This window comes from Trifolium pratense, linkage group LG4, assembly GCF_020283565.1.
Source record: "Trifolium pratense cultivar HEN17-A07 linkage group LG4, ARS_RC_1.1, whole genome shotgun sequence".
Taxonomy (NCBI): Eukaryota; Viridiplantae; Streptophyta; class Magnoliopsida; order Fabales; family Fabaceae; genus Trifolium; species Trifolium pratense.
This window is the reverse complement of record NC_060062.1, coordinates 33,911,906-33,964,902: the sequence shown is the minus strand read 5'-3', so window position 1 is coordinate 33,964,902 and position 52,997 is coordinate 33,911,906. Positions and strand designations below refer to the sequence as shown.

The 52,997-nt window shown below is 34.7% G+C and overlaps 1 long non-coding RNA gene and 1 pseudogene across 1 annotated transcript; one reads left to right on the top strand and one right to left on the bottom strand.

Annotated features, from left to right (window-relative positions):
- The first annotated feature begins 25,238 nt into the window (after positions 1–25,238).
- LOC123922536 lies at positions 25,239–27,415 on the top strand (annotated as a pseudogene).
- An 18,693-nt stretch (positions 27,416–46,108) lies between these two features.
- On the bottom strand, positions 46,109–47,394 carry LOC123923329. Its single transcript, XR_006814345.1, has 2 exons — positions 47,062–47,394; positions 46,109–46,734 (listed from the first exon to the last, which is right to left on the bottom strand). It is a non-coding gene; the product is annotated as an uncharacterized LOC123923329 (long non-coding RNA).
- Positions 47,395–52,997: the final 5,603 nt, after the last annotated feature.

Below are 52,997 nucleotides of genomic sequence, written 5' to 3'. Positions count from 1 at the left end.
GGCATAACTGAATACTCGTAGTGCCCATACCTCGTCCTAAATGCAGTCTTAGGTATGTCTTCCGTCTTCACTCTAATCTGATGGTATCCAGATCTCAAATCGATCTTACTAAACACGCAAGCTCCAACTAGTTGATCCATCAAATCATCTATCCTTGGAAGTGGATATTTATTCTTGATCGTCACTTTGTTCAACTGACGATAGTCTATACATAATCTCATGCTTCCATCTTTCTTCTTCACAAGCAATACTGGCGCTCCCCATGGCGAAACACTCGGTCGAACAAACCTCTTCTCAAGCAGCTCTTCAAGTTGCTTCTTCAACTCATTCAACTCTGACGCTGACATTCGATACGGCGCCATCGATATCGGGCTAGTTCCAGGTACTAGGTCGATAGAAAACTCTACCTCTCGCTTCGGAGGCACGTCAGATATATCATCCGGAAACACATCTGGGAATTCACAAACGATCGGTAACTCTTCTATCTTAACTCCTCCTTCGAGTTTCAATGATGCAAACATCATGAACATCTCGGCATGTTCTTTCAATGCTTCCGATACTTCCTTCCCGCTCATCAAATGCAAGTTCTCCTCCGGCTTCGGAAAAACAACGGCCTTCTCACGACAGTTGATATGAATCCGGTTGAAGATTAACCAATTCATACCAAAAATTACATCCATACCACTAAGTGGAATACACACTAAATCCATTCCAAAGTGCCTATCAAAAATGGTTACGGGGCAGTTACGACATACTTGTCGAGTAATCACTGAACCATTAGCAGGAGTTTCTATTTCCATCCTACCCATCATATCCGTTAAAGGAATACTAAGACGCTTCGCACAATCCAAAGAAATAAAAGAATGTGTCGCTCCCGTATCTATAATCGCAATTAAAGGAGTGTCATAGATGAAACACGTACCTCTAATGAGATTGTCCTCAAGGCTAGCATCCTCTCCACTTAAAGCAAACACCTTGCCCATCACCTTCTTGGGCTTCTTGCAGATTATACTCTTGTGGCCCTCCTCACCACAGTTGAAACAAAAGACTCTTGTCCTACACACTTCGGCTTTGTGGCCTAACTTCCCACAATTCAAACACTTGTCCAATTTCTTCTGGCAATCATACGACATATGACCCCTCTCTCCACATTTGTAACAATTCCCATTCACCGGCCTCTTACCACCACTGGTATTACCCCTACTGCGGTTATCATAAGGTTTTCCGCGCTCTTGCCCTTTCCCTTTTCGGTCGTTCACAGCCTTGTAGTAGTTCACCTTAGCCATACCATCTTCATCACAGATCCTACTCTTGTTCACAAGGGTCGCAAAATCCCTTATCTGTGAAAATCCAATCATATGCTTAATGTCTGGACGTAGACCACTTTCAAACTTCACACACTTGTCGTTCTCCGCTTCCATAGTGTTGTAATGCGGACTAAACGCACACAAGGTCTCAAACTTGACGGCATAGTCGGCTACCGTCATATTTCCCTGCTTCAGTTCCATGAATTCCACAACTTTCTTGTTCTTCACATCCACAGGAAAATACTTAACCAAAAATTCTCTTTTAAACATTGCCCATGGTATAGCCATACCACCGGGTCCTAGCCTCAACTTGGCATTCTTCCACCACACATTCGCTTCCTCACGCAACACATATGTTCCAAGGGTTGTCTTCCCTTCCTCGGAACAATCCATTGCTTCAAATATGATCTCAAGTTCCTCCAGCCACTTGTAAGCTCCATCCGGATTGTAACCTCCGGTAAATGTTGGCGGTTTCTGCTTCATGAACCTCTCCAACCTCATCTCTACCTCTCTTCCAGGTTGATGATCTCTAACCACAATGTTGGTGAGTGCGGCCAAAGCCTCCGCAATCTGAGCATTCGTTCTCGCAGCAGCCATGATTCCTGAACGAATCACAACTAGACGTTAGAAAGTACTAACAGTGTTCCCTACACATGCTCATACGGGGAAAAGAAAAGTCCTAATTGGTTCACACGAACCGACCTGCTCTGATACCACTATTGTAACACCCTAACCCATACTACCCTTAAAAGACGTAATTTTAAAAACTTTTTAACAAGTGTAAAGGCAGAGTGCCACGCGGTAATTAAAACACAAGCATACACACAGAGCATCATGAAATTTAACATGAAAAGCAACAGCGGATTCATTCACATCATATATATATACATATATATATACATAAGCCATATTCATCCCTAAGGATGTCACTTATACAAGCACTAGCATAACAAAAAGGTAACACCGATATACGATGAAATCCAAGCGTAAACCCCGACTCGATGTTACATTACCAGAGCATTCACTATTTACAAACTCTAGTCAAAAGCTAGTACTAAGAGGAGTAATCTATTCTAAGTCTCCTCACCAAAAGGTACTTCAACGCCACGCTAAAACCGCAGTCTAAACGTCGGCACCGTCCTCAGCCTGAATATCTGAACCCCCAAAGGTCCAGCAAATAACACAAAGCAGAGAGTTAGAAAACATAATCGCATATCATACGAGTATAAGAAAGGCCTTACACTTTCGAACTACATCATACATATTCTAACTCACGCCAAAATCATCGTACCAACAGTTATCAATTAATAAAGTTTAGCACAGTTCAACCAGATAATGTCACATACCATTTATCAAATATATGCGCATTTACCCTAATGTATCTAATGCCAATCATTCTATGTCATGTCATCCCTAGACACGACTAATGCATGTGGTACCAATTGCCTTTTACCCCTTATGGATAAGTTAAACAGTTTTACATCTTGCCGGATTGTTCGGAACTTACCAAACCTTCACATCCCTCATGGATAAGTTAAACAGTTTTATATCCTGCTGGATAGCAGCTCTAGATCTTAGGGATTCATCTAATCCGATCCTCGGCTTCCTTATGGACTCAAAAATCCATTTAAATCTATTGGAACCCAAGTTTCCAATTTCAGCATATATATACATGAATGCATGTATGTTTGCACATATCATCAATATGATATTTCTAGCTCGAAGCTACTCATTATGAATGCGGAAACACAATTCAAACACATTCACTTAACATTACAAATTAATGCCAAATCTTCACATTGCTCATTTTAAGCTACAACTTATTGCATACACGTTTATCAATCATATAACGATTAACAATAAGCATTAACAGTATCAACATGTATCAACAATCATGTAAGGATACCCTTAAACCATGTTACAAGTGCCAAATCACACTTACAAACATTAACAAAAGTTGCAGGTTCAGTACTGTTCGCTGAGCGAATCCAAAGCGAACAGGTAGCGAACTCATTCGCTAAGCGAATCTCAATTCGCTGTAGCGAACCACATCAGAGGATTACAGGTGCATGGCGAACAGGTAGCGAACTCGTAGCGAACTTATTCGCTGCAGCGAACTCCTATTCGCTAAGCGAACAACACCAGAAAGAAAATCTGTTCTTGAGTTATCTAAGGCGGTTTAACCTCAAATCAACTCAAAAATTCATCTAAACATGTTATAAATTCATATAAACAGCCATTCCAAACATATATGGTATCAAGGAACATTAATCATCCCTTCCAAACATCCAAATACCTCTAACAATCAAAATCAAGCCAATTACTTGAGTTTTAAGTAACTTTCATAAACTTTCCAAAAATGATCCAAACACATACATATTCATCATGAAATCAAGCTAGTGATTAACACATACAAAGTGATGATGAAGAACATCATACTCACATACAAAAGCTTAATCAAAATCTAAAAGAAATTGAGTGGGAGAGTTCGGGAACGGAGACATAGACAATCTCCCCCCTCCTTGTCACTCAAGAATCATGAATTCTAATCTCTTACCTTAAGCAAAGATGATGATCCAAGCCTTCTCTTGCTCAAGCTTTCTCTCTTGATCCAAACCCTAGCTTAGCTCTATGTTGCTTCTACTCACTCAAACTCAAGAAATGAAGTTATGAAACTATTCATAAGTTGGACTTGCTACTTATACTCTTTCCCATGGTCATGAACCAAGCCCATTAGGCTTAGGCCCATTACCTCTCACGCCCCTCAAGCCCAAAACAAGGTTCTCGCGCCTAATAACTTACGATCGGCTAAATAATTATTCGTCGCTCACTAAAATAATAAAAGCCAATTAATAAATAAAATAACATTTAATAAAATATACGAATACGAAAAACGGGTCGTTACAAAGACAGTTCATCTGAAGAATCTGAGTCTGAAGATGAGACTGAGTCTGATGAAGAGACTATTGCTGAAAGCCTTCGTAGAAGACCTGCTCCTATTTCTAAAGATAAAGGTAAGTCTTCTAAGTATGTTTTTAATGAAAATGAGATTGGAATAGGTTACACCAAACCTCTCAGAACTATTTTACCAACCTCTGATATTCCAACCTCTGATAACCCCCTATCTGAACTTGAAAAACATCTTAGCCCTGACCCTCTAAACAATCATCCTCCCTCGCATGAAACTCAACACAAATCTAACTCACCTCCTAAACCTACATCACCTCAACCTCAACCTGACATTCCACCATCTGAACCTCAACCAGATATTCCTGTCACTAAACCAACCTCTCCCAAAAAACAACCCTCTCCACACAAATCTCCTGAACCAACCCCTGAACATAAATCTCCTGAACCATCTCCTGAACATATTCACCCTGAATCAACTTCTGACATTTCATCATCTGAACCAACCCCTGAACCCCATCCTAACCCAAGTGCTGAACATGCTTCTCCTGAGCGTATTTACACTTGTGCTCCCAAGCCTTCAGAGGCAGAAGTTGTGATCTTTGACAACCCTACTCCTGAAATACCTACTCTCTCTACCATTCCCAATCCTTCACCCTCATCATCCAACACTTTTAGTAATCTATCCACTCAATTTCATGAAGACTTGCTTAGATTATCTACAATAAAGGACAGGTTCTTAGTTTGTCCTTTGTTGGGTTTTTGTATGTTGGCTACATTTTGCAAAAACATCTTTTAGCCAAGTGTTGAGACATATGTGCTTACGCCAAGTGTTGCGACAGATGTAACAACACTTGTATGTCTGATTGTTCGCGCCAGCTAGCGGTTTTAATTTCTACTCAATCTTTTGAAGATTTGATTGAAGAATTGTTTCAAGGTTTCTTACAGAGGAAGGCGCACGTGTTTAATGTGTTTCAGGAGGCAGCCGAAACCCTAGTTATATTTTCTAAAGGAATTATATTTTTGGAAAATATATTCTTGTGTTTCAAAAATAGAACTATTATTTTCAAAAATATATCTTGTGAAGATTGCTGCAGAAAATATAAAAGATTTATTTCAAATAAATCTTTGTGCTTCCAGAAGATTAGAAGATTTAATTTTAAAATATATTTACAACAAATATATTTATGGAAGGAATATTTGATGCAAAGAAAGATTTGGTAAAAATATATATTTTGCATCTAGAAGATTTCTTGGAGCTGAAGCATTGTGAAAAGCCCACGAGGCTGTGCTATATAAAGGGTGCTGCTAACCCTATTTTATTAACCGAAACTTGAAGCTAAAATAGAATATCAAAGATGTAGTCTTTTAAGGGTTTCGTGTCTTTAAGCCACTCTCTAGGAGAGTTGGTGTAAAGTGAACCACTCGGGTTGTGAGATGGTCACTATGTCCTCACTCAGAAACCTATAGGTAATGAGTTGAGTATTGTAATTGGAGGAAGCTTTTAAGCAACTCCAAATTGTGAACTTAGTCGTTGGCTAGGTGGTGATGTTATTGAAGTGTGTCTTCATCTTTGTCAAGGAGAGTGTCTCCATTATGTTGTTATTGAAATCCTTACTGGTTGTAAGGTTGAGGGGAGTGAGACGAGGTCTCATATCTAGGAGTTCCTAGGTAGAAGTGTCATTGGGTAGGGATTAAGTGAGGAGTTGTAAACGGGGGAGTTTAGCTCTGAATTAATACTGCTGATAGTGAATTTCCTCCTGGATTGGTATCCCCCAGATTAGGCTGTTAGGCTGAACTGGGTTAACAATTATGTGTGTCGTTTATGCTTTTCAGTATATGTTTTTAATGCTCTGTTTTATTGTTCTTACTGCTAAGACAAGTGTTGCGACAAGTGTCGGCACATCGTGGACAACACTTGTCTACTGTGTACCAGAATTTCAATTGGTATCAGAGCAGGCATCCTGTTCTGTATCTGGGTGAGATCCTAGGGAAGATACTTTCTGGTTATGAACAAGTAAGGAATACTGAAAAGTTGTTTGGACTTGAAGAAGTTCATATTTGTTTGAATGGTCCCTAGAAGTGGAGGATGGACTATTCATGGCACGGTGTATAGCTTTGATGTTTGAGCTTCTGTATGGTTTGATTTATCTTCAAACCTATGTTAACCTGTTGCACCTGAAGTGTGGAGTTTGTGCAAAGGTCATTATGGTGTGCCTGAAGTTTGTTGAGGAGTTTTCTGGTTTGAATTCCGCTGCATACATATATGATGGGAAAACTCCTGGTGGTTTTGAGTGTGCTACACTCTGTTCTCCTCTGGTGAGGTTCAACTAACTTGTTGGAGATGCCAACGATACTTGAGGGTGATCTCAAGTCCACTCATAAAGGCACTCATATATGAGTTTGTTGAAGAGAGATCTGAACGAAGTTGTGAGCAATTTATTTTTGCTTCTAACCCTAAAAGCCAACCTCCAGTGGCTTTGATAAAGGATCTCTTGGTGTGTTCCTTGAGAAGGGGACTGATGTCGTCCCAGATGTTGCTACATCTGACCAGCTGTATGCAGAATCTTGTTGGATTTATTTTGACACTAGAAACTTATGGTTGACTTCTTGGGTGAGTTTATTTCTGATCCAAGTAAGTGGTAGTGCAGATGTGTGTTTTGCTTTTCCTGTGTAAGCTTGATAAATGATCTATTATTATGGTACCTGAGAAGGGGACTGATGTGCTCCCAGATGTTGGTACATCTGACCTGCAGATTATGCAGAATCGTGTTGGATGACAGTTGGGCATGTAAGGTGCTTGGAATTATGCATAGGAGTGCTCAAGTTGTATGGTCAGAAGAAGCTTATCTGCCTATGTGAATCAGAATGTGGAGGTTCTGATCTTTCTTTAATAGTATGCTCTAGCAATGCATGACTATTGATTCCACTAGTAGTGGATGTAAGGGCAGCAAAATATTGTCAGATACCGAGGTCTGATAATTGTCTTTGGTTATCTACTGCAAGTCACTCGAGAAAAGGGCTGATAATCAGAATCTTAGTCAAGCTTTTAAGCAAACTAAGAAGTTTTGGAGTTTGTGAGTGACTTCACACCTATTAAGCATGACATCTTGCCTATTCAAAAGGTCATGATACAGAGTGTGGTTCTGCAAGGACAGTGATCAAGATGTGTCCTTGTTAAGTAAAAGGGTTAGAGTGTTGTTCAAACATGTGTGGATGATCTGGTATTAAAGGTTAATCAACTACTGATGGTTGATCCTCTTGTGTCCCCCTGCTGTTGTTAATTGTGACTTTGGTGCTTTCACTAAGGCCACAAGTGATTGTGTTGGTGAAACTCTCAAGGAAACTATCCCTTAGACAAATGTTGTACCAAGTGTAGGTACATTTGTGGCACCTGCAACTGCCACATATTTTGATACATCTGCAGCACCTGAAACTATAATAGATCATAATGTTTCAGATATTTCTTACCAGATGAATACTACTAAGAAAGAGAATACTACAAAAGTAATTATGACTGCTCATGCTCTGATTAGTAGAGTGCTAGTCTTTGTCGTGATGTTTGTGGATGTGTTATGCTATGAATCTAGTCATCCCGATCTAATATGTTCTTTTGTGAGAATTTATATCTGTCTGTCAATGTGCTATGTGGGCTCGGTGAACCCAATTACGCTGCATGCCTCTGGTGTGTGTTTTTGTTGAAGTGAAAGAAGGTATGTCTTGTATCTCTCTCTCTCCATTGTCTGGTGCACGCTAATCAAGGGAAATATGATTTAAATTCTTCGGCAAATGTTAATTCTGCTGTTGATGCTTCTACTAAGGTCAATAGTTACTGTATTGATGAGTATATCAAGGAAACTGTTCTTGAGACTAATGTTGTGCCAGATGTTTATACATTTGTGGCACCTGATACTAGTGTAGGCAAGAATGATCAAGATAATCCTGACCAGGTGGATACTACTGAGCAAGAAAGAATTCCAGTAGTAGTAAGGACTGATAATAACTCTGGTAATAATGTTATGAGTTATTCTAAATCTGATGAGAGTATTAGGTCTTTGTTTGCTGATAAAGAACTTTCTGTTGACAAAAGTGTGGGTGATGATCCTGATGTTGTCATTGTGAATAATATAGTGGCTGGTAACAAGTCACTAGATAAGACACCTAGTGCTAATGTTGTAGGAAGAATCAGAAGTAGGGCTGGTAAAAATGTGACAACTGTCAATACACTTGTCCAGAAATCTAAATCATGAAAGGTGACAAGATTTGTTGGGAAGAAACCTTTTTATGGTCCACCAAGGACAAAGAGTAATAATGTATCTGTTACTGGGGAGAAGAAAAAGAGTCTGAAAAGAAAGAACCCCCTTCTAGTAAATCAGACTTTGAAAGGGAGACAAGTGTAGCTACATTTGGTGACACATTCAGAAGAAGTGTGAAAGGAATGAAAGGTTTGATGAGAAAAGTGTCTGATCTAGGTGACTGTTTTGATAAGCTGGTAAGGGAATTTGTAGTGAATGTTGCTGACAATTGTGATGACCCTAAAAACCCTGCGTATAGGCAGGTTTTTGTGAGAGGAAGGTGTGTTCACTTCTCACCCTCTATAATCAACAAATTTTTGGGAAGAAGTAATGAGGAAGTAGCTGAGCTGGAAGTCACAGATAATATTTGTAGAACAATCACTGGGAATAGGCTGAAGCAATGGCCTTGTCAAATGAAACTTTCTGCATCTCAACTATCTCCTTTATATGCAGTTCTGAATAAGATTGTTGTTGTTAATTGGGTTCCTACCACTCATTCCAGTGATGTAGCCAAAGAATTGGCTAGGTTCATTTATGTTGTTGGAACTAAGGCCAGGTTTGATTATGGTGGTTATGTCTTTTATGCCACTTTGGAACATGCTAAATCTTTTGCTCTACAACTACCCATAGCATTTCCTACTTTACTGTGTGGTATTGTTCTTGACCAACATCCAAATATTCTTGTGGACACTGATGTCCCTTGTAAAAGAAAAGGAAAGCTGAATATTGAGCAAAGGCTGCTTGCAGGGACAAATGTTGCAGCAGGTGTTGGTACATCTGTCCAGCAAAAGCTGGTGCTCTCACTAGGCAGCAAATGATAACTGACTTGATTGAGTCTAGTACAGCTCTTGAAGCCAGGAAACTGAAGACTGTGATGATCCTTTGAGCAAAGAATTCATGAAGTTTTTTGACATGGGTAGATGTGTTGAATTTTCACCTGATGTGATTAATAAGTTTTTGGGCAGGAGTGAAGAACCTGAAGCTGAGGTAGAGCTTTCTGACAGTGCTATAGGCTTGAGTAACCTTATCTACACTATTGGTACCAAGACCAAATGGGATTTTGACTCTTATATTTTTCAAACTACTAAGCATGCTAAGCCTTTGGATGTGAAGATGCCAACAACATTTCCAATGTATTTTGTAGTATTATTCTTGATCAGCATCCAAGAATTTTGATCAGCTCTGATGTTGTCTGTAAGAGGGAATCTCCTCACATTGCACTATAGACTAGTTGAAGGGACAAATGTCCCACATAATGTTGCAACATCTGGCAAGAAAATTCTGGCTTCATGACAAGAAAAGAGATGATTGCTGATTTGATGAACCTATGCAAGTTGACAACCTTGGTCGAAAGAAGTATGTCTTTGTAGTTGTTGATGATTCCTCCAGATTTACTTGGGTAAATTTTATTACTCATGTTAAAGGTTCTGTCAGTTCCAATGTTGTGGGTAGTGTTGGAACATCTGTCAGATGTACCTCTCAAACTGTCGATCTAGTATGAATGTTGCTGTTGTTGATGACATTGTTGTTGAAATTGTGCATATGTCATCTTCCAAGGTTGTTGGTTCTGACACTTTGTCACCCCTCACTAAAGTTGTGGTTGAGTCCCCCAAAGGAACCTCACATACGTCTAATGTCATATCGGATGTTGAAACATCCTGGACCAACCCGTTAGTGTTGTTGAAACCTGTTCTGTAATCCCCCAAACTTATGCTGATATGGTTCTGAGAGTCCTCAATCTAATGAGGTTGAAGATCAACTAATGGTAGTTTGGAGTATTGATGTTTTGAATGTGGTAGAAGAAACTGATCTTGATGATCTTCCACTTGACCAAAGTTGTTGCTCAAAGTATGACTAAAAAGAGAACTAGCATGGTACGATTGTTTGGATATGCATTCTGCTGAGAAGTATTATATGTGTTCAGATGTGTTATGATCATATGCGATAATGTGATGATCAAAGGTGATTACTACTATGGTAAGTGACTATTTCAGACCTGTTTCTGAAACCTCTAGTTTGATGTTCTTATGTGATGACAATATATATATTGTTGAAGATGCTTTTGGTATATGTCTCTTGAGATTGGAACTGAATAATACTCATCTGTGTTGAATAACTTGTCTGTTCTGGTACGAGATGTTGTAACATCTGTCTCAACATCGTGTTATCTCAAGTGTTCCAACATTGTGTACAACATCTGTCACCAAAATGCCAAAATGTGGTTGACTCTGAGCCAAATATTGAGGATGATGTTCTGGGCATCATGTCACTTGACAGGAAGAAAGTTGACATCTCTTCTGTCCTCTTAGAGAATGTTTCATTCATTTTGAAGAAAATGTCTAGAAATAGAAATTTGTGTATTAAAGGAGATAATGCTACGAGAAGCTGGATTTTTGGTAAGTATATTTTTAACTATGAAGCAAGCTACAACGTTTATGGTGAAGCTACCAATAACCTTTATGGGTGTAATCTCTAAGAGTATTATGAGACGACTCTTTGAGATTGAAAGATCAGAAGCACTCCAAAGCCAAAAAGAGAGTGTCTTTGACTTATGACTATAGATTTCGTTTGTCGGACCACATGTTCCTAACATTGTTTTCTCTGTCGGTTGGTACTTATTGTTTCCAAGAATAATGGTTTCTCACGCTCTTGTCATGTTGTGGAAACAAGAGGAAAATGTCTATTTTATGAGTGTTGACTATGGAGTTTGATGTGGTGGATATGATATGGTTCCTCCACTACTGATTTATATATGATAAGGTATGTATCCCATGGTGTTATCTTCAGTAGTAGTAGCTTTGTGCACTTTGTGGTTGATGTGATGAAGATAGTATAAGTTTATACCTGATCTTCATGCTATACTGTTGGAGTTTGGTCATGGTATTGTGGGTGAAAGCGCGCATGTTCTCTTCCCACTACTTTTGTTCTCCGTATTTTTTGTGGGCTAGGCCATGGATTTCTAGCACCTCTGTGTGCATTATGGTCTGTATTGTGTGCACTCTGAAGCGTTTGTCTGCTACTCTATGTTCTGATATGTATGATGTTTGTCAAAATTATGACTAAAAAGGGGGAGTAGTGTGTGTGTGACAAGTGTGTGGTGTGTGACAAGTGTGTGGACAGATGTTCTCACATCTGGTGACTGTTTCTGTGCTAATGTTTCTATGCTCGTATTGATGTTCTTATGGTTCTATGCTCGTATTGAGGGGGAGTGTGAGTTATCTATATATGCATGTGTTGAGGGGGAGTAATGCTATTCAGGAGGAGTAGTAGTGTGTGACTAGCATGATAATGTGTTCTGATAGCTTATGCTCTGATAGTGTGCTTGATGGTTGTGGGAGTGCTATGTTCCTAATGTGTGATGTCATGCCTGATATCTAGACGTCCTGATCTGATGTGTGAGAATTTATTTTTCTCAGTATGTGGGAGTTTATTTCTCCCTATGTGGTTCTTTTGTGAGAGTTTAGTTCTCTCTGTTATGTAACTTGCACTTCTGATACTGCTATGGTACCTCTTTGCCTCTATTCTTTTGTTTAATGCACACTGACTTTATTTGTCAGAATTTGTGGCTAAAAAGGGGGAGTAGTGATCTGTGACATCTGGTATCTATCTGTGTGGACAGATGTACTGACATCTGGTTGTGACATCTGGTATCTATCTGTGTGGACAGATGTGCTGACATCTGGTATCTGCGTGATATGTGGACAGATGTGCTGACATCTGGTGTGTATGTTGTTGCGGTTCTTTCTGCGATGTGTTAATCTTCTAGGCCTATGTCTGAGTGGAGTAAATGTTACCTTCAGCTCTGTGTGATGTGTTGCAAGAATTCCAAAAAGCATTTAAATTTGTAGCATAGGGCATGATCATAATCATAGTCATAGAAATATGGATGATTCATCGTGCTTAGTCATAATCATAGAAATATGGATGACTTTTATGCTTAGGATCACAGTCATAGAAATATGGGTGATTTAGGTCACATTCATAGCAATATGGGTGACTTAGTTAGTTACATTCATAGAAATATGGGTAACTTGTACATGCTTATTTATGAATGCACACATGTGTGTCTACAACAACTATTAAGCGTTAATCACTCTGATTGAATGCTTCTGCTATTACAAGGATGTTGTAGTTCCTATGGTTGATTACATTGTATGCTTGTGCTCTGTCATGCATAAATTCAGGGGGAGTGGTAGTATGAATAAGTGACAAGTGTGATGCCAGATGCTGAGACATCTTGGCTTTATTCTCTGGTGGCTGGGAATTTATTTTTCCTAGTTCTATGTTTGTGGGAATTTATTTTTCCCTGGTGATCTTTTGTTGAATGGATGTACTCTGATTATAGGAGTTTATTTCTCCTATCTTTGAATCCACTATGAGAGTTTATTTCTCTCTATCTGCTCTGTGAGGCTATATGTGTTAATTCCTGCTATTGCATGCCTCTGATGCTACTTACCTCTCTTGGAAGTAGTCTTACTATGTGTTACTTTCTTTCCTAGTTGTGTTGATCATGTTGACTCGAAGGAAAGGTAATACTGTATCTCTCTATATACTGGTCTAATATTGTTTTAGCCAAAATTTGCCAAAGGGGGAGATTGTTGGGTTTTTGTATGTTGGCTACATTTTGCAAAAACATCTTTTAGCCAAGTGTTGAGACATATGTGCTTACGCCAAGTGTTGCGACAGATGTAACAACACTTGTATGTCTGATTGTTCGCGCCAGCTAGCGGTTTTAATTTCTACTCAATCTTTTGAAGATTTGATTGAAGAATTGTTTCAAGGTTTCTTACAGAGGAAGGCGCACGTGTTTAATGTGTTTCAGGAGGCAGCCGAAACCCTAGTTATATTTTCTAAAGGAATTATATTTTTGGAAAATATATTCTTGTGTTTCAAAAATAGAACTATTATTTTCAAAAATATATCTTGTGAAGATTGCTGCAGAAAATATAAAAGATTTATTTCAAATAAATCTTTGTGCTTCCAGAAGATTAGAAGATTTAATTTTAAAATATATTTACAACAAATATATTTATGGAAGGAATATTTGATGCAAAGAAAGATTTGGTAAAAATATATATTTTGCATCTAGAAGATTTCTTGGAGCTGAAGCATTGTGAAAAGCCCACGAGGCTGTGCTATATAAAGGGTGCTGCTAACCCTATTTTATTAACCGAAACTTGAAGCTAAAATAGAATATCAAAGATGTAGTCTTTTAAGGGTTTCGTGTCTTTAAGCCACTCTCTAGGAGAGTTGGTGTAAAGTGAACCACTCGGGTTGTGAGATGGTCACTATGTCCTCACTCAGAAACCTATAGGTAATGAGTTGAGTATTGTAATTGGAGGAAGCTTTTAAGCAACTCCAAATTGTGAACTTAGTCGTTGGCTAGGTGGTGATGTTATTGAAGTGTGTCTTCATCTTTGTCAAGGAGAGTGTCTCCATTATGTTGTTATTGAAATCCTTACTGGTTGTAAGGTTGAGGGGAGTGAGACGAGGTCTCATATCTAGGAGTTCCTAGGTAGAAGTGTCATTGGGTAGGGATTAAGTGAGGAGTTGTAAACGGGGGAGTTTAGCTCTGAATTAATACTGCTGATAGTGAATTTCCTCCTGGATTGGTATCCCCCAGATTAGGCTGTTAGGCTGAACTGGGTTAACAATTATGTGTGTCGTTTATGCTTTTCAGTATATGTTTTTAATGCTCTGTTTTATTGTTCTTACTGCTAAGACAAGTGTTGCGACAAGTGTCGGCACATCGTGGACAACACTTGTCTACTGTGTACCAGAATTTCATCCTTCTGATGTGGACCTCGAAGTATCAAGCATTAAGGCAAGGATTTGCAATGCTTTGGATGTTGCTGCTGCAAAGGTTAAGGCTGTTATTGGTAAGCGGGATCTGGAAGGTATAAGCTTCATGAGGGACAGTCTGGCTAGGGCTGAGTTGAAAAGGTTAACGCCATTCAATCATGAAGAGCATGAGCGTGCTAAGCTTGTTGCTATAGCTGCTGCTGTGAGGCGTATGTCTGCATTCAAAGATTGCTGGGTTGATTCTACTCTTTTGCAAAGTCTTGAGGATCAACGGATTGAAAATGAACGACTAGCTGAAGCTGCTGCCAGACTTGCTGCAGAAACTTCTGAGTTAAACCAAGAGGATGCTACAGATGATGTGCTTGCTTCTCAGGATCAAGAGGATGTGCTGATGATAGACTATCCAGAGGAAGGTGAACCCTCTGATAAAGGCAAGGCACCTTTAGTTGAAGAACCAGAACCTGTGATTGAAGATCAAGCTCCTGTTATGGCGGATCAGTTGCAAATATTTCAAGAAGCCCTGAGGGAACAGCAAGAAGGTTTAGAGCGTCAAAGAGCTGCTCAAGAGACATTGGAAACCAAGGTGGATGGTTTAGTTTCCAATGTGGGATCATTGAATGATAAATTCGACCAACTCTTAGCCTTTCTTAAGAAACCCTAGGATTTTCTGCACATGTTTTATGCTTTCTTTTTATTCTCTGTTTTATCCTCTGAACAATTTTTTCTTATTATGTGGTTTATTATATGTTTTGTTTGTTTTGCTTGTGATTCTTTTCTTTGTTAAATTAGAACATAAGAACACAAGATGCTTTCTAAAATCAAAATTTTTTATTAATGATCTGATAATGTTGAGTACATTGGTAAAAAGAAAAAGAAAAAGACAACCTAATCCTAATCAGATGGATAAAACTCAGAAGAAATCTCTGATTTCTCCTCAGCATCCTCTGATGATATTTCAATGGGATCTGGGTTTTGCTCTTGTTCTTCTTCTTCTTGTTCCTCTTCTGGAACATAGCCAGCCAAGAACTCAACATAGTCAGCATCATCTTCATTCTCTTCAGCTTCTGAGTCTGATGAGATGATTATTATCTCAGCATCTTGTGGTTTCTTGTTGTCTTTTTTATCCTTCTCTTCGTCTTCGCGTTTCTCTTCGTTCTTCTTTCTCTTAAACTCTGCGATGCGTAAACTAAATCTTTTCATTATTCCTACCTTCTCTTGCTTCACTTGTTTACTCTTGTTTTTACGTGAAGAAGGCATGTTAACTCGTTCACTTTTTATAAACCCTTGAGCGCGTTGGTTTTCGTTTTTGAAATTAATTCACCTTTGTAACAACCACTCTTCTTTCTTTGACTGTCTTGGTTATATAACTTTGTTTTACTTTTTGATAATGACAAAAGGGGGAGTAGTTACGCATTAATTGATATACTCCAAAACTGAAACCACGCCTTTTATCTCGCTTTTATCTGTTAAGTTATAAGTTGTTACTTTTAAGTTGTTTTACGTATTTCAAGGTGGAGACTAAGTTAGTTGAAACTGAAATAAATTTCATAAGTAAGGATAAGTTAAGAGTGCAATTTTAACTTAGCCTTATGAGACTTAGGGGGAGAGCTTGCAAACCTCTCACTCTGAAGAAAGATATGAAACCTATTTTATTTCAAAATTATCTTAATCTTATACTAAATTAAAATATCATGGATAAAACATAAAGTTCAGACTTTATGAAGTATCAATCTTAGGGGGAGCTTGCAAACCTCATAAACCTAAGAGAAACATGATAAGTTAATTTAACAACAATTGTCAATTAATACTTATGTTTGTCATCATCAAAAAGGGGGAGATTGTTGGAACAAAATTGATTTAAAAATGTTTGCCCCTAAATCTATAAAGGTTTTGATGATAACAAAGTATTAATTAACAAATTGGAAGGACTAAAAATTTATTTTAAGTGCGCAGATATAAGCATCATTTAAGTCCTGAGTGGAGTTCAGAGGATGTGAACTCAGAAGTTCACAAGCGCTCAGAAGATGTTGGACTTCAGAGGTTACAACGTTCAGAGGATGAAGACTTCAGAACTTCTTGTCTGTCTACAAGCTTCATCAAACTCTGAAGATCTCTTTGAAAGCTGTGAAGATTCCCTTTGCTAGTCAACTCTTCTACCAATGAAGAAAAGGACCCTTCAAGCCTGATCAGTTCAGCTACCTCTGTTTTGTCTGTCCTAACTTGAGAACGTGGGTCTTCAGTTTTGTTAGCTGAATAAGGAAAGTCCACTCTGCAGTAGTCAAAGTACCTGAAACTCTTTCTTAGTTTTGGATACAACCAACTGCATCAAGACAGACTGCTTGAAGACAAAAGGTTATCAACTCCAACGGTTCTTTTTGCAACGACTCTTTTCTAGTGGTATATATACTAGAAGATTCAGCTACAACAAAAATAACAATAATCAAGAATTGAACGTGTGCTGAACAAACTCTGAACTCTGATATACAAGCTCTGAACCTCTGTCAAGTGTTTTTGCACTTCAGCCAAATACTCTGTACTATTTGTATTTTGCTCTCTTTAGGTTCATCTAAGAGCACTTGTATATTTTTATATACTTTATTGTTACGTGTGTAACTTAAGCTTGTGTGCTTAAGTGTGAGACTTAAGCTTGTGTGCTTAAGTGTGAAGTCTTAAGCTTGTGTGCTTGAGCATTGTTGAGAAGTCTCTTGCTTGTGTGCTTGAGCAGGTGTAATCTTGTGTGATTATAGTGAAATCCCTTGGAAGTGCAAGGGGACTGGACTACTCTCGTTTTGTGAGAGGAACCAGTATAAATTGTTTGTGTGATCTCTCTCTCCCTTTATCTTGTTATTTATTGTGTTACTTTTCCGCTGCTAACGTAGTTGAGTTAAGAACTTGAAAAAGTTTTAACTTAGCTAAAACACAATTCAACCCCCCCCTTCTTGTGTTTTCACACCTTCAGTACGCTCTGCTGTTGGTTGAGTAACCTAAAAATATCCCCTCATCACTTTTGGGATCCAATTTTCTCCTAGGTTCTCTATCTGCTAAAATGTAACATTTTGACCCAAACACATGGAAGTACTTCACAGTAGGCTTCCTATTCTTCCATAGTTCATACAATGTTGTAGCAGTACCTTTCCTTAATGTTACTCTATTGTGAATGTAACATGCTGTGTTCATGGCTTCAGCCCAGAACTTGTAAGGAACATTTTTGGCATGCAACATTACTCTAGCAGATTCTTGTAAGGTTCTATTCTTTCTTTCAACCACACCATTTTGTTGAGGTGTAATTGGTGAAGAGAATTCATGAATTATTCCTTCAGCAGCACAAAAATCAGCAAATTTAGAGTTTTCAAATTCCTTACCATGGTCACTTCTGATTCTTACAATATCACAATCTTTCTCTTTTTGAAGTTGTACACAAAGATTTTTGAATTCTTCAAAAGTCTCAGATTTTTCCCTAATGAAATTCACCCAAGTATACCTAGAGAAGTCATCAACAATAACAAGAACATATTTCTTACCTCCAAGACTCTCAACTTGTATGGGCCCCATCAGATCCATATGTAGTAACTCAAGAACTCTAGAGGTGGACAAGTGTTGCAACTTTTGGTGCGACACTTTGGTTTGCTTCCCAATCTGACATTCACCACAAATATTGCCTTCCTGTATCTGTAAGATTGGTAGTCCTCTGACAGCTTCTTCTGATATGACTCTCTTCATGCTCTTCAGGTTAAGGTGTCCTAATTTTTGATGCCACAGCTTAACCTCTTCATTTTTAGTTAAGAGACATGTAGATACATTACCTTCTTCAAGAGGGATCCACAAGTAGCAGTTGTCTTTTGATCTAACACCCCTCATAAGGATGTCTCCTTCATTATTGCTGACCAGACATTCATTTTTTGTAAAGTTGACTTTCATGCCTTGATCACATAGTTGGCTTATACTGATTAGATTGGCAGTTAGTCCTTTTACAAGGAGAACATTTTCAAGTTTTGGTAGACCATGGTCAATAAGTCTTCCAATACCTTTGATTTCCCCCTTTGCTCCATCTCCAAATGTCACAAAACTTGTGGCATAAGATTTTACTTCCTTTAAATATTTTTCAACACCAGTCATGTGTCTGGAACAGCCACTATCAAAGTACCAATCTTCTTTTGATGATGCTCTGAGAGATGTATGGGCAATCAAACTTTTCCCACTGCTTTCAGCTGTATACTCCTTGGTATTGGTTGCATCATCTTTTTGCTTCCATTCCATCTTTGTTTTAGTGATGGATTGATCAGGTTCTTGTGGAATTTCACTTGGATAACCATACAGTTTGTAGCAATAAGGCCTTATGTGCCCCTTTCTTCCACAGTGATGACATCTCCATGAATGGTACCTGCTTCTTGGTCTAGGTATAAACCTAGGTCTCTGCCATCTTTGCTGATGTGGTGCCACATGTGGCAACACTTGTCTCTGCTGTCTAGGAGACAGGTGTGGCGACATCCTGTCATGCATTTTTGGAGACGGTTGTTTACTCAACTCAGGCAAAAATTTCCCTTCTTTGTTGTAATCCATAATCCTATTAACATTTTTGTATTCATACCCAATGCCTGTTTTGGATCTACTAGGGGCAGGCAAAGTTTCCAGGATTTCATCTAGATCACTTCCTTTGAATAGCCTAAGAACATGCTTCTTTAAATTCTCAAGATGAGAGTTTAATTCAGTTACCTCTTCATTCAGATGGGCTATCTCAGTCAGTTGTTTGATCTTGTCAGCTTCTAAGTTGATGATAGTTGCCTTCTGTTGCTCAATGATCTTTAAACTATCTTCCCATTTAGTACCAAATTCAGAGATTCTTGACAAATTAGCAGCTTTCTCAGTTTGCAACTTAGTGATTGTCTCTTTTTGCTCTTCAGAGACTCTGCAGACTTCTGCACTCTTCAGACACAGCTTTTTATATGATTCAGCAAGCTCATCAAAGGTTAGTTCTTCTTCACATGATTCAGTGTCAGATGTGCAAACACTTGTCAATACATGTATAGCTTTTGCAGTATCGGCTTCTCCTTCAGAATCTTCATCTGACCAAGTTACAGTTAACCCCTTCTTTTGTTTCTTCAGAAAGGTTCCACATTCACTTCTGATGTGACCAAACCCCTCACATTCATGGCATTGAACACCTTTATTTGGAGCTGATTTCTCATCTGTTACAGGTTTTCTGAAATTCCTGTAAGTGTTGCGACCAATGTCAGCTGCACCTGTCTTAGAGCGTTTGTCCATTCTCTTTAGCACCTTATTAAATTGTTTTCCCAGAAGAACCATTGCATCAGAGATGCTTTGTTCAGATTCTGTGTCACTCAGTTGATCTTCTTCCTCAGCATTTGAAACAAAAGCAATACTTTTGTTTTTCTTATCCATCTTTTCATTTGTGGCTACCTCATAGGTTTGTAGTGAACCAACTAGTTCATCTAGCTTCATATCTGTGATATCCTTTGCTTCTTCTATAGCTGTGACTTTCATGTCAAACTTCTTAGGTAGAGACCTAAGCATTTTTCTTACCAGCTTTTCTTCAGGTATCTTTTCACCCAAGGCATCAAATTGATTGTCAAAATCAAGTATGGTCATGTGAAAATCCTGAATGGTTTCATCATCATTCATTCTTAGATTCTCAAACTTAGTTGTTAGGAGTTGAAGTTTTGACATCTTCACTTTAGAGGTACCTTCATGAACAGTCTCAAGAATTGTCCAAGCTTCCTTAGCACAGACACACTTTTTGATGAGTCTGAATATGTGCTTGTCAACACCATTATATAGCGCATATAATGCTTTTGAGTTTGCAAGAGCAAGCTCATCTTCTTCTTTGGACCATTCTTCAGCAGATTTCAACTCAAGAGTTGGTTTACCATCTTTGTCCATCTTCACAGGTGGAGTCCATCCTCTCAGAATTGCCTTCCATGTCTTGCTATCAATTTGTTTTAGGAAGGCCATCATGCGGGACTTCCAATAGTCATAGTTTGAAGCGCCAACCAAGAGAGGTGGTCTGGTAACAAAACCTCCTTCTATGTCCATCCTTGCCAGAAACGATTTCCCTGGAGCTCACCCTAAAATTCAGAACAGGGTGCCTGCTCTGATGCCAATTGAAATTCCTGGCACACAGTGGACAGGTGTTGCTCAAGGTGTAGCAACACTTGTCTGTTGTAGACAGATGTTGTTACTGGTGCGCCAACACTTGTCTATAAACAGAGCAAATAACATAAAACAATACAAACAGTAAAGTAGATAACACACAAGAGTTGTTAACCCAGTTCAGCCTAAAGCCTACTCTGGGGGATACCAATCCAGGAATGAAGTCCACTATCAACAGTATTACTTCGAAGCTAAACTCACCCGTTTACAACTTCTCACTTAATCACTACCCAATGACCCTTCTACCTAGGAACTCCTAGATATGAGACCCCGTCCCAATTCCCACCTTAGCAACACAGACAGCGCTGCTATTCAATTTCACAAACACAACAGGTGGAGACACACTCCTAAGAAACTAGGATTCACTCTTGCTTAAAAGCTTGCGAGTAAACCACACAACACAATAGAACAATCTCCGTACTTCAAAGCTTAGGAGAAGTTCACACTTACAACTCAATAACACTCAGGTCCTAAGCTTGCATCAATGAGACACAAGATAGGCTCACAATTAACACTCTAAAATCCCTAAAACACACGCTTTGTAAGAACACGATTTTAGATACTTGAAACCATATGCTTGCCTTCGTATTTATAGTAGTAGAACGACTTGGGCTTCAAGACAAAATTAGGGCTTCTAGAATTGCGGCAGCAGTGATATATTTTTGAAAACAATAGTTATATTTTTGAAACCGCAAAAATATATTTTCCAAAAATATAATTCTTTTGGAAAATAAAACTAGGGTTTAGCTGCCTCATGAAACACATTAAACACGTGCGCCTTCTTCTGTAAGAAACCTTGACATAATTCTTCAAACAGATCTTCAAAAGATTGAGTAGAAAATAATAACATCCAGCTGGCGCGCGCAGAACAGAGTCAGGTGTTGTTCCAAAGTGTCACAACATTTGTCACAACACTTGGGGTCAGCACACTTGTCTCAACACTTGGCTAAAATATGTTTTTGCAAAATGTAGCCAATCATACAAAAACCCAACAAGAAACATGAAAATAGAGGCTCATTAATTGAGTATTTGGTGATCATGTAAATGGTGATGGTAAAATTGTGATCAGTATATATACAGTGGCGGAACCAGGAAATTAAATTAGGGGGGGCCGCTAAAAAAATTATATTTCTAACAAAAATTTAAGTAATAGAAAATACAAATTTGATCCTAAAAATATTAAATTGCATACCGTAAATAATATTCTACGTGTACCACGTGTTACTTTAAACTAATACTTGCACAAAATTAATCATAAAAAAATTATATATTTCATCATAATACATGTATACATAAAAGAGAATGATTGTTTTTATTTGAAAATAGTTGGCTTGTTTTTTGGAGAAAAAAAAATAGAAATTACGCCTTTTTCCTTTTTTCTCCCGATTAGACGAAAGACATGTTGGGGCTGTATCCGAAACATTTTTGAACTGCCGGCCCGACAACCAAGCCTATAACCGGCAATAAGAGGTCAAGTTGAGACATACAAAGGCGCCAGTGAAGAGCTTAAAATCAGTACAAGGTTGTTTGTGTTGGTATATCATTTATATTATTATTATTATTATTATTATATCTATAAAAATCAACTTTCTATAAAATAATATTGGTTTAGTGGCGTGTGAAATGTCTTAGGTTCAAATCTTGGGTATTGAACATACTTTTTTTAAAAGAACTAAAAATCAAAACTGGGGTCAGCAAGAGTTGAACTCATGACACCAAGATGCAAGGGCGTTATGACTACTTGAACTACCACTCGGCTACGCACAACTTTTAATACTCTATGTGTGCAAATAAATATATATACATTTAAGATTATAAAATTACTAAGGGTATTAAAGTAATTTCTCATTTTTTCGAGGGTGGCCGCGGCCCACCCCAGCCACCCCCTAGTTCCGCCAGTGTATATATATGAAAAAGATGAAGAAGAAGAAAATTATCATGCCATTAGTCATGTAACATATATTCCTTCCCACTTGATCTACAAATCAATATACACTACTAATATTGTCTTTAGATTACCAAAGTAATTAAAGGAAAATATAAAACTTGTAAATTTATAAATATTATTTTGTAAAAAGTAAAAACCAAAGCATCACCTATTTTTTCTTTGACAAAGCATCACCTATTTAATTTACTTTTCTTTGTTTTTTTTTTTCTTTCTAATATTCGGATATACGGGATGGGCTTAAATTTTAAGCTCGGACACCAAAACTGGCCCTCCCAGCTCTGCTTTTGGACAACTTAAATCAGGGCAAGCCTAAACGGGACAGACCGCCCGCTTTGTCCCCTAGCTACATTCCACGACCACTAAATCATATTATAGCTTTAAGGTGTTGTGGCAAGTGCGAGGTGTAACTTGAGTTCTACATTGCTTTGAAAAGTGGATGTTATTATTATTTATTTTTTTACATTATTATCGAGTATATTATAAATGAGATGACCTAAAAATCCAACTCATTAAAGTTTTTGTTTAAGATGTGTTATTCAATTCACTTGTGTTATTCAATTAGACTTTGGGATTTTGATTTTGTGCAGTGTTACATGCAAACAACAAATCTGAACCGTCCTATTAAGATCAAACCTCTAAAAATCTTTAAAAGAGATTAAAATCTGACCTTAAAGTTATACATATATAGTCTATATATAACTACGTAGATTATGGACCAAAAAATATAACTACGTAGATTTTGAAATAAAACTTTTGCAAAGAGAAAACTGCAATTTGGAGAAATGGAATGAGGAATATATAATATAAATCATAAGAGGTAATAATTATTAGCATACCTCAATAAAATTATAAAAGTACTTCTAAGGCAACATTATGATTATTTTTAATAAGCAATTTTTTTATTTTTATTAACAGAAGTAAAAGGGTACATCAACTCGTGCAACAAAAGCATAACATTTGTGTTTTCTAATTTTCTGAAGATCTATTTTTCTTAAAGAGTAGACTAACACCAATGAGTACAAGTACATAATCCCAAATTGCATGACCCTTCACCTTCAACATGTAAGGCTTTGCACCTTTTATCACAATCCCCAGCTGGACCACATGCTCCCAAAGGTGTTTGACATGGAACATTTCCACCTTCCACTTGTTGTTGCCCCATATTCCAAACTTGTAATAAATAAATAAAAAATGAAAATTAGGCTTCAAATGATAATAAAATATAATGTTTGGCTAAAAAAACAAAGAAAAATATTAACAAATAAAATAGATGTATACTTACCAGCAGCAACTAGAACTAGAATGACCAAAAAGTGGAAAAAGTTTGAGATTTGTTTGGCCATTTCTATTTTTTTTTTGTCTTGATCTATACCATCTTGTTGTTATTTATAGACTTAATCTTCTTAACTGAATCAAAAATAAAAATCTCACTTTATTGGAATAAAATAAAAATCTCTTTAATTGAGTAAAATAAAATCTGCTTTTTAATTGTTTCATTCTTTAAAAAAGAAAAACCTGTAACGTTTCTTTACATTTCTCTCTTTTATTTTTGATTCAGTCTTTATTTTTTTATCTGATTTGTTGATTTGGTGAATAAGATATTAACTTAACAATTCAAACGTAAACTACTTTTTTTTAAAAAGAATTCAAATTTAAATTAATCACCTATTATCATACAAATAAATTACAGTAAATTATAAAATCTGTCTCTTTAATTACTTTTTCTAAACTTGGATTCCCCTAACATACACACCCAGTTGACTGCATGAGTTATTATGCATAAGGAATAAACTTATGCATGATGCATAAACAAATCTTCACCATCAAATTGAATCTAACAAATCTTCAAACGCATCATTTCTCATCCACAAATCAACAACAGCAACCTCTGAACGTCATCAGATTACTTCGTAGTTATTTTTAAACTAAAATCATGCCAAAACCATTTTTGTTGTGGAATGGTTTCACATTAGATGTACTTAATCATGCCAAAACCATTTTTATTGTGGAATGGTTTCAGAGGGTTGTAATCCAAAATGATTTTGATGTGGAATGATTTTGTGTGTTATTTATGCATGGTGCACAAGCACTTCTTATGCACCATAACCGCTCCCCCAGTTGAGATGTGATACGAATGCATCGCGATATCTAACCAAATCTACTAGAATCACTAAAAGGTGGACTAACTGGCGAAAGAAAGATAAAACCAGATGCATTCTTAGAAGAAAAGGCGCTGACGAATTAGGATGCACCCTCGTTTCTCCTAATTCTTTCCATTAATTCTACCAACGAAGAATCCATAATAATTCTTAAATCCATATCAACTAATTGTTCTCGTATAGCACTTGCTCCATTAAAAATTTCTCTATTTCGAAATGTATCGAAGAGTCTGTTTGGTTCGAAGTAGATGGAGGGGAGAGAATGTGAGAAATATTTTTAATAAAGGGTAATTTTGGTAGAAACTCTCAAATATTAATTTTTTTTTGTAAAAACTCTCTCAAACCCTAAGGTCTACAAAAAAAAAGTTATTTGAGATATTTGAGAATTTCTACAAATAAAAAAATTATATTTGAGAGAGTTAAAAAACAAGGTATATATAATATTTGAGAGAGTTTCTATATATATATATATATATAATATTTGAGATATTTGAAAATTTCTAGCAAAATTATCCTTTATTAAAAATATTTTCTCACATCTCCTCCCCTCCATCTACTTTGAACCAAATAAACGCTAAGAAAAACCTAAAACACGGCGCCGGGTGCTGCGATAGGGTTACAATAGAAGTTGGAGTCTCGCTCGCTAGAAGAAATGAAGTCATTTACAAATTTGGGCTTATCTTTTGAATTGGTGGAAGCTTGTGAAAAAAACTTGGTTTGGTATGATCCAATGAAAATTCCCCTTGCACTACAAGGAAAAGATGATCTGTTTGCAATTTCCCCACCGCGTTCCGGTAAGGTTGGGGCTTTTGTTCTTCCTATATTGCATACCCTCTTAGAAACCAGACCGAACCTAAACACTTTCTTTGCTTGTGTACTATCTCCTACAAGGTATGTATACCCGATCATAATCATATTCATCACCAATGAAGCACGAACACTCCACGGATTAGCTGTGTCCCGTGTCGGACACGTGTCGGTGTAGTCCGACCCCGACACGACACCGACACTTATGATCACACTTAATTATGTCAGTTTTTCAAATTATTATCAGTGTGGACGTGTAAGTGTCCGGTGTCTGTGTCGGTGGTTCATAGTTCATCACTCGTATTTGTTTAACTAACCTTTTTCTTAAACTATATAGGCACCTTGGTGTTCAAATTGCTGAATACTTTTTTGCTCTAGGATCAATTTGGTGTCAAGTGTGCTTTCGTGAGTTCTAATACTTTTTTTTTTAATCATGAATTTTATCATTATCATATGCTGCTAGTGGTTACTAACACAATCTATTTTGATTGCTATCATTGCCTTTTCCGATGGCTAGCTTGCTGAAACGCGCAACATGGTGCATCATCATGCCAAACTGATTTCACAGCAACCGCATATTATTGTAAGTATTGTAGGATCAAGCGCTTACCACTATACCATGCAATTGTTGTTAGTGAAGGCACAACTTAATATACTTATAGTATAGACTTTTTTAAGGGGCTGCGCCTAAGCGTCATGGCTTGGGATGTTAAGCCCATCGAATCTTAAGGGCGACGCTGGATTTATTTATTCCAACAAGTATTATTGTTGAATCTTGTAAGTGTCACAGCAACCAGATTTCTCAAGAGTAAGTGTACATACTCTTGAGAAATTTTATTTCAATTTACTACTGCTTCTAATTTATTATTTCTTACTCTGCAAGATTGGGACCCCTGAACAAATCTTTAATAACCTAAGACACACCCAAGGATTTTCTCTTGCTCTTGGTAGATTAAAATACTTGGTTATAGATGATGCACACATGCTGTTGAATAATCCCTCTGAGCAACAACTATATGATATTTTAGCAATGATTCCTACTGAGCGGACAACATTTCTTTTTTCACCTACATTCACAGAGAAGGGTGCAAACAATCCAAAGTGTGTGTTTAAGGAATCCTGTCAAGATTGACGTATCTTCAAAATATTCTATCGTGGACACACTGCGGCATCAACGCTGCTCTATGCATCTAAAACTTAAAGTATTGTTACCTTGCATACACTCTTGCTGAAATGACTGGAAGAAAATCAATGGTATTCACCGTGGCCTGTGTGGTTCCACGCTTCTTCTGGCTTTGATTCTAAAGAAGCTTGGTTTCAGAGCCATCCCGGTTATTATTTATATGAGTCAGGCAAAGAAGCTTGAATCCTTGAATGCGTTCAAGTCCGGGGAGTGCAATATTCTCCTCTGTAGTGACGGTGCTAGTAGGGGACTAGATATTCCAGCAGTAGATACCGTGATTAACTACGAAATTCCTTTGGATCCAAACGATTATATGTATCGCGTGGGGACTGCTCATGCTGATGTTACCATTTCCTTTGATAGAGAGACTTATAGGCAATCAGCTACCAGTGTATTCTGCAGTCTGCACCACATGAGGATGTTTTGCTTTTGGAAAGCCGTGTAATTAAAGAATTTGGTTGGAAGAGCGGAGGATAGTTAGAACAGGAGGATGTCCGTAAGATCCAAGGTTTTCGTCAACGAATATGTGAAGATAAGCAGGTGCATTCAGGTAAGCGGCCTATGGAGTAGCTGTTGCTTCACGGAATCTTCCTGATTATTATGTTTTATTATTAAGACATTATAACTATAAGTTGTTTTATTTGATGCCATCACTTGCTTATTTATCTATGTAGTCAACACCTGTGTGTGCATCTGAATATATCTATTCTGAGAATATCCCTCAAAATGGATACTATTGATCTGAGATATCTACAGGTCATAAAATTCATGATTGTGATGAAGTTGGAGATAAGGATGGAGTGAGCTATGAAGACATTGAAGAATCAGAGCTAGACTAAACATCCCTTTTAAAGGTGCGAAAAACACAAGAATATTTGTGGTTTTTAAAATCTTTATAAAACTCAACAATAAGATGCATAAGGTAAAGAGGGTAAAGGAAGTAGAACTGTAGAAGCACACACAAGTATATTAATCTAGGTTTGCTCATAAAAACTCACACAAGGTTTGCTCATAAAAACTCACACAAGTATATTAATCTAGGTTTGCTCATAAAAACTCGAAAGTCATTGATTTTAAAGGGTCTCAATAATATATTAAATTATTTTCAATTTCTTTAAAAAAAAATTATAAATAATCTATATAATATAAACTTTCAATCCAACGATAAATTTTATAAAATTCGTATTTTTCATTATAATGTTATTTACTGTTTGTACTATATATATACCACTTGAGAGATTTGTGCATGTTAGATGTTTACTATTTAAGCATGAAGAACAAGAAGTATTATTATTGTCAACAAAAAACAAAACAAGTATTATTCTAGGCTGTACTTGTAGTACTTTGTCACAATTATTTATTCATATTGATTTGTTTATTGTTCAGTGTTCACTATTGAGTTGGTGATGACATAAAGCGTGACGCAGCATGATGGCGTCTTACAATGAACAGCAATGGTAGCTGTTAAGTATTGTTTGTTTGTTTAGAAATTAGTAGTTTTTTTTTTTTTTGACGCAAATTAGTAGTGTTATTATCAACAAAAAATAAAATAAAATTAGTAGTGTTGGCTAAATTGGAGACGAAAGTAGCATATATGGCTTTTCTTGTGTTATTATATGGTAGTGGTAGGTGGGCGTGAGCCAAGTTCAAAACTCAAGTCAGAATTTACAACTAGCTGCTTCAAACTTCATTTTGGAACACGTCTTAAATTTGAAACTCATTTATTTCTGTCATACTTATCCTATCCATGTAGTAGTAGTAGTAGGTATTTAAACTTAACTAATCATTATTATTCTTTTGGTTTTGTTTTCTTGCATTCAGTTGCTTTTTATGCGGTCAATTGTTTTTGACAATAAAATAAAATTGATTCTTAAAATAGCACCGATACAAGAGATGAAGATAGTCAAATATTCACTAAAGAAATTTTTATTGATAATATAGCAATAACAAATCTAAATCTAAATCTTAACAACCTGACTAAATACGTCAACATATGACCAAAGATCAATAGTAATTTATTGAGATCACAGTCTTTGATGTTCGCGCAAAAAATCGACTATATTTAGTCTCTGACATGACAGATTCTGACATATACCGACAAGATATTTGCACAAAATGACTAACAAACCAACAACACCGCACTTAGGCGACAAAAATAAAAAAATAATAATTCAATTATATGTGAATAACACTTATTTAGATAAACAACAAGAAAAAACATGAATAGGGGTGATTTAGGATCAAAGAATGACCCAAAATCACCCCTCTATGATGAGTGGATGAAGAAAAAATGTTGGATAGAAAAAAATTAAGGCCGGCTACTCAGGAGAGAAAAGAGAGCGTTCTATGCGGAAAATTTTAAATAAAATAAAATTGAGAAATAAATTTATAGAGATCGAAACTAGTATTACTTTTTTTGGAATTTGTTTAGAAAATATTGTTTTTACAAATAATTTAGGCCAAGTCTATGGTGAAAGATTTCGTGTACAAGTTATAAATATTATTATAACGAATACGAATTTTACAAAATTCATCCTTGAATTGAAAGTTAATATCTTATAGATTATCTATAAATTTAAAAAAAAAAACTGAAAATAATATGATATGTTATTGAGACTCAATAACATATGAAATGATTTTCAAAAATTTTAAAAAAATTTATGGATGATGTAAATTATATAAATTTTCAATGCAACGGTAAATTTTGTAAAATTTGTATTCGTTATAAAAATATTGAAGATTTGTGCACCATGCACCACTTAATCAAGTGGTGCATGTTAGACAAAGATAATAATTTAATAGTTAGAATTTCATCCTTAAATATCAATAAATGGAGAATTTAAAGTTCAAACTTCGACTATTACCTTACCTATAGTGATATTTTCTATCAAGTGAGTTAAACTCGTTCAGACGTTTAAAATATATCTTTATTCCATATATTTGAGATTATATCGATGGAATCCGACTGATACACTATTTGAGAAATCTAAAATATAATTAAATGTTAACTAATTCTATCATATTTAATATTATTTTTCACTTAAAACAAACGTATTCATTCAAATTGATAGAGTACATCGATGCAATACAAATTATGAAGTACATACATCTCTATGATTAGGCGTGTCGCGGTGTCCGACATGTGTCGGTGTTTGACACTCATATGACATACGACACGTGTCAGATAACTCAGATCAGTGTCAAAAAAACTCAAATTTTTATTTACTTTGACACTCCTTTGATTCGTGTCCGACTCTTTTGTATTGTGTTATATTTTAAAACTGTTCCTGATACTAAATAAATTGGGGGTCAAGGGACAGAACAAAAACTGAAATTCCTGTCCCCACTGAACCACGAGACAACTTTTTGTCCTCTGCACAACTTGTCCAAAATACAAAAATAACATTTTGTCCACGAAACATCGTACAACACAAAAATTGTTCAATACCTTAAACTTTATACCGTACTGTTCTGTCTTGTATTGTCATGTATTGTTCTGTCTAATACCAACATTTTGTAGATCAAACGGACCTTGTGTCAACAACGCGGTGATTGAGTGGAGGGTATTTTACCACTCCTTTCCCCACCATCTAAAATATTCCACATTCCTGTCTCCTTTCGCTGCTTCGGGGAATTATTCCTCCATCCACATCCTTGAGGATCCCTATTGTTCCCACGAAGATCCATCAACCTTAAAAAAAGTATCAAATTTATATTATTTTCAATCAAACTAGTTATAAAAAAAATAGTAAAGTTTAATTATAGAAAACAAATAAAAAAAATTAAAATATTATTGTGAGTCTTGTAACAATAATAAACATCATATACAAACAAATGTATACATATATTGTGTGAAAATATAATTAAAAATAATTTATAATTTACTTAAATATATATATTTATAAATGTTATTTTAATAAAAAAATTCGGGAACGGAGTCTCCACGGGGGTGGAGGATAAAATCCCGTCCCTATCTCCAAACCTCTCTCGGGGGGACTTTCTCCTCCATCCCCACGGAGAAAAATTCCTCGTCTTTGAGTCTCCAAATGAGGCGATCCCCACGGAAATCCCCATTTACATATGAAATTGACATCCCTAATCTTCATAGTCGATCTCAACAAAAACATTTGGATTCCTCCATATCGTTACCATCCTGCAACATTTAATGGTGTCAAAGCTCGACATTGATATGTGACATCTCGTAACAACCACACTTCAATATTTGCCCCATCTTTCCTCCTATAAAAGGTGTTCTCCACATTTTTATATATCCCTAAAAACATCACACTTTTTGCTCTCAAACTGACTTGAGTGTTAGAGTATTTGCAAGTAGCTCCACCAACTTCAATCCTGACGCTTGCTCCTGTCGGATAATTATGCCTAAGATTATATGAACAATGAATTAATGAATGAATGAAACAACTAATTGGATAATGGATTGAGAAATTGATTAATTGAAAAAGAGTTAAATTTCATTAAAACTACTAACCCTTATATAGATAGAGAATACAACACAATTGTAAGATAACTTCTAACTCAAGTTTCCTAACTAACTACTAACAAACCATAACTAAGACAACTGTCACATAGCTAGTTAGTTACAACAGATTACTTGATCACCAAGCACCAACTCTTTTTTTTTAAAAAAAAAACTCGGTATCCGGCCTAAGGACTGACTAATCCAAGAGGACCAATTTCGCCGTCCACTTGTGGGGGCCTCGTTTAAAGCCAGAGTATTTTTTACTCTGTATGTGCTAGCCCACCAAAATTGACACCGGAGAAAATCAAACTTGAAACCTTGAGAGGAGCACACTCCAAGGTCCCAAACCAATACTACTAGGCCAACCCAAGTGGGTTACCAAGTACCAACTCTAATAGCCTATATAGTCTTAGTTTTAAATTATCAATCAATAGCTCCCACTATATGATGAGCATTGTCTTGTAACGGCCACGCTTCAATGCTTCAACAGCTCCATATCGCAATAAGGTATGTAATTCCTATCTCTAAAAACCTCTCTCCCTTTGCTCGCATACTGATTTGAGCGTTGAACTGCTTGTAGCTCCGTGACTCCACCAACTTTAACCTTAACGACTTGTTGCTCGACGTCCAACCAAATTTCTCATCACTCCAAATCACATGACATTGCATTAAGTCACGAGCCTAGACATAGAAACACATATTTAAATGTTGATTAACTATTTTCCGTAAGAGAAATTAGTTTTTCTTCTTAATTATATATTCCCTCCATCCCAAAATATAAGAACTTTTTTATCACTGCACGTATGTCAATACATACTTTTGATTACGAATATATTTAATTCTCTATTAGTAAAAATTATAGAAATTTGATATTTCAAAAATATACATCGAAACAAATCAAACAAGATCTTACATGATAATATTTACATTTATATACTTTTAGAAAAATACGGTCAAAACAAGATATATGAATAGTGCATTTAGTCAAAGAAGGTCTTATAAAATGGGACGGAGGGAGTATAAAATCAGGGAGAATATTACTTTTTCTATTGAAAGAGAATATTATTAATATTTATCAACATTTAAATATGTGTTTCTATGTCTAGGTTCGGTACGTCTTGTGCTGGGAAGACTGATTATGTTAATATATATCATTTTGGCTCGTTAAAAAAAAAATAATATTTATGTTCATATAAATCTGACATGCGTTAGTTTCATTGTATGGTTGCAAAGCCTTCATGAGTCAGTTTTATTGATATATAGGTTAAATCTGAGGCTTTAATCCTCCAACTGTGTGTATATCTGAGGCTTTAATGCGTTTGTACTTTGTTGTATTCCTTCAACTGTTGTGGTTCTCAAGCTCTAAGGACACCTTTGTTGTATTTAGACACCATTATATATGAACTAACTTTCAAGATGAAATTTAAGTTCATTTAAAAAAAAAATGAAATTCAAGTTCATTTAACAAAGTCCAGTAATGTTAGGAATCTAAATATCAACTTTAAAAAATAAAGGCTAATTATATATATGGAATATTAAAATTATTCAAACTTATGTCATTTTTATTTTATTCAATCCTCCGGTACTTAGGGGAAGGGACGAAGGGGGTCTAAGTAATTTAGAGTTCGACCACAAGGTAAGTAAAATCTTAATAAAAATTGTGTCAACTATGTATCAAACGCAGATTCTCAAGAATAATTTGTCCTAGGAGAAGCTCATTAGAGCATCAAGATCGTTAGTTTTCTACCGTGCCTACACATTCCCCAATGATACCATGTCAAGGGGGATGGTTATGGTGCATTAGCTTTTTTCTTATGCACCATGCATAAATAATGAAAATTGCTTAACGCGCCCCCCAAATTGCTTAGCGTGTCCCCCAATATTTTTTTCCGTCCTCCAGTTTTTTTTTCTAGCGCGCCCCCCAGTTTTTTTTCCTCTCCCAGATTTCTAGCACCCCCCAGTTCCCCCCTAGATTTCTAGCGCACCCCCAATATTTCTATTGCGCTCCCAATTTCCAATTAAATAATTACTTTTGTTTCTTTGAAGTACATACTATAAGAACCCATTTTGAATTAATTGTGTTGGATGATTTTATAGTCATATTTTAATTTAAAATTACATACTAAAACATGTACTGTAATTATGGTTTAATTTATCACAATTAACATAAAAACTATTAAGTACATCTTGTGATTTTGGAGTACAACCCTCTAAACCATTCCACAACAAAATGGTTTTTGACCTAACGGATATTGAAATGACCGTAATCGAGTTTGATTCTGTCGAAATGGTTTTGGACAGACCTTCACTAAAATGATAATTAACCTCTCTCTATAACTCCAAATTTAGTGAAGTTTGATTATGTGGAAAACTAACTCGATTGCGGTCATTTCGGTACCAGTTTGGTGAATTATGGATCCAAATTGAATTCTGTGCGAAGTTTTGAAGTTGTGACTCGAAAGCAGATTTTGTGCAGAATTTTGGGGGACATACCTTCACTAAAACGGTAATTAATCTCTCTTTGTAACTTTAAATTTAGTGAGGTTTGATTATGTGGAAAGATAACTCGATTACGGTCATTTCGGTATACGTTTGGTGAATTATTGATTCAAATTGAGTTGTGTGCGACACTTTGAAGTTGTGACTCGAAAGCAGAATTTTAGGAGGGGCAAAATCCAAAAAATTATAAAACAGGGGGTAAAAGTCCGTGTTTTAAAACCAGGAGGGTAAAATTCAGATTTAATCAAAACAGGGGTAAAACTGCATCGTAACTTTGCATATCAATGTTCTTTAGCATTTTATTTCAATAAAATATAAATTAAAACTATATCTGCAAACCATTGTTGGGGTATAACGTGGGTTCTAGTGGGGCCGATTTTAAGATTTTTGATAAGTTGTAAGGATATTTAAAAATGTAGTTGAGTTTTTAAAATAATATAAAAAATTAAGTGGGGTCAATTTAAAGAACTCAAAGGGATAATATACATGTCGATCCTCTTAACCACTTGAGTCATTTTGGTATATATTAAAGAAAAATGTTAAACAGCGTTCTCGAAACAATAGTTAAACATACTAAGACCATCTCCAATGGTGGTACTTATATTTTTAAGTACTAGTACCTAATAGGTACTCCCATTGGAGCAAAAATAAAATTGTACCTAATAGGTACTAGTTCTACAATAAGACATAGTACCTAAATAATTTTTGTGGGACCCATTTAAAATGATGTTGAGTTATTGGATAGTTGTGCTACTAGTGGGGCCAATTTAGAACTTTTGAAGAGATTTTGGGTTGGAGGGAATGAGTACTTATTATGTACTATTATTAAAAAAATTATAAATGAATTATGTGTATATGTGGAGCCACTTAAGTACTCAAAAATGAGTAGCTCTATTGTGGATGCTCTAATATAAAAGTTTTATCTTGAAACTTAAGCATTTAATACATTAAAAACATAAAAAGTTTTTTTTAGCATTAATTTTATCTTAAATTTATCTTTTTAATATGCTGTACTCTGAAATTTAACATACCTATATTAAATCATGTGGATGCATGTGTAAGTGTTTAACATGTTGCCACATACTATATGATATGGAACACTAAAATAAAAAGTAAACAACCATACTTAAATTGGTTGACTAATTATTCTTTGGCAGTTGGCAGCAGTGAGGATCTAGTTTGAATATTTGAAGGGACTTAGTCGTAAAAAATTGACCAAAATTCAACGACTATACTTTGACTTGGTGCCACTGCCAACCCCCGGTGGAGAAAGTAACAATAATCAAATCAGAAATGCTATAGGGACACATTCAATACCAAAAATACAACAAATATACTCTACTATTCCTTTATACCTATATTTCTATTTTATTTTTATTTTTTATACCATATTGCCACACATGTTCCTTTATTTTTCTCTTTCCATTCCTCGCTGTTTTCTTCCTCTCACCGAGCCTCTGCGCCGATCTCCCTCCACCACCAATCATCGCCGGCGACATCTCCCTCCACCACTAAACAACCATCACCGCCTCTTCTCTTGCAATTTTGAAAAATCAAATGTCAATTTCAGGTTTGTTTCTCCTTTTTTTAGGGTTTTAGATTTAATTTTTTTTCCTTTCATGCAACTTTAAGAGTGAACTAGTAATTATTGTTTCTGTTTCTGGATATCATGATACTAGGCACTCATTGTTAAGCTTAAACATTTTACAGTTTCCGTTTCTTTTTTTTTTTTGTGTTAAAATTGTGTAAAGTGACCCCATGTTGTTATTGGTTATTTTTTAGTTTTTCTTCCATTAATTGAAAAAAATTGTGTAATGGATTTGTAATCCAAAGTAAATTGAACTCTTTCTTTTTTCCTGATAATGAATCTGTTTTAAAAATTGGTTGGGTAGAAGGCAAACTTGTGAGTTGAGTGGTGATTTAAGATGTGATTTAATTGTTTTTTGAGTGAACTGATTTATATCTTACTCACTTGGCACCTCTTATGGCTTGTTAGAGTTGTTGCTTTATTTCCTTTACTTATTACAAGTTACCTCTTGTAATGTAACATAGATGCGAGACAAAAATTTGGGCGAGTTGAACGCCATTTTCATTTGTCGAAGAACCTTTCTATGTATTTGAGTAAAATGGTCAGATTAGGCGTGCACCACCTGTCGTAAGAGTTGAGAATATGTTTGAGCATGTTCAGATTAGGTGCTTTGTGTTTAAGAATTTGTGGAAGAGCCCGGCACCGTCTAAGGTCATCACTTTTTTGTGGCAGCTGATTTTAGATCGAATTCAAACTAAGGACAATTTACGTAAGCGGAGGATGATACATGATAATAATTTCAACTGTGTGCTTTGTACTGTGTGTGTTGAATCGGCATGTCATGTTTTCTCCATTGCAAGCGTGCAACTGAGATATGGTATGCGATTACAAGGTGGTCAGGACTGTTTCTAATTATTCCGCATAATATTGCAACATCGTTTGCGTTATTCTATACTAGTGCAAGGAATACGAAGGAAAAGAAAGGTTTGTGCCTGATTTGGCATGCATATGTTTGGGCTATTTGGACTGTGAGAAACGATGGTGTTTTTAACGCGAAAGTGTGGAGCGGGTTAAGGTGCTGTCTTGGAAGTGGTTCATAGGGAGAATGGCGACAGGTCCGTGTTTACTATATGAATGGAAGTGAAGTCTGTTGGATTGTATGCAGCGTTAATCAGAATTTGTGCATGGGTTTTGGTGTTCCCTGTAGGTGCTTATTGTTGCGTCCCCTTCATCTGTTCTCTGCTTGATGTTTGGCTGGTGTGTTGTGATTGCTGCTATGTGTTTTTTAGCCTCTTTGCTTGGCCTTTTTGTGTTTGTTGCTTTGTAATTTGTAGTCGCTATGTTTTTGGTTTTATTTGCATTTGTACCTTTCTAGCTTTTGCTGTTATTTGCCCCTTAACATTTCTCATGTTTTGGTGGGTTTAATAAATTCACATTTTGCTGCTCAAAAAAAAAATGTTCAGCTATAGTAGAGTTCCTTATTATTTGTGGTTAAGCTATAGTAGAATTACTTATTACTTGTGATGTTATCAATGATTAGCTTGTTCACAAGTTCAATATGTAGAGTAATGAATGAAGATCTGATATTGTCTAACATATCATTTTCTGCAAATTTTAGATTGCACCACATAGCTGTCATGATAAATTGATAATATCTTGTTTTGAATTGATAAATTGATAATATCTTGTTTTGAATTGACTTAGGCTTCAACCATACTTTCTTGGATAGTTTTCTCGCTTGATTTTTGTCTAAGTTAAGAGTACTTATGTAATATAGTTATGTGATATTGATCTATATATGTGAACATTAGTGTAATATAGTTGTTGTTGATTAAGGGGTTCTATCTGGTGTGTTGAAGTGTGGCTACTATTTTTTGGTGTTTACTTGATATGTTTCTATGCTCAATGTGTATAGTTAACAAGTCAATCTAATGTAAAAATTGGTTGGGTAGAAGGCAAACTTGTGAGTTGAGTTGTGATTTAAGGTTTGCTTTTGATTGTTTTGCTTTTGATTATTGTTGAAGACACATGTTGATTTTTTTAAAAAAAATTAGCCAAATTGAATCAACATGTTTATGTACCTATTCATTATCTTAGGCGGCCTGTTTTGGATGGTTATAACTGGTGGCGAGGTCATGCTGCAGCCTTTCTTAAGTATGCAAATTTGCCTCCGGAAGCACTCAGACATGGGAGAGTAATCCAGGTTAGAGAATTTAAATGTCTAAATGTGTTGTACTTGAGGAGACTAGAAAGGCTTACCATACATAATGGAACAGAGTGAAATTGAGTAGTAAAGACCTCTATGTTATATGAAGATGAAAATAGACATCAATACTAGTTGATAAAATAACCTAATGCTGAGAAGCCATTGACACTAATCTCATGCTTTTAGCTTTTTTTTTATCCTCAAAATTTTATGTGTGATGGTCTAATATCATTTGTTTCAATGTCTGGAGTCTCAAATTATGCGTATTTAATTTGCAGCATAAGATGACAAGCGGCTAAGCATGCACATGCATCAGATGTGCAGTCAACATTAGATGACGATGCTTGAACACAATGACAGCAGGATGAGGATGTTGGCTTATCATCATTTTGTTATCATGAGAATTGTTTATTGCATATGTACTTGAAATTTGTATCATATTGTGTGTGGGATGTAATGATGCTCACCTATTTCAATTTAGAGCTAAATTGTAATTTTAAACTTTGGTAACAATGAATGCAGTGCATTAGAGGAAACTCAAGTTTAGTATAATTATATCTAGTATTAAGAATTTGTTAACTTTACATTCCACATCTATATTTGTTAAGTTTAAGTAGTTAACCAAATATGTTGTCCAACTCCCGAGTTATCTAAAATTGACTCCCCACATCTATATTGTTAATAATTTAAAGGAATCTCATTATTTATTCACGAGTAGCATTGCAAATGAGACACATTTCTGATTGTTTTCATATAAAAAAGTATAAAAAAAAGTTCAAGGTGAATTCTTTTTTCATGTTTAAAAGATTTTAAGTCATTTAACCAAATTTGTTGTGCAACTCCCCAATTATCTACACATAATTCCTCACGTCTGTATTGTTATTAATTTAAAGGAATATTACTATTGTCAATACAGGTGTGGGGATGTTCATATAACTGGGGAGTTGGAGAACATATTTGGTTAGTTCTCTTAAAGTTTTTCAAACTTGAAAAAAATCTTTCACTTTTAACTTTTTTTTAACTCTCATTTGCAACAATTAGACGTGTGTCGCATATACAATTTTACTTTTTAATAGTGAGATTCTATGAAATTATTACTAATATAGATGTGGATAGTCATGCGTTGATAACTAGGGAGTTGGAGAGCATATTTGGTTAACTAATTTAAAATCTTTTAAATTTAACCAAATCTATCATCACCAAACAAACAGAATTGTACCCCATATACAATGTCAATCATGAACAAATAGTAAAAAAAAGTGAATGCTTTTTTTAAATTTGGAAGATTTTAAGCTTCTTAACCAATTTTGTACACCGACTCCCCACTTATCTACACATAACTCCTCTCACCTAAATTGTAAATAATTTCAAGGAATATCATTATTAGTTCAAAAGTGGAATTGTCCAGAGACACATTTCTGATTGTTTGTAGATGATAAAGTCAAAACAAAGTTAAATATGAATGATTGTTTCAAATTTGGAAAATTTTAAACTTCTTAACAAACTTTGTACACCGACTCCCCACTTATCTACACATAACTCCCCTCACCTAAATTGTGAATAATTTTAAGGAATATCATTATTTGTTCAAGAGTGAAATTGTACACGAGACACATTTCTGATTATTAGTAGATGATAAAGTTAAAACAAAGTTAGATGTGAATGATTTTTTCAGATTTGGAAGATATTAAGCTTCTTAACCAACTTTGTACACCGACTCCCCACTTATCTACACATAACTCCCCTCACCTAGATTGTGAATAATTTAAAGGAATATCATTATTTGTTCAAGAGTGGAATTGTACACGAGACACATTTCTGATTGTTAGTAGATGATAAAGTTAAAACAAAGTTAGATGTGAATGATTTTTTCAGATTTGGTAGATTTTAAGCTTCTTAACCAACTTTGTACACCGACTCCCCACTTATCTACACATAACTCCCCTCACCTAAATTGTGAATAATTTCAAGGAATATCATTATTTGTTCAAGAGTGGAATTGTACACGAGACACATTTCTGATTATTAGTAGATGATAAAGTTAAAACAAAGTTAGATGTGAATGATTTTTTCAGATTTGGAAGATATTAAGCTTCTTAACCAACTTTGTACACCGACTGCCCACTTATATACACATAACTCCCCTCACCTAAATTGTGAATAATTTCAAGGAATATTATTATTTGTTCAAAAGTGGAATTGTACACGAGACACATTTCTGATTATTAGTAGATGATAAAGTTAAAACAAAGTTAGATGTGAATGATTTTTTCAGATTTGGAAGATTTTAAGCTTCTTAACCAACTTTGTACACCGACTCCCCACTTATCTACACATAACTCCCCTCACCTAGATTGTGAATAATTTCAAGGAATATCATTATTTGTTCAAGAGTGGAATTGTACACGAGACACATTTCTGATTGTTAGTAGATGATAAAGTTAAAACAAAGTTAGATGTGAATGATTTTTTCAGATTTGGAAGATATTAAGCTTCTTAACCAACTTTGTACACCGACTCCCCACTTATCTACACATAACTCCCCTCACCTAGATTGTGAATAATTTAAAGGAATATCATTATTTGTTCAAGAGTGGAATTGTACACGAGACACATTTCTGATTGTTAGTAGATGATAAAGTTAAAACAAAGTTAGATGTGAATGATTTTTTCAGATTTGGAAGATATTAAGCTTCTTAACCAACTTTGTACACCGACTGCCCACTTATCTACACATAACTCCCCTCACCTAAATTGTGAATAATTTCAAGGAATATTATTATTTGTTCAAGAGTGGAATTGTACACGAGACACATTTCTGATTATTAGTAGATGATAAAGTTAAAACAAAGTTAGATGTGAATGATTTTTTCAGATTTGGAAGATTTTAAGCTTCTTAACCAACTTTGTACACCGACTCCCCACTTATCTACACATAACTCCCCTCACCTAAATTGTGAATAATTTCAAGGAATATCATTATTTGTTCAAGAGTGGAATTGTACACGAGACACATTTCTGATTATTAGTAGATGATAAAGTTAAAACAAAGTTAGATGTGAATGATTTTTTCAGATTTGGAAGATATTAAGCTTCTTAACCAACTTTGTACACCGACTGCCCACTTATATACACATAACTCCCCTCACCTAAATTGTGAATAATTTCAAGGAATATTATTATTTGTTCAAAAGTGGAATTGTACACGAGACACATTTCTGATTATTAGTAGATGATAAAGTTAAAACAAAGTTAGATGTGAATGATTTTTTCAGATTTGGAAGATTTTAAGCTTCTTAACCAACTTTGTACACCGACTCCCCACTTATCTACACATAACTCCCCTCACCTAGATTGTGAATAATTTCAAGGAATATCATTATTTGTTCAAGAGTGGAATTGTACACGAGACACATTTCTGATTGTTAGTAGATGATAAAGTTAAAACAAAGTTAGATGTGAATGATTTTTTCAGATTTGGAAGATATTAAGCTTCTTAACCAACTTTGTACACCGACTCCCCACTTATCTACACATAACTCCCCTCACCTAGATTGTGAATAATTTAAAGGAATATCATTATTTGTTCAAGAGTGGAATTGTACACGAGACACATTTCTGATTGTTAGTAGATGATAAAGTTAAAACAAAGTTAGATGTGAATGATTTTTTCAGATTTGGAAGATATTAAGCTTCTTAACCAACTTTGTACACCGACTGCCCACTTATCTACACATAACTCCCCTCACCTAAATTGTGAATAATTTCAAGGAATATTATTATTTGTTCAAGAGTGGAATTGTACACGAGACACATTTCTGATTATTAGTAGATGATAAAGTTAAAACAAAGTTAGATGTGAATGATTTTTTCAGATTTGGAAGATTTTAAGCTTCTTAACCAACTTTGTACACCGACTCCCCACTTATCTACACATAACTCCCCTCACCTAGATTGTGAATAATTTAAAGGAATATCATTATTTGTTCAAGAGTGGAATTGTACACGAGACACATTTCTGATTGTTAGTAGATGATAAAGTTAAAACAAAGTTAGATGTGAATGATTTTTTCAGATTTGGTAGATTTTAAGCTTCTTAACCAACTTTGTACACCGACTCCCCACTTATCTACACATAACTCCCCTCACCTAAATTGTGAATAATTTCAAGGAATATCATTATTTGTTCAAGAGTGGAATTGTACACGAGACACATTTCTGATTGTTAGTAGATGATAAAGTTAAAACAAAGTTAGATGTGAATGATTTTTTCAGATTTGGTAGATTTTAAGCTTCTTAACCAACTTTGTACACCGACTCCCCACTTATCTACACATAACTCCCCTCACCTAAATTGTGAATAATTTCAAGGAATATCATTATTTGTTCAAGAGTGGAATTGTACACGAGACACATTTCTGATTATTAGTAGATGATAAAGTTAAAACAAAGTTAGATGTGAATGATTTTTTCAGATTTGGAAGATATTAAGCTTCTTAACCAACTTTGTACACCGACTGCCCACTTATATACACATAACTCCCCTCACCTAAATTGTGAATAATTTCAAGGAATATTATTATTTGTTCAAAAGTGGAATTGTACACGAGACACATTTCTGATTATTAGTAGATGATAAAGTTAAAACAAAGTTAGATGTGAATGATTTTTTCAGATTTGGAAGATTTTAAGCTTCTTAACCAACTTTGTACACCGACTCCCCACTTATCTACACATAACTCCCCTCACCTAGATTGTGAATAATTTCAAGGAATATCATTATTTGTTCAAGAGTGGAATTGTACACGAGACACATTTCTGATTGTTAGTAGATGATAAAGTTAAAACAAAGTTAGATGTGAATGATTTTTTCAGATTTGGAAGATATTAAGCTTCTTAACCAACTTTGTACACCGACTCCCCACTTATCTACACATAACTCCCCTCACCTAGATTGTGAATAATTTAAAGGAATATCATTATTTGTTCAAGAGTGGAATTGTACACGAGACACATTTCTGATTGTTAGTAGATGATAAAGTTAAAACAAAGTTAGATGTGAATGATTTTTTCAGATTTGGAAGATATTAAGCTTCTTAACCAACTTTGTACACCGACTGCCCACTTATCTACACATAACTCCCCTCACCTAAATTGTGAATAATTTCAAGGAATATTATTATTTGTTCAAGAGTGGAATTGTACACGAGACACATTTCTGATTATTAGTAGATGATAAAGTTAAAACAAAGTTAGATGTGAATGATTTTTTCAGATTTGGAAGATTTTAAGCTTCTTAACCAACTTTGTACACCGACTCCCCACTTATCTACACATAACTCCCCTCACCTAGATTGTGAATAATTTAAAGGAATATCATTATTTGTTCAAGAGTGGAATTGTACACGAGACACATTTCTGATTGTTAGTAGATGATAAAGTTAAAACAAAGTTAGATGTGAATGATTTTTTCAGATTTGGTAGATTTTAAGCTTCTTAACCAACTTTGTACACCGACTCCCCACTTATCTACACATAACTCCCCTCACCTAAATTGTGAATAATTTCAAGGAATATCATTATTTGTTCAAGAGTGGAATTGTACACGAGACACATTTCTGATTATTAGTAGATGATAAAGTTAAAACAAAGTTAGATGTGAATGATTTTTTCAGATTTGGAAGATATTAAGCTTCTTAACCAACTTTGTACACCGACTGCCCACTTATATACACATAACTCCCCTCACCTAAATTGTGAATAATTTCAAGGAATATTATTATTTGTTCAAAAGTGGAATTGTACACGAGACACATTTCTGATTATTAGTAGATGATAAAGTTAAAACAAAGTTAGATGTGAATGATTTTTTCAGATTTGGAAGATTTTAAGCTTCTTAACCAACTTTGTACACCGACTCCCCACTTATCTACACATAACTCCCCTCACCTAGATTGTGAATAATTTCAAGGAATATCATTATTTGTTCAAGAGTGGAATTGTACACGAGACACATTTCTGATTGTTAGTAGATGATAAAGTTAAAACAAAGTTAGATGTGAATGATTTTTTCAGATTTGGAAGATATTAAGCTTCTTAACCAACTTTGTACACCGACTCCCCACTTATCTACACATAACTCCCCTCACCTAGATTGTGAATAATTTAAAGGAATATCATTATTTGTTCAAGAGTGGAATTGTACACGAGACACATTTCTGATTGTTAGTAGATGATAAAGTTAAAACAAAGTTAGATGTGAATGATTTTTTCAGATTTGGAAGATATTAAGCTTCTTAACCAACTTTGTACACCGACTGCCCACTTATCTACACATAACTCCCCTCACCTAAATTGTGAATAATTTCAAGGAATATTATTATTTGTTCAAGAGTGGAATTGTACACGAGACACATTTCTGATTATTAGTAGATGATAAAGTTAAAACAAAGTTAGATGTGAATGATTTTTTCAGATTTGGAAGATTTTAAGCTTCTTAACCAACTTTGTACACCGACTCCCCACTTATCTACACATAACTCCCCTCACCTAGATTGTGAATAATTTCAAGGAATATCATTATTTGTTCAAGAGTGGAATTGTACACGAGACACATTTCTGATTGTTAGTAGATGATAAAGTTAAAACAAAGTTAGATGTGAATGATTTTTTCAGATTTGGAAGATATTAAGCTTCTTAACCAAGTTTGTACACCGACTGCCCACTTATCTACACATAACTCCCCTCACCTAAATTGTGAATAATTTCAAGGAATATTATTATTTGTTCAAGAGTGGAATTGTACACGAGACACATTTCTGATTATTAGTAGATGATAAAGTTAAAACAAAGTTAGATGTGAATGATTTTTTCAGATTTGGTAGATTTTAAGCTTCTTAACCAACTTTGTACACCGACTCCCCACTTATCTACACATAACTCCCCTCACCTAAATTGTGAATAATTTTAAGGAATATCATTATTTGTTCAAGAGTGGAATTGTACACGAGACACATTTCTGATTATTAGTAGATGATAAAGTTAAAACAAAGTTAGATGTGAATGATTTTTTCAGATTTGGAAGATATTAAGCTTCTTAACCAACTTTGTACACCGACTGCCCACTTATATACACATAACTCCCCTCACCTAAATTGTGAATAATTTCAAGGAATATTATTATTTGTTCAAAAGTGGAATTGTACACGAGACACATTTCTGATTATTAGTAGATGATAAAGTTAAAACAAAGTTAGATGTGAATGATTTTTTCAGATTTGGAAGATTTTAAGCTTCTTAACCAACTTTGTACACCGACTCCCCACTTATCTACACATAACTCCCCTCACCTAGATTGTGAATAATTTCAAGGAATATCATTATTTGTTCAAGAGTGGAATTGTACACGAGACACGTTTCTGATTGTTAGTAGATGATAAAGTTAAAACAAAGTTAGATGTGAATGATTTTTTCAGATTTGGAAGATATTAAGCTTCTTAACCAACTTTGTACACCGACTCCCCACTTATCTACACATAACTCCCCTCACCTAGATTGTGAATAATTTAAAGGAATATCATTATTTGTTCAAGAGTGGAATTGTACACGAGACACATTTCTGATTGTTAGTAGATGATAAAGTTAAAACAAAGTTAGATGTGAATGATTTTTTCAGATTTGGAAGATATTAAGCTTCTTAACCAACTTTGTACACCGACTGCCCACTTATCTACACATAACTCCCCTCACCTAAATTGTGAATAATTTCAAGGAATATTATTATTTGTTCAAGAGTGGAATTGTACACGAGACACATTTCTGATTATTAGTAGATGATAAAGTTAAAACAAAGTTAGATGTGAATGATTTTTTCAGATTTGGAAGATTTTAAGCTTCTTAACCAACTTTGTACACCGACTCCCCACTTATCTACACATAACTCCCCTCACCTAGATTGTGAATAATTTCAAGGAATATCATTATTTGTTCAAGAGTGGAATTGTACACGAGACACATTTCTGATTGTTAGTAGATGATAAAGTTAAAACAAAGTTAGATGTGAATGATTTTTTCAGATTTGGAAGATATTAAGCTTCTTAACCAAGTTTGTACACCGACTCCCCACTTATCTACACATAACTCCCCTCACCTAAATTGTGAATAATTTCAAGGAATATTATTATTTGTTCAAGAGTGGAATTGTACACGAGACACATTTCTGATTATTAGTAGATGATAAAGTTAAAACAAATTTAGATGTGAATGATTTTTTCAGATTTGGAAGATTTTAAGCTTCTTAACCAACTTTGTACACCGACTCCCCACTTATCTACACATAACTCCCCTCACCTAGATTGTGAATAATTTCAAGGAATATCATTATTTGTTCAAGAGTGGAATTGTACACGAGACACATTTCTGATTGTTAGTAGATGATAAAGTTAAAACAAAGTTAGATGTGAATGATTTTTTCAGATTTAGAAGATATTAAGCTTCTTAACCAACTTTGTACACCGACTCCCCACTTATCTACACATAACTCCCCTCACCTAGATTGTGAATAATTTAAAGGAATATCATTATTTGTTCAAGAGTGGAATTGTACACGAGACACATTTCTGATTATTAGTAGATGATAAAGTTAAAACAAAGTTAGATGTGAATGATTTTTTCAGATTTGAAGATTTTAAGCTTCTTAACCAACTTTGTACACTGACTCTCCACTTATCTACACATAACTTCCCTCACCTAGATTGTGAATAATTTCAAGGAATATCATTATTTGTTCAATAGTGAAATTATACATGAGACACATTTCAGATTGTTTATAGAAGATAAAGTTAAAACAAAATTAAATGTTAATGAAACTCTTCCCTGTTACAAAAATTAGCACAAACCAAAATACTAAGAAAGAAACTCTAAAATAGCTTCAACCAAAACAAAAAGCATCCCACACAAACTGACGAGATACACAGTCAACATACCACCAAGCACAAAACCAAAAAATAACCTTGCAAGCCTTGGAGCGCACAAGAAGGCCAATAGATACATGATGTTCTCAACAAAATCAAAGCTAATGAACAACTTCCAAACACCCTGAAATGTAGCCAACATCCACTCCAAAAGCATTGCACTAAAGCACGAGCAAAAGAAACACAGCAACACCATTAAAAAACACCCGTTTGCTAAAGGTCCTTCACTACATTAGCAAAAACTGTACCATTTTTAGCCTTCCAAATAGTCCAAATCCCATCGTTTTGTATTTATCCTTTGCCAATGAAAAAACTTCAAATTCTTGATAGTAGTCCCAATGCCTATTTTGCCTTTGAGTTGTGAAACCTTTGTTCGTCAACAAAATTGATAAATGATTCCAAATTCCCAAACCAGTGTGGTCACTTGTAGATCAAACAATTGTTTTCATTCAATAATCTCACTCACCACCACCCTGTTCCACCAATAACATTGAAAAGAGGTTCACATGAAATTATTAGATTTTAACAAATATTACATACAAAATTGAAACAGAACAGAACAAACTGATTATGGTTTCAAATAATATTGCTTGAACCAAAACACAAAACCTTTTATCCTTTCAAATAATATAAACATAAAAAACAGAACAGACCGATTACACAAAATTGAAACCTCATTAATTAATGGAAGAATGAGTTCCTAGGCTTACAAGAAGGCCAAAGTTACTGGTTCACTCTTAAACTTGCATGAAAGGAACAAAAAATTAAATCTAAAACCCTAACAAGGAGAAGAAACAAACCTTTTGATTTCTCAAAATCGCAAGAGAGAGAGGGGTCGAGTTATGAAGAAGCATTGACGGCATGGAGGGAGAATAGGGGCGGTATGATTGTTTGGTGGTGGAGGGAGATCAGTGGCATCGATGAATGGTGGTGGAGGGAGAAGAGGGGTTTGGCAGAGAGAGGGAGAAGAGGGGTGGTGAATGGTGAAGAGCAAGTTGTTCTTCTTTCTCTTTCTGCGGGTGGTAAAGAAATAGATAAAAAGTAAAAGAAAAGTGACATCATTCACGTGTGGGAGGCTTGTTGATGAGCAAAATGACAAATGTACCCTTGATGTGTTGTATTTTTGTTGGGGGTTTGTGTCCCTATAGCATTTCTGCAAATCAGAACAATAAGCCACAGTGTCGAGGGCGGCAACCGCATAAGTTGTTTAATCATATTCTTTTCTATTTTTTATTTTTTTAAACTAGGTATCGTTCTGACTATTTAGAGACCCTATAAGAATATTAAAAATGATGCTTCAAAAAAAAAATTAAAAATGAGTTTTAATAAAAAAAATGCAGAAAAGAAAAAAATATCCTCAATTTCTGTCACACGTCTCTTTATGCAGAAAAAAAATAATCATATTTTTCACTAATATAAGAAAAATTTGATAAATAAATCAATCTCTGTCACACGTCTCTTTATTTGGAAAAACCATAGTATATCAATTAACTATAAAACGTCTAAAAATTTATCATTTTAGAATAAAGAAAATCTCAAATAGAATAATTTCTTTTAGGACCATTCACAATAGAATAATTTCTTTTATGACTTTTTGTAACTAAATAAATCTCTCATTTTAGAATAAAGAAAATCTCAAATACTTAGATTCCACGACCCTTCAATTTGAGGCACACAATTCCTTATTTTGTACCCCTCTTTTACTAATACTATTACACTATAATTTTTTGATGAGACCCTGATTTTTATGAGGCCTTATGCCATGACCCATGTGACACGTGTAGATACTAATTTTCGAGATAATTAAGATTTATTTAAAGTATTGACATCTCAATAAATCTTTTTTCATTTGCACCGATAAGGAAACAAATTTAGACCAAATGATTAAGATATTTAAATATCTTTCACTTATGTTATATGTTTTTTTTTTATAAACTTATGTTATATGTTGTTGGTTTTTCGGTATGGGTATCATTATGTTATTAGATATGTCAATGTGAGTTGAACAATGTAACTTTAAAAATTACATTTAAAGATAAAAGTTATAAGTCATCGTGAGTATAGCTTAATTGGTAGAAATATTACATTTTATATGTAGGGTCGGAGTTCAAACCCAGGATTGCTCACTTATTCACCCAACCCAAGAGGTGAATTTCTAACAATTAGGTTATTTGACCAAAAAAATAAATTAAAAGCTATAAATTTTACCTTCGAATTAGAATTAATTATATCGAAAATACTCAAGCATGTCAAAATCAATTGTGGGATTAATTATGACAACGTTAAAAATGGAACAAACATACACTCAATAGATACATTCTTTCTATAGGCAAAATCACAAATCAATCGATCGTTAGTTGGTTCAGTGGTGATTGGTGCTGAACTTGGTAGGGAGGACCGCGGTTCGATTCCCCACAACTGCGATCGGGAGGGGGCTGGAACCACTTGATGCCAGAACTGACCCCCGAACCAGATTCAACTGGTGGTGAAAAGCCGGAAAAAAAAATCACAAATCAATATCAATCGATTCTAATAAATTAAAAGAAAAATAGATAGTCAAATCAATCGATATCAATTTAATTACTTCTCTTTAATTTTTTAATTTTTCATGTGAGTGTACCTATAACATTGAGGTGTTGGGTTTGTGCCTAGGTTAGACTTTCTCCACTCAATATGTGTGGTTAATTTGACCAAGAGTCTATTTGATAGTTTAGAAGATGAGTGTTAGTGTTCATTGTCACCCATATTATCTAATCTTCACATGCACGGTGTTCTTTGTCTTCTGGATTGTGTCTTGTATTCGGCCGTAACAGAGGATGCAATGCATCTTTTTCTTCAATGCCCTCATGCTATTAATTGTTGGAAGGAGTTTCATCTATGATTACAATTGATATAATATGGCCCTTGAAGAACCACATGTGTCAACTAACAATATTAGCAATTGGCTAAAGCTTAATAGCGACCGTGTTCTTTATCCAGCTGACAGGAGTTATGGCATAGGTGTTTGTTTTTGTGACGGCACTGACACTTTTGTGCAAGCTCATACATTATGTTTCCATCATGTTGCTCGACAGATTGCAATTAAAAGTGGTTATGCACAACTTTGATTGTTTTTTTATGCAAAACAAACCGATGTAATTATAGAGTCAATTCAACAGAGTTTTGATAGTATTATTTTAATTGATTAATAGATAATTGTCTTAATAGATTTTAAGTACATTTATTATTTTCAGAAAGTTTAGGCCTTATGTTTTGTTTGGTTTGAAAGAAAGAAAATTACGGAAATCGATAGATGAACTTAGCTCTAATCTAAATTCGTCCATCGATTTCCGTAATTTTCTTTTTTCCACCTTCTTTCCACAAAATTAAATACACACTTACAATTTAAGCAGCTGATATTTCCTATTTCGATACTTTGAGAGATTAAATTTAATGAATTTATTAATAAAAAAATTGGTGGATTTACTCTAAATGAAACAGTATGACTTTCTTACCGTTGATAATCTAGCTGATAGCTTATGGTTGATGGCTGATAGCTTCTAGCTAATAAGTTGATTGAAGTGTTTGGTAAAATTAGCGGTTCAACTAACTGATAAATGTAAAATGACATAAAATGAAATCTTTAATTCAATAATTTTTTTTATCAAATTAATACTATTTAAGATACTTAGAATTTAATATTTTAAGTTTTTTTTTACAATATTTTAAGTTTATTAATTCAATAAATATATCTTTCAAATATTATTATTAAACTAATTTTTATATGCTGAATTTTTTTTAAAAAAAAATATTTTCCTTTCGGTTGATATACTTTATGAAAAAATAACAACAAAATGTCAAAATATATTCACAATATAGTATAATGGTTAATTATAGGAAGGTATGTTGTTTAAAAAAAAATTATAGTAAGGTATGTACCTATGAATTGATAAAAAAAAAAATGTTCTAGCCTTCATATTTGAAAATAGATAAGGCAACGTTAAAACATATTATATACATGTGATTTTAAGAAACAACGTTAAAACATGCATTTACTTATTTTATTTTAAATTCTAATGATAATAAATTATAAAGGGTAAATATGGAGTTTAGTTAAAATAATAAGGGTAAAAGAGGAAGAAAAAATGAAAAGTTAGAAGTTATAAGCTCAGAAACTACTTGAAATAGCTTCTGAAAAAGAAGTATAAGTCAGTAAAATAAATTAAAAGCTCTTTCTGGAATAACTGTTACCAAACAGGTCTTTTAGTTTATAAGTCATAAGGCAAAAGCTAAAAGCTAACTTTTTTGGCTTGCCAAACAGACCCTAAATTCCTCTATACAGAAAGAGAGTCTTTCTTGCACGGAGTAACTAATAAAAGAATGTCTTTAAATTTTTTATGTAACAAATAAGTTCTTTTAAATTTCTAATTTTTTAAACTATTACCCTTTAAGTTATTATCCGTTTCAAAAACTCGGATGTGGTTGCTAACTAGTGTAGTGACTCTGAACACTACATTTTGACTTCTATATAATAAGAAGCGGTGTTCACTACCACCTCACTAAATTAATGGTTACGTTGTGTTTTTGTAACAGATGCTAACTTGAAGATAACAGTGTAATAAATTAGAAATTTAAAGACTCATGAATATATTTTGTCTATATTTGAAATACTGAATCAAAATACTAGTTTTTAAAATAGACGGACTAACCAATCGTTAGTTGGTTCAGTGGTGATTAACGCTGAACTTGGCAGGGAGGACCACGGTTCGATCCGCCGCAACTGCGATTTGGAGAGTGCTGAAATCACTTGATGTCAGAACTGACTCTCGAATCAGATTAAACTTGTGGTGAAAACCAAAAAATAGACGGACTAAAGTTGCATTTAAGCCTATATTCAATATTAATTTTTTATATATTAAGATAAAAAAATATAACATCAATAAAAAACTTTAAAATAATATATATATATGGGGAGGGATCAAATTACACCGGTGTAACATTTGAGTAATGTTACATCGCTCAATAACGCTTTCACGAATACAAATTTTACAAAATCCACCACTGGATTGAAAGCTTATATCGTATAGATCATCCATATTGAATTTTACAAAAATCTAAAATCGTTTGATATGTTATTGAGACCGATGAAGATTAATGGTTTATGCGTTTTTTATCCCTCCTATATATATATATATATATGTGTGTATTTAACTAAAAAGTAGTTAAATAACCTTAAGGTGTATGTTGCTAATGCACACTTTCATAACAAATAGTGGGTGTGCAATGCATTACCAAAAGGTCTTATCAATAATATACTTGAGGTCTTAAAAGAGGACAAGTGGCCGTATTAATGAAAGGTAGAATTGCTAACATTATTGACCCCCAAAAAAATTACTAACATTATGAGTAAAAAAAAAAATACTAACATTATTAAATATATAGCCTCATCTCCTTGTCATCTATTATTATTGTACAACAAAAAAATTTAATAAAATATTTTATAACATAATATAGTCCAAGGAGCACCACTTTATATATATATATATATATATATAGTTGTCTCTCTTAACATAGCTCGATTGATAAAAATATTGCATTTTATATATAAGGTTGAGGTTCGAATTTATTCACCTCAAGAAGTAAATTTTTAGTCATTAGATTACTTGAAAAATAAAACCATTCACATAGTTTTCATGCAATTTTAATGGCTAAAATTAATAATTAAAATTGTTTTGTACTAATTTTGTTAAAATGCAATATGACCCGATTGATTTGTAATGGGAAGGGATTGTCTCTGTGAAGTTTTTCTCCATTTCAATCCTAACCATTCATTTTTTTATTTGTTTGTTTATTCAATTAAAAACAACTTTGAAAGGTTAAGATGTCCACCATAAGGAATCCAGTGAAATTCCCACCGGAGACAACTCTTTCCCATTTGTAATTGATGGAAGGAATCTACTAGGTATAACTATGGAATTTTGTTACAGCAATGCATCATGAATCATGATCATACCACGCATCTAAAGTCGGTCAAAGATAACTTAGACCAAATATAATTTTTTCAATGGACACTTAAACTAAATATTAGGCTTAACTACACATTTGGTCCCTTACGTTTATTTTAGGTTTCAATTTGGTCCCTTACGTTTAAAAAGTATCAATTTGGTCCCTTACGTTTAGATTATGTTTCAAGTTAGTCCTTTCCGTTAGTTTTGTCACTAACACCGTTTGAACAGTACACGTGTCAGCGTGTCCAAGTGCCACGTGTCAGTCCACATATGCAAATTGACTGTCACATGTGACAAAATTGACGGAAAGGACTAACTTGAAACCTAAAATAAACGTAAGGGACCAAATTGATACTTTTTAAACGTAAAGGACCAAATTGAAACCTAAAATAAACGTAAGGGACCAAATGTATAGTTAAGCCTAAATATTATTAAATATTATTTTAATGATGTAATTAAAATGATAATTCACTTGGATTGATGCAGGCTTGAGACTTTATAGTATGTTTCTCTCAAGATTTCAAATTTGATTTTCTCTGATGTTAATTTTGATGGCTTTAGTCTTTAACCGGAATATTGAGTTTTCAAAAAAAAAAAAGTGACGTAAAATGTTGACATTTAAAATTACATGCATAGGTGTGGGATCGGTAGTTTGAGCTAAAGTGAAAAGATGTTTGAGTCACGAATTCAACTCCGAGTAAGGGAGCACAAATTACTAGTCTAATAAACTTTTTTTTGGGTACAATATT